Below are 71,309 nucleotides of genomic sequence, written 5' to 3'. Positions count from 1 at the left end.
GTAATTAATTATTTAGTTTTTAACAATAATTTTTATTATTTTATTTGTAATTTAATTGTTATCCATGGTATGAAAATCCAAGATTATTAATATAATCTTGAACAGTATATGGTTGACATACAAGAGTATCGTATTCAAATAATAACCTAAAGAGTCTATAGTATATGGATAAAGTTGGGTGCTTTGTCTTGGTAACACTATTGATATGACCCATATTGTAATTGTTACAAATGATTTGATCCAAATCGTTCATGTGAGACATGTAAGTAGGGGTATCCTATACAATGAGTTTGTATAAGACTAGACCAAGAAATATTTAATATCTCTTTATATTTGTTAATTGAGAAGATTAATATTCCACAGGATGATCATATGCGACTCAATCTTAATCCTGAGTAAGTGATGAGGGCTTGTCCTTTAATTTACATGGGTGAGTATGACTCTTTAGCTCATTCAATATGCCTACTATTTTGGGGACTTGACCAAATAGGGAGTTGGAGCATAATATCATGAGATTGAATTCACTCCTTTCCATATAAGGAAAGTAGATGAGTTGTTGTCTCAAGTACTGATTTCGGGACTTGAACAATGGGTCCCACCCTCGCATCGGCCCGAGAGGGACTTGGTTTATAATTGGATCATAGACAAATTATTCATTAGAGAATCAGTGGTACTTAAGGTGAAAGATGTAATTACAGGTAAAATGGACTTTTGACTCCGCTATAATTATGAACAACTCGTGAAGGATCGACTTGCTTGTAATGGTTATATCAATGGACATAACTTGTCCTATAGTGCATAAGAGTGCAACTCTAAGTCTATAGTAGAGTAACTTATAGTTAATGAATGAAAATTGATTAATTAAAGAGTCTAATTAATTAATTTTATATCATTAGAGTTTATAATCGATAGGTCATAAGGTCCCCTTGCTAGCTCATAATAACACTAAAATGTTCCATTTGTTTGAAGAAAATTTGAAGTGTTCAAATTGATATTTAATACATTTGATATATTAAATATAAAGAAAAGATAAATTTAATTTGAAATATCAAATTAATATTTAATATACCCAATTGATATTTAATATATTTGATATCTTAAATGTAAAGGAAAAAATAAATTTAATTTGAAATGTCAAATTAATATTTAATATATTTAATTTGAAGCGTTCAAATTGATATTTAATATATCAAGAAAAAAATAAATTTAATTAAAATGTCAAATTAATATTTAATATATTAGATATATTAAATAAATAGAGAAAATATATTTAATTTGAAGGGTTAGAAATTAATATTTAATATATTAGATATATTAAAAATAAGTAGAGAAAAATATATTAATTTGAATGATTGAAATTAATAAAATATATTAAATAGGTTAAAAAAAATATATTTATGGCATTTGATACCATTAAAAATAAATATTAAATTGTATTTTGATTATTAAATAAAAATATATTTAAAATTTAAATTAGATTCAAATTAATTAAATATATATTAGGATATCTTATCATATCTAAATAGAATTTGTAAAAGATATTATATCCTAATATACTACATAGACAAATATATTATTTGACAAAGATTTTCTAAGAGTCTCTACAAATAGAACCCTCGGGTTGAGCCAAAATACATCAATTTCTCCCATTTTCTCTGAAGAATGAAATTACATTTCTAGAGAATTCTCGAAATTCTTTCTTCTTCTCCAATCCCTTTGGGATTTTCTATCAAAAGGCTCCCACAAGCCTTGGCCTCTTGCGAGCTAGGGTTTCTACAAAGGTAGAGTTCTAACTCTCGTATTTATTGCTTTTCTTTTAATTCATAATAAAATCAAAACGGTTCGATGAGTTCATTCCTTTCAATAACATCATGGTAAACATTAAATGTTATAAATTATAAGTTTGTTGGGTTTTATGTCCTAAAACTCATAGTTTGTAAACAAAAACATATTCTATTTTCAATAAAGTTATTATTGTTATTTATTCAGTAAATATTGTTACTGAATAAAGTGAACTTTACGATCATTAATCTAAATCCAATAAACTAAGAACACTCTGGCTATAGTATGATTACTTGAACTATATGGACAGACATAAGAGTGGATCAAGTTCAAGTATATAGTCAAAATGATCTATAGTATAAGGATAAGGCTGAGTACCTTATTCTGGGGACACTATGGATGCGGTCCACTTTTGTATATGATATAAACAATGTGATCACTAAATTGTACATGTGGAGACATGTGAATGGGGGCGTCCTGTGCAATGAGTATTGCATAAGATTGGACCATGAAGAAAACCACTCTCACTTTATAATGTCGTTTACTGTTGAGACTGATTTTCTTTTCATTCGATAACCTAGGTAACTCGATTTTAATCCTGAGCTAACCATGAACTCCTGTTTATTCGGAATTATCCTTAGATTTGCATGGGTGAGAGTGGCTCTAGTTCGCCGACTCAATAGGCCTCCCATTTCAGGGGTAAGACTGGGTGAATGGCTGGGGACGTGGGGTGCAAGATGGAATTCACTCCTACCCACTTTTAGGGATAGAAGAAAGGTAGTTCCTTAAGCACTGACTTCAGGTCTTGAACAAGGGGCCCCACCCTCTCATTGGCCTGAGAGGGATTCGGTTTACTGGTTGGACCACAAACCAATTGTTCATTAGAGGATCAGTGAGACATAAGGAACAAGAAGTAACTTTAGGGGTAAAACGGTAAATTGACCCAGCTCTAGTTACGAACAACCTGTGAAGGATCGACTTACTAATCATAGTTATATCAAATGGACAGAAATATATCTATAGTGAGAGTGCAACTACTAGGCTATAGTGGAGTGTCCTAGTAGTTAACGAATGTTGGTTAACAAGGTTAATGAGTTTAGCCGGTTAATCTTGGATCGTTGGAGCCCATGACCTATAGGTCCATTAGGTCCCTCTGCTAGCTCATATCGGACTAAACCATAGAACAGTGTGACAAGTGAGTTCGAAGTGTTCGAATTCATATTAGGGAATATGCGCTACATATATACGATATATTTAACCGCATTTTTGTTTTATTTACGAATTAAACAAAAGGAGAGAATCAGAGATATTTAAATAAGATTTAAATATCTTAATCAATTATGTGTCGGAATTGATTGGGATTGACATTTGAATTAATATTAAATATTAATTAAATAGTTTAATTAATCATTTAATGTTACTTTAATTTGAAATTCATTGTTGAATTGAAATGAAGAAAGTCAAAATGTTGACTTCATTTAATGGAAAAATCCATGTTAGTGGAATTTTGAGGTGTCAAAATTTGGTTTAACCAAACTTGCATGTTTGCCAAATAAACCCCACAAGTTTGAGTGGAATTTTGAGTGTCAAAATTTGGTTAACTCAAACATGCATGCTTGCCACATAATCCCAAACATTTGAGTGGAATTTTAAGTGTCAAAATTTGGTGATCTCAAATTTGCATGAACATGCAAACATGACTCTTAAATAGAGTGATCATGGTGCATGGAAGGTCTTCTTCTTGGTGAAAAACCTTGAGAAAAACCTCTCACAAACACTCTCTTCATATATACAAAATCCCTCTCAAGTTTAGTCACTCACCGGATTCCACAATCCCGTTCTAAGGCCGGAGGATAGTGGAGAAGACACTAATGGTGGTTCGAAACCGGTTCGTGAGGAAAAAGAAGTTTGAACTACAAAAGATTAGTATTCAAACTCATTAAGTTTTAATACTTATGAACATGCTAGTTATTTACTATAATTGATGTTCTAAGTGCCTAAGATCCAAATTGCTTCCGCATGTGTTATATTAACACCATCACCACTTAGACTCCACCCACAAGAAGCCTTATCAATCCAAACTCTTCAACAAATTAATCTCAAAACACAATTTTTGGATGGAGATTTCAACACCGAGAGAGTCAAATCAAAGAATAATGGGTTCGAAATGATTTAGGGTCACCTTTATTAAAGATAAAAGATAGAGAAAGATAGCCATAAAAAATCAAAGAAAAAGAAGAAGTAGGTGGAACATGAAAAAATTGAAAAAGAAAATATTGGTTCATCTCATCTTTGCCCCGAAGTGAAAACACATGGCAGAAGCTCCTCGACAGAAAGAGTGACAAATCATGTTTGACAATTATTAGACATGGGTGTTTGGAGATCACAGTGGTAGTCACATCGTCAATCAAGTGATGCTTAGGGTTTTGAAATTTTGTATCGAGAGAAAAAAAACACGGGGGATGGAGAGCTTGAAGGTTGAAGGAAGCCGCAAAATAAAACATAAATGATAATAAATAAAAATAAAAACCTAAACCTTAAACTTTATTGGCCGACTTCTTTTTCCAGAGAAATAAAAACGTAAACCCTAAACTTTATTGGACTGGCTTCTTTTTCCGGAGGCCTTTTATAGCATCATGTAAAAAATGCTACAACTATTAAATATACCATTTCTTGCAGTGATTGTGATGCGTGTACGAGGTACAAGGCACGCGTCATCATACATTATACAATCATTTCAATCAAGCTAAGAGTAGAATTCTACTATGGAAACTAAAACCAAGAAGTTAGTACGTAATAAGTGTTGTTGTGTGGTCCCACGGGCCCACCACCGCATTTTTGGATTGATTCCGTTTGCTCTTGAACCCCATGGAGTTAAGACTCCTCCTATTAAAAAAGCTTGAATTTGACCATTTTTCACGATCCCATCGAACCCAAAAAGTTTTTTTGCGCACCCTTTTCGTCATTGCTTCTATCTTGATTGGTCCATAATAATATCCATTTAATACCCACAACCACAAATGTTACCTCATACAACTAGAACTCACATTTAAAAATTTTGTGTACAATAGACTTTTTATGCATAAACAAACTTTAAGATTTGGTTTCAGATTAGGTCACGAGGTACACCTGTAACTCAACACACCTCTTGGTTTAGTCGGCTTAAACGGCCTAGCTTTGCGGCTAAAAAATCGCTCCTTTGGCTTGGTAAAGGAAAAAATAGTCATTTTTCACTGTTTCGATTATCTCGAAGCTGAAATTGGCCTTGTTTAAGGCAAATAAGATCCATATAAGGAAAAATTTCTCAATTTAAGTTCAACTGAGTTAAGAAGTATTACATTACTAACGAAACAGGATGAATATTCTAATAGGAAACGACAACTAGTGGTAATTTGGAGTAATTTCGAGGAACGAGAGCGAACGTACTCGAATTAGGAAGAAGTTGGCTAAAGCCAACCATGTAAGTGACCCTACCGTCGTTTGGTTATAATTGTATGATGTATGATGACATGTGCTCGTGGCTTCGCACGTGTCGTAGGTCCGTATATGCAAACTATTATGAAACGTTATGTATATGCTATGAGATGTGATCATTATGCTGTATTTGATGAATTGATATATTTATGATATGATATGTTGAAGACATGTTCGGGACATGTTATGTGATTGTTATGATATATGATATGTTTATGTGCATGACGTGGATTGTTATGTCTGAAAGCATGAAAACATTATGATATGATATATGTGCATCATGAATAATATGATATGATTGATATGCAAAACGACAAACTAGCATGAAATACAACCCCGACATGCATAAAAGAAATGATAAATGATATGATATGAAGAAGACACTAGCGGGGTTGTAAACGAAAATGAACATGGAAAAACGTCGGAACCTCATACATCGGGAGATACCTCTATTCCTTCTCAATAGTACAGACGCGTATGTTACAAGACAACTATATTGTACATTATCTTTCTAAGCGATTTAGATCAATGAGTAGTACGTGGACACAAAAATTGTTGACGTTTAAACGTGTGACCAAAACCATAGAAAGGCTTTTGACACAGACAAGGAGTTCCAGCTCCCCATCCCAATGTCCCTCCCTGTTCATTAACATAGCGTAGACTTCAAACGCAGTAACTTTGGACTCCATGACTTACTATCTTACAACAATTGTTCCATTGTATCCCACTTGGACGGTTTGGAACTAGTCGGATAATGCATTTTCTGATTTACTAACTTCTTGGTTTTAGTTTCCATAGTAGAATTCTACTCTTAGCTTACTTGGTTGGGTTTAGCCAGCGTTCTTCCTAATTCGAGTACGTTCGCTCTCGTTCCTTGAAATTACTCCAAATTACCACTAGTTGTCGTTTCTTATTAGAATATTCATCCTGTTTCGTTAGTAATGTAATACTTCTTAACTCAGTTGAACTTAAATTGAGAAATTTTTCCTTATATGGATCTTATTTGCCATAAACAAGGTCAATTTCAGCTTCGAGATAATTGAAAACAGTGAAAAATGATTATTTTTTCCTTTACCAAGCCAAATGAGCGATTTTTTAGCCGCAAAGCTAGGCCGTTTAAGCCGACTAAACCAAGAGGTGTGTTGAGTTATAGGTATACCACGTGACCCAATCTGAAACCAAATCTTAAAGTCTGTTTATGCATAAAAGGTCTATTGTACACAAAAAATTTAAATGTGAGTTCTAGTTGTATGAGGCAACTTTTGTGGTTCATGTGGGTATTAAATGGAGAATTATTATGGACCAACCAAGATAGAAGCAATGACGAAAGCGGTGCGCAAAAAAACTTTTTGGGTTCGATGGGATAGTGAAAAATGGTCAAATTCAAGCTTTTTTAATGAGAGGAGTCTTAACTCCGTGAGGTTCAAGAGCAAACCGAATCAGTCAAAAAATGCGGTGGTGGGCCCGTGGGACTACAATAACACTTATCACTTATTCCCAATGCGAAAGACAACATGAAATATGTGTCATCATCCATGCCTAACAAGTAATCTTTACCTCAGGACTTTTGTACACTTTTGTCAATCACAACAAATATCGAAAAATCAAGGATCCTATAATTCATATAAAATTGATCAACTCTCGTACACACAGATGAGTAGTTATCACAGGTAAAACAATTCAAATCTAATTTTCACAAAATAATAATAATAATAATAAATTGAAATACATTATTACATATTTTTCGATGGGGACTTTATTAAATATAAAATTATAAAAGTTTAATCTTTTGAAATGAACTAATATTTTATCTTTTTAGAATAATGTAAAAATAAATAAATAATAATAATAATAATTAATAGGCTTGCAAGCGTAATGTTATTTTCCGGTAGATGACATTCCTGCCACTAGGTCTCTCCTCATGGGCCTTAAGACAACCAATGGCCTCCTCAATCGACATGTTCTTGAGGTTGCAGAATTGCTTGATGGAAGTAACCATTTGCATGAATCTTGAGGATGACTCGAAAGAACTTCTTGACTACTGAAATCTCCTTCATGCTGCCTAACGAATGAATGCCAGTGACGATTGTTGTCAACTTCATGACAAAGTCATCTACCGACCTGCATCTTTGCTTACTTGACCTGTTCCACACCCATATGCATTATTCGCAATGTCTCCCACACTGTCTTTGCTGAGTCTTTATATGCCGACATGAGAAGGACATCCTCTAGGACTGCTTAGTAGATGGCAGCAAGAGTCATCTTATCTTTACGCTCTCCAACTTTGTCACCATGCTCGATGGTGTCCCATATGCCTTATGCCTGTAGATTAGTAACGACCCTAATTTTCTACTGAAATAGAGCCGCTACCATATGCATGACGATAGATCTCTATGCGAAAATATTCATTTAAAATCATTCACAAAATGATGTCACAGACCAAAACAATGAAATAACTCACCTGAAACATAAATAAATCAAAGAGAAGACTAAGAATAATTTCCTAATCTAACCTAAGATCTACGAAAATAAAATGAAACTATCTAAACACAAGTTCCATGATCTTCACCGTGACGATGTTGTCAACCATATATGGGTGTCTTGTCTTTACCTGAAATATAAGAATAGTACAAGACTTCAGTATTTTAAGAAATACTAAGTAAGCGACTCCAGTTAGACAATGCAAACACATGCAACATGCATGAATGAGACCTATCATTTAAAATGTCTTCTCTTAGGCGACTTTTCCGTCCGGGCAATTTGAATGTGTATTTACTTTTCTACACACGATCCACACATGCGAGCATGAGCCTGCTGATCGGGCTAGTGTCTCTGGTTTTTTTGCCGAACACCCAGAAGAAATAACGATCGTCGTAGCATCATGATAAACATATCATTTCAATTTCATAGTGTACTCGTCCGTACTCATCATAAAGAGAAAGTAGCCCGATGCACGTGAGAACATACATTTATGTATAATGTCCCAACATTTTCCATTGTAATTAAATCATGCACAACCTCCATTCCTTTCTCACATATTATACTCACTAATATACATATGTAAAACTTTACAAAATCATTTCATTCATAGTATAACCTTTAAATCATATATTAGGGTTAGTGCATCATAAATCTTCTTATCTCAAAACATATCATAGTATGTCATAATATAACGGGACCGAACATAATTATATCACAGTATATCATGACATTTCATATTATATCTTTCGAGCTGAGTGCAATTCCTTTATGTGCCTTCGACTTAAGCAGTTGTGACTCAATTTTTTTTTTTTTTTATTTTATTCAAACAGTTGACATAAAAAAATTTATGTTTTTTTTACACAAATTTGGACATTTTTCATATGCATATTACTTTTATATATATATATATATATATATATATATATATATATATATATATATATATATATATATATATATATAATGTCATTTTGCATCAGCATAAGCTAGATTAAATTATTGAATACTCAATTTTATCATATAATATCATTATAAGCTTTGTTTATGTCTTGTAATTTGGAAATGATAGTATAATATTATAATATCATATAATATCATTCTCTTTTCTATTTAATATATTAAATATATTAAATTTTTACTTATAAAATTTCAAATAAATTTATGAGTTTAGTATTTTGAATTTATGATCTTAGTATTAGTTAAGAACTAATAAAGGGATCATATGGATCTATAAGTTTAAGCTTCCATTCATACAACTTAATTTTCATTAATTAATTATTAATATTTACATTATATATAGAGTTGAGTATTATATGACAAATTATGTTTATGGTAAAAAAATTGTTTTATCAACATAATTATATTTTATATGTAACGGTTTAATTTAAAATAATAATAATAAACTTCGCCAAAAATCGAGGCTTTAATGGCGCAATTGAAACCATCCTGAGAATGTTTGCTTAATCCACCACACCTAAATGTGCTAAAGTTATCTTATTTATATCAAATAAATTACAATGATATGGAAAGAGTAATAAATGGAAATAACAATAAATGGAAAGATACCCATGGTAAGAAGACAAATATCTACGGTTTAGGGTTATATTTGACTTATAATAAAATATCAAATATGATATATATGGTAGATTATAATTTAGTACTAAATATCCTTAATACCTTGCAAGCTGAGCGTTGGATTTGAACAAATGTGAAGCTTGGATTTGAAAAATTCAAAGAGAAGTCGAGAAATATTTTTCGTGAAGATATCAACAACCTGGTTCGGAGGAGGCGTAAAGAAACAATTTCTTGGCAATCGAAAACTGCAGAGGGATCGCCGCTCAGCGGCGATGTTGCCTTGACTTCGGTGAGAATATGTTTAACCGATCAGCGACGATGCTGCTTTGGCTCCGGTGATAATATTCCTAACCCAAGAAGTTGAAGGGGGAAACCTAGAGCAAGGGACAAAGACAATGTTGAAGGCGGAAGAGTTGCCACAGTGGGCAAAGAAGCCAATTTTGGCGAGAAGGGAGGTGGCGACTTGGTTGGCGAAGAGGCCAGTGCGACGCCCAAATTTCAAAGGTAAATCTCTGCAGAAGGTCGATAGGTTTAGGTTAGGGTTTCTGTGAAGGATGAAGGGAAGATTGGGAAGAATGAGAAGAAAATGAAAAAGACTATGTGGGTTAAGGGAAATCGATTGCGTTGGAAAATGTGAGGTTGTATGTAGAGAGAATGGTGAAGGGTGATTTGGAGGTCAAAAGGGTGGAGCCGAAGAGTAATCAATCGGCTCCGCATGTGGCAGTCATGGTGACTGCCCCTGTGGCGTCAAAGCCAGCCGTGGTAGTGGAGGGAAGAACAGTAGAGGATTTTAGAAGCCATTGAAAAAGAAAGGATCGGGGTTGTTAAACCAAAATGGCTCTGATACCATGACAATGTTTGATTAATCCATCACACCTAAATGGTGTGAAACTTATCTTATTTATAATCAAATAAATTATGGAAGAGTAATAAATGGAAATAACAATAGAAAGATACCTTTGAGATATTTGCCTTATAATAAAATATCAAATATGATATATATGGTAAACTATAGTTAAGTACTAAATATTCTTAACATGTCCCTTACTTAAAAGAAACTTTTCCCTCTCACGCCTTCCATCACATACTTAAGGTCTTTCCATTATGCATTCTATTTCACACACCGAGAGGCGAAACGAACAAACCGAGAGAGGTAACACAAAGGAAGGAGTTTTGTATTTTCGGAGAGGTTGGTTGGGGATTTAGGAATATAAGAGTGTCGTGGAATTGTTGCACAAACCTCCAAAGGACGAACCCCAGCGGAAGTGTAAAGAAATGACATCAGAATCGTCGAAAACGAACGGGAAAAAATGAGGGTTGACTAGCTTCAAGCCATGCATATTCTTGGCTCGACTTGATGGCTCGACTTGACGGCTTGACAACTCGGCTTCTCAGCTTAGACGACTCGGTATACAATAATATATCGTTTCCTAGGTTTTCAACCTGCCATTTTTGACATTATTTAAGGCATTTGAGGTTAGTAAGACTCCTGTTTACCCAAGTTTAATTAGCTTTAAGACTTAATATTGGAATTAATCATCATGTTTTGCTAGGTTAAGATATTATTAGACCCTAAATATGTCATATGAATTCATATAGGTGATAATTAGGCGTTGGAATATAGTTTCGAGGCGACTACCAAATAATTAGTGTTCGGCCAAGGTCAACCAAGTAAGTGAACTTACTGTTGGAGTTAGCTCATTGAATGATGTATGATTGTGCATACCCTATTGCTTCTGCATGTACCATATTAATTGTGTAATGCTTATGAATTCTTTGTATTGTCATGTGATGTATGCCACGTATATGTGTTATTTCTTACCTGTAAAGTTATGTGATGAAATGTCAAGTATACATGATGCATATATGAAATATGTTATAGAATAACAAAAAAAAAAAAAAAAAAAAGAAATGAAATAAATGTTATGTTGTGAATGAAAATTATGGGACCTCATGCATATATGTATATCATGTGCATCGGGATACTTCCCAATTATGTTATGATAGTACGGACGCGTACGTTCGATATTTATGTTCGCCATGATATCATGCAGGTCTTTCCTTTTCTATGGCGTTCAGTGACGTGTAATGCGTTGTGCTTGACCAAATCAGACCTAGTGGGTACACATACGAGCCCGCCTGGTGAGCCCATGTGTGCATACGTAGACTGTGTATGGAGAAGTACCATGCATCCAATCCTACCCAGAACTAGAAGGAGCAAGACCATGTTATGTTTTTAAAAGATAGATCTCACTCATGTGTTTTATGTGATTGCATCTCTAACCGCAATACTGGTGTGACTTAGTATTTCATAAAATACTCAAGTCATGTGCTACCTGATAGATCTCACTCATGTTTTTATGTTAACTTATAACAATATGATAATTTAGTATATTGTTAATTTTAATGTATTGTCACTTACTATAAATGTAATTGAAACATATTTATAAAAATAAAATAAAGTTTGTCATTGATAGATTAATTTCCAGATAAGTTTTAAGGACAAGCTTAAAGCAACGAACCCGTTGTTTGTTTCAATGTTTCATTTTAGGTACCGGTGAATAGGATGTTTGGAAATAAGATGGATGAGAATCAAATAATTTTGTTTGGTGTTATATGGTAAATACAAAGCACAGAGTGTAGTAGTTTCTATAGAGTGTCTTGTAATCTCTTCTCGATTGGTGTTAAAAAAAAAGTGCGAGTGTTTCTCACAAAGAGTTGTGTTCAACAATCTAGTATCAGAGCGAGGTTGGTGAAGGTTGTCTGATCTCTTGGAATTCTTAGTATGGTCTGTGGTTGCAAATTTGTATGATCTTCCATGTCAAAAACGATTTCTTGATATTATTAGTGAGTGAGTTTCTTTTGTGTCATGAGTAGTCTGTGATTCTGCAAGTTGTGTGTCGAAAGAGTTTATTTGGCATTACCAAGGTATAGTTAACACGATAGGTGATTTCTAAATCATTGGAGGAATCAAGAAACTCAATAACAACAACTACAACCCGTGGGCAACATGCATGATATCTTATTTACAAGGACAGGACCTTTGGGGGTCGTTGGCGAAAGTGAAACTACGCCATCAAAGGAGGATTCTAATGGCGCCTTGTGCTAATGGAGAATCAAAACATTCAAAGCTACATTTGTCTTGAAAACCACAATCGAAGAAGAAAGTTAGAGCATATTTGGGATGACAAGACACCAAAAGAAGCATGAGACACATTCGTGATAACTATTTTCAAAGAAGAACGATACAAGGCTACAACTTCTGGAGAACAAGTTGTTATCAATTTCACAATGTGACATGACAATTGCTCGATATTTCCACAAGGTCAAATCGATATGTCGAGATATTACTGAATCAGACCCAAAGTTCGCCATTGGAGAAGCTCGAATAAAGAGGATCATTATCCACGGATTGCGACCAAAATATAGAAACTTTGTTATTGTTGTATAAGGATGGCCCGCTCAACGATCAATTGTAGAGTTTGAAAATTTGTAAGTCAGCCAAGAAGTCATGTCTAAACAAATGGGAGGCATCACATGAGAGGGGGAAGAAGAAGCAGTCCACACAAGTGAAAGTTAGAACAACAATAAGTCGTCTACCAAATGTGGATACAAAAATGGTGACAAAGGAAGAAGTCACAAGGAGCTACCCAACCTACAAGAACTCAGAAGAACGACAACCAGAGTTCTCAGTGGAAGAGATTTGAAGGTATTTGCTACAATTGCAAGAAGAATGACCACGTGTCTAGGGATTCTTGTTCCAAGAAAAAGTTTGTCGAAAACAATGTGGCATCCTCCAACATGGAGATGTAGGAGGAATGGGATGCAAAGGCAATATGTGACATAAAAGAAGACGAGCTAGCGCTCATGGCGATGATGAGAGAGCATATCAACTACGAGGATGATTCGAACATTGATTCAAGATACTCAAACCACATAATTGATGATCAGAGTGGTGCAATGAAGTGGGGTGACCCTTAGAGAAGGAAGTATTACCATGATTGGACAACATTGAAGAAATTCTTCCACAAAAGACGGAGGAGCAAACTATACACATTCGTTAAGTGCTGATGTGCCTGGAGATTTGAGTGACACGGATGTTAGTGAGCAAGAAGTGACTCAATCAAGTAAACTCAGTGAAAAGGAAATGACGCCTCAACAACTTAGATGGTAAAAAAGAATCCAAAAACTAAAATCCAAAGTATGTCAATAAAGCTATTACAGAAGACAAAGTTGAGCCAAAGAAGTATGAAGAGGCATGACACAATACCGCTTGGCAACTGGCAATGGATAAAGAAATAGCCTTGGAGCAAAATCAAACATGGAAACTAGACCAGGAGATGTCAAATCCATCTTTTGCAAGTGGATTTACAAAATAAAGTGTACTCTGGATGGGTCACTCGTGACATACAAGACTCGGACTATAGTTTCAAGGTTCTCTCAACAATATGAACTACACTGTGATGAAACATTTAGTCCAATGGTGAAGGTCACTATCTTACAAGTTCCTCCAGCACTTGGATAAAGAATGGAAATTATGGCAGATGAATATGAAGAATGCTTCCTTGCATGGAGAGTTGGACCGGGAGATCTACATGAACCAACCAAATGGATTTGAAATGGAGTTGGAGTAATTAGTCAGTATATGCCAAGTGCAAAGAAGCCTCTTTTGCAGCTCAACGGACCTTGAGACATGTCAAAGGTACAATCAATTATAATCTTTTGTATAAAAGAAGTTGACTCCAAGCACCAAATATGTGTTCAAGCTCAATTCAAGAACAATTTCTTCCTGTATCAAAACAGGACCAATAATACCATTATCAATTAGATAATGAGTTAAGAAAATGATTTAGATTTAGGTATTTTAAGGATAATGGGTGACTTTTTTTTTTTTCCTCTCCCGCAGGCGCACCTCAATCAATTTCTTCTTCCCTTTTGGGCATTGGGAATCTCAATCCCATTTTTCTGCTAACTGATTTGGGAGCGCCCACTCCCTGTTTCACCCGTTCTTATGAGGGGCAGATCGTCCGAGACGAGGTTCGTGCAGGGATTGGTTCTCTACGCAGCCAGCGCCGCCTTGAGCTGCTTGGTTCTCTTCGTTGGCCTACGCCACCTCGATCCCAACCGTGAGGCCTCCAAGAAGGCTCTTGAGCACAAGAAGGAGATTGCCAAACGCTTGGGCCGCCCTCTCATCCAGACTAACCCTTACGAGGTCTTTTATTTTCACGCCTCTTTACTTTTTGTTAACAATCTATCTATGCTCTTGTATTCCTGTGAAGTTTTATGAATTTGGTTATGTGGGTTTCCAATTTGAGAAATCTGATGAGTTGAATTCAATTGGGTTTGCCCTTCAAATTCTTGAGGAATTATTACGTTCTTGTTCTTGTTCTCGTTCTTGTTGAGGATGGTTGGGAGGAAGCCCCACGTTATCTAATTTAGTGGAAGATCATGGGTTTATAAGTGAGGAATACTATCTCGATGGGAATGAGCCCTTTTGAGGAAACCAAAAGCAAAGCCACGAGAGCTTATCTTCAAAGTGACAATATCATACCATTGTGGAGATTTGTGATTCCTAACTGTTCCTATTCTTGTTTTACTCGTTGCTTACTTACATTCTAACCAGGATGTTATTGCCTGTGATGTTATAAACCCTGATCACATTGATGTGGAATTTAACTCCATTGGAGGCCTGGAGAGAATCAAGCAAGCTTTAATTGAATTGGTGATACTTCCACTAAAGAGGCCTGAGTTATTTTCAACTGGGAAGCTTCTTGGTCCCCAGAAAGGAGTTTTGTTGTATGGACCTCCTGGTACTGGGAAAACAATGCTAGCAAAAGCTATTGCAAAGGAGTCTGGTGCTGTTTTCATTAATGTCAGAATTTCAAATCTGATGAGCAAATGGTTTGGCGATGCTCAAAAGCTAGGTTAGTCTAGGGAGTTGTTGATGCTTTTCTGGGGTTCTTTATGAACTATTTATGCTTGAGTGGTTGTTGCCTGACATGACTTTTCAGTGGCTGCTGTGTTTAGCTTGGCTTATAAGCTCCAGCCTGCTATTATATTCATCGATGAAGTCGATAGTTTTCTGGGTCAGCGACGAACTACAGATCATGAAGCAATGACGAACATGAAGACCGAGTTCATGGCCTTATGGGATGGATTTACCACAGATCGTTAGTCATAGTTAGCCTATTTTGTACTTCTTTTCTGGTTCTTTATTCATAATAGCAGCTCTTTGGTTTTGATATGTCATATCTATTCTTATAGAGACCGCTCGTGTGATGGTTCTTGCTGCTACGAATCGCCCGTCCGAACTCGATGAAGCTATACTTCGGCGTCTTCCACAAGCTTTTGAGATTGGAATACCTGACCGGAGGGAAAGAGCAGAGATATTGAAGGTGATTTTGAAGGGTGAGAGGGTTGAAAGCAATATAGAGTATGAGTGTGTGGCAAGGTTGTGTGAGGGGTACACGGGTTCGGATATTCTTGAACTATGCAAGAAAGCTGCTTATTTTCCTGTCAGGGATCTTCTTGATGAAGAGAAGAAGGGGAAACAATCTTCTGTGAGTACTCTTATCACCTTGTCTCTTTCCTTCCCATTTGTTTTAGTTCTTTGTTCTTCCTGCTGGCGTTGAGATATTTGAGCTGATAACCAATTAGTTACATTAAGTCATCGTTTAGATTGCTTCCAAGATGAGATTTATGTCTAATGCTACTGTCCTCCTTGGAGGACAATGAAGTTTGAATACTGGTCATCTATGTTTTCATCTTTCGAGGGCCTATGAGATAGGTATATTCTGAGATCCCACATCGGTTGGGAAGGTGAACGAAACATTTTCTATAAGCGTGTGTAAACCTCTCCCTAGCAGATGCGTTTTAAAAACCTTGAGGGGAAGGTTGAAAGGGAAAGCCCAAAGAGGACAATATCTGCCAGTGGTGGGCTTGGACCATTACAAATGGTATTAGAGTCAAACACCGGGCTATGTGCCAACGAGGTGGCTGAGCTCCAAAAGGGAGTGGATTGTGAGATCCCACATCGGTTAGGGAGGAGAACGAAACATTCTTTATAAGGGTGTAAAACTCTCTCCCTAGCAAACTCGTTTTAAGGACTTTGAGGGGAAGCCTGAAAGGGAAAGCCCAAAGAGGACAATATCTATTAGTGGTGGGCTTATGCCATTACAAATAGTATCAGAGCTAGACACCGAACGATGTGCCAATGAAGAGGCTAAGTGTCACGGTCATGCTTGAAAAGGCCATTGTGACATTGAGCCTCGAAGGGGGTGGACACGAGGCGGTGTGCCAACAAGGACGTTGGGCCCCAAAGGGGTGTGGATTGGGGGTCCCACATCGATTGGAGAAGGGAACGAGTGTCAATGAGAACGTTGGATTCTGAAATGGAGTGGATTGTGAGATTTCACATTGGTTGGGAGGAGAACGAAACATCAAGGGTATAGAAACTTCTCTTTAGCAAACCCATTTTAAAAACCCATTTTAAAAACTTTGAAGGCAAGCCTGAAAGAAAAAAACTAAAAAATGACTATATTTGTTAGAAGTGGACTTGGACCATTACACGATGGTTGTCTTGCAGAGACAACATGATAGCTAGACAATTTGATTTTTTAAAAATGAAACTTTTTTATTGATGTTATTATTATGATTGTTCATTTACATGGGGTCTGAGGGTACAGGGGTTTATGTACTATCTTCGTGACGAAGTTTCGGGTCTCTATATTGCGATCGAGTAAGAGTTCGCTCACTATTTATGAGTAGGGCATGGAATGTTACTGACCTTCGCATAACGTGTCGGTTTTTAGGAGCCAAGGCCAATGTCACAGTCAGATTTGGAAAAGGTTCTTGCTACATCCACAAAGACAAAGGTTGCTGCAAGCGAATACACTGGATTGAGCTCTAACTCATCAGGGTGGGGGGAAGGACACAGGGAAGCTGGTGTGTATAAGGATCAATCTGCAATAAGTGAACTCTCCAAGCTTGTCGTTTCCCGAATCTTGAATATCCAATCCGATACTCGAGATTCATGAAATCCCTGACATCATCAACAGTTCACCCGACTCGTATGAACTAGCATGGATTTACAAGAAATGCATCCTTGATTCAAAGGGTTTGTCTCAAATCTAAAAAGTTACTTAAATCAAACCGTGGCTTAACCCGTTCGATTGTTTTTGTATGGAACTGGTTCATCCTCGAATTTGATTGAGTTAAAAGTATAGTATGAAATGGAAGTTTGTGAATCTAAGGTTATCTGGTTGTTTGATTCTTGGCTTTTGGCTCTTGTCGTCAGAGGTTATTGCTTGTTTCTTGTCCCCTTTGAAATTGAGGAACAAAAATGTGTGAATTTTTTAATAATCCACATAACAATTTGGACTTTGAATAAAATTCTCAAACCACTCGTGACTGTTCTATAAGAATATATATGTAAAATAGAATAAATTAAGTTGGTCGAGATGAATTTAGACATCTTTGATTATTCTGAATCCATACGACAATTTTGTTTTTAATGTTATTTTCGAACATACTTGCTTAGTTTTCCAATCTCGAACATTTTACCAAATTTTGGAAAATTAGCTTTTTTTTGGGGGAAGTATATCCTAAAAATTAATATTCTCATTTAACAATTAGTCACAAATTTTACATTAGAATGCTCAATATTGATAGATTTATCGGCACGGGGCTCAACGTTCTTGCTGGCACACCACCTCATGTCCACCCCTTCAGGGCTGAGCCTGACATTAGTTCCCTTCAATCAATGTTGACCTTCCAATCCACCCCCCTTCAGGGTCCAATGTCTTTGTTGACATACCGCATCGTGTCCACCCCCTTTAGGGTCCAATGTCCTTGTTCGCACACCACCTTGTGTCCACCCCCTTCGAGGCTCAGCCTGACACTCATTCCCTTCTCCAATCGATGTGAGACCCTCCAATTCAAACCCCTTCAGGGTCCAATGTCCCTGTTGGCGCCTCATGTCCACCCCTTCGGGGCTCAGCCTCCTCGCTGGCCTCACTTTGGGTTTTTTTTTTCAGACTTTTCCTCAAGATTTTTAAAACCTATTTGATGGGGAGGTTTTTTTTTTTTTTTTTTTTTTTTTTTTTTTTTTTTTTTTTTTTTTTTTTTTTTTTTGGGGAGATGGGATCTAGCATTTACTATCAAGTGAACTAAATCCATAGGTTTATCAGCCGCTATTTGGATAAGTATCACACACATACCAAACAACCAACAACAGCAGAAAGTAATATTTGTTAATAACCTGTAAAGGAGGAACAGCAGGATGGCATACCATGTGGTATTGGAGCTGCCTCTATTGATGGCCGATGATGCACTTCGTTTCTGGGTTTGGCTGAACGATTCAAACCCATATCTCTCTGTTCTAATCCATCTCATTTCCTCCCGCCGCACACGCCTCTGCAAATTCAATTCAAACAAGTTGTTATTAAACTAAACAAATCACTGTTGAATACTTTAGACCCACCAAATCCTCCCCTCTGAAGTTTTCAATTCAACTCTCCCTGGTCAGACCCAACCCCATAGCACATCTTCTTCCATTAAAATAACTTCCTTCCCATCTTCTTCTTCTTCTTCATCTTCAATGGCCAATCCCCATTTCTTTCCTGCCCAAATCCCTCCATAGTTTGTTTGTTCATCTTCTTGTTCTTGATCATGCCGGTTTTCAGCACAGCAGTAGCTTCCTCCTTCTTCTTCGCCATTGCTTTTGTTTTGGTTCTTCGTTTTATAGCCAAAACATCTCTGTTGTACATGGTGGTCAAGGGTTTTCAATCAATTACAGACTACTTCCATGTCTACCAATACTACAGAATTCCCCAATTCGACGAGAATCTACAGCAGAATCAACTCTACCTCCGTGTACATGCCTACCTTAATTCCTTACCTTCTCTGGAGGATTCCAATTTCACGAACCTATTCTGTGGTGCAAAACCTAGCGATATTGTCCTCCACCTTGACTCCGATCAAACCGTCCATGATTCCTTCCTCGGGGCGAAACTCCGATGGAAACTCGAGGTGCATAGCGATCATCATCGGCAGAACAGCAGTTTTTCATTCGTTCTAAAGCTGAGGAAGGACGATAAACGAAGAGTATTCCGTCAGTACTTCCAACACATCCTCTCGATCTCCGATGAGATTGAACAACAGAAGAGGGAAATCAAGATGTATATCACTGCGGACGGCGGCGCAAGACGTTGGATGGCGGTGCCATTTACACATCCGGCGACATTCGGTACAGTGGTGATGGACATCGATTTGAAGAATAAGGTAAAATCCGACCTCGAACAGTTCCTGAAATCAAAGCAATATTATCACAGATTAGGCCGTGTGTGGAAACGAAGTTTCTTACTCTACGGTCAGCCGGGGACGGGAAAATCGAGCTTCGTGGCGGCTATGGCGAAGTTTCTGCAGTACGACATCTACAGCATCGATATGTCGAAAATCTCGAGCGACTCCGACATGACGATCCTGCTGCTTCAAACGACGCCGAAGTCGTTGATTCTGGTGGAGGATCTTGATCGGCATCTGATGAAGAGATCGACTGCGACGAGCGCGTCGGGTGTACTGAACTTCATGGACGGCATCGCATCGTACTGCGGTGAAGAGCGTGTGGTGGTGTTCACGATGACGGACAAAAGTGGGATCGATCAAGCGGCGCTGAGGCCGGGACGGGTGGACGTGCACCTTCATTTTCCGGCGTGTGACTTCTCGACCTTCAAGACTTTAGCTATAAGCCATTTGGGGGTGAAGGATCACAAGCTCTTCTCTCAGGTGGAGGAGGTTTTTCAGAGTGGAGCGAGCATGAGCCCCGCTGAAATTGGTGAGATCATGATAGCTAATCGGAGCTCGCCATCTCGGGCCTTGAAATCCATCATAACTGCTCTGCAAATCTACGGCGGCGATGGCGAGGGGAGGGACCGGAATGGATTGAAATGGACGGGCGGTGGATCGGCGATTCATGATGAGGATGAGATCGGATCTAGACGCTTCTTTTTTAAAGATAATTTAAGTATGGGAAAACTGTATGGGCTTTTGAAATTGGGACTGAGAAAAAATGAAGAATGTCTGGATTCTCACTCTATGGAGAAGAACTGATTATAAAAATCAAAGATTATATTCTAGTAATTCAGAAATGTAACCCAAAAATATATATATATATATATATTCTCGTTTGAAGGGCACGAAAGAATTGATTGAAAGTTACTTCTTATACTACCAAAGTGTCGCAACGTTATTGGGGAATAGTGTAGGTTGTGACTCTCACGTTGCTGTAATAGAAGCAACCACCTTCAAGTGCCACACATCTAGCCACGTGAGAGTCTAAACGAGTGTTATGATACGACCGAAGAGGACAATTTATCATTTAACACGCCACACAAAGTGAGTATTGAACATAAGATGACGAGACATATGCAAGATAAAGGTAACGAGTAGACAAGAGTGTCAAATACAGACTTGTTGAATGACCGAGTAGGGCCATAGGCTTAAACCTAAAAAATCAAGGTTCCAAAGGGAATTTGGCATGCTTTGTCTATACAAAATATGAAAGCTCACAAAATTTGGTATCAATTGGACATCGGACGGTCGTTTTACGACACCGCTAGTTTGGAAATGTCTCAAAACCACCCTTGGGCACTATGGTCTAAGCGAGCTACCTCTGTGGTACATGTGTGTGTCATAGTGAGGACGAGTGTTTCGAGACGAGTGTCTTGGACGGCTTCCTTTGAAATGAGTTATTTAAGAATAATACCGGACAACATGGGTGTGGTATTGCATCCCAACCCATGTGTGTGGAGGTTCAAACTATGCACCTACTATTCGGTACAATATCTGTAAATGACATGACATGGGCATAAGAGGGTCTATGCCTTGATTGAACCTGGATGGATGGATGTTCGAAATGTCCCGAGATTATGAATGATCATGGGACCATTCTAGATGGCATGACCGAGTGAGTTGCGACGGCCGATGGCACCCAGTGACTTGGGAGATGTCAAGACATGAGGGTCATGTTAATTGTAAACCAAGATGATGTTGGATGAAATGCGACATTGCATTGAGGGACCTTAGTCCCGAGCAGAGGTAAGGTCAAGCCGAATGACTTGGCCTAGTGTAGGGTCAAGTTGGTTGTGTCATAGATGATTAAACACACACGCATAGGCGGCATGTGTGACCGAACAAACTTGGATTTCACACAAGTGATGTTTGGTTAACAAAGACAAACCTCGCCTAAGGTTCGACGAAGCCACAAAATCGGACGAAAAATGAATATGAGGTTTGGGTTCCCCTTAAAGTTGGGTGTGAACATGTCAAGATCACAAAGTCGCACGGTTGAAAAAGTACAACCGTGACACAAAATGCGTCTTCACAGAAATGTTGGGTGACCTGCACTAAGTGAGTGAAGACAAAGCATGTTAAAAAGACTCGTGTTGGTTCTTAAGGAGTGAGAAGTAAGTAACGTACGGTCGGAGAATTTCTTAATCATGGACATGGGACGTTACAATTTAAATTATTTTTGAAGAATAAAGATAAATGTGAACTCGAAATGGTCTTAAATATAAAGCTCTCGTTTAATAACGTTTTGATTTTTTATACTTTATTTTTTTAAATGTAAGCTCATAAGGTGACTATGAGGAGCATGACATGCCAGCCTGTCTTTAATTTAATCTTGATTTGTTATATGATTTAAGTTTTTATTTATTTATTTATTTATTATTACGTAAAGGAAATTTAAAAAAATAAAATAAAAGAAAAAAGAGTGTAATCTGCATTCATTGGTTGCACATCCACATCGTATGAACAAATTCACATAAAGAGAGATAAACCAATCCCGCGCGTGTGACCCACCGTATGAGTTCTACGCGCGAAGGAAAGTAATCCCCACCGACAACTTCATACCCCATCGGACGGAGAATGTTCAGCCACGTGTCCATCAATCCACATCAGCTCTCAAAACGCGTGGTGGGTTATAATCCACTACGGCGTCACGCATACTCCCGCGCTTGGCTTCATTTCTTTTTTTGATTTATTAACACAAAAGTCAAACGTACAATTAAAGATTCGGAAATACTTGAAGAGTCGTGGGAATTAAATTAAATAAAATAGCTATAATAATTATTATTATTAAATTAAAAAATAAAATGAAAAATTAATTAAAATTGGAATTAAGTAATTAATTTAACACACTCCCAAGTATATAACAAACGCCTTCATCTTCATTCTCCCTTACCATTTCAATCTCTCACACTCTGTACGAAGAGGGACGCCCGTTGGGGAGCTTCTTTCTCTCATTCTGCTACAATGGAGATTTTCTACTTCTTGGTGTTTGGAACAATGTCTCTAGTTGTTGCAGCTCTGGAGCTCAGCAAATCCAACAAGGACCGGATCAATACGCCCTCCGCTTTCAATTCCTTCAAGAACAATTACCTTCTCGTTTACTCTCTCATGATGGGTGCGTATTTTGATTTTTGATTTCCATCCAGATCTGCTTCTGTTTTTCACTCGGATCTCCTTCAATTCTTGTTAATCATTGTCTGTAACTGTGAGTTTTTCGTTTTCGTGTTTGTGTTTTGCGTGAATCTCTGTTCTTGATTCCGTTCGGTGTGATCTGAATTTGTTTCGTTTTTTACTGTTGTGTTGTTATGATTTTGTTTCGATCTGTGTTTTTGATTTGATTGTTGAGGTTATAGTTGAGAGTTGTGCGCATTTTGTTGGTGATCTTCTCGCGTTGAGAAGCGGTGGAACTAAGAGAGGAAACAGCGGTAATTATTCCAGTTAGAGATGTAATTGGTTCCTGATAGGTTGAGATTGTGTCTTGGAGATGCCGATTATTTTTTCTCTTACCTCTCTTTGGTTGAGCATTGGATCTGGATCCACCGACGGTTCATGATATGAAATGATTGCTATGTGCTCGTTCCTTTAAAGTGTATAATGGCACTGCCTTTTGTCTTTTTTTTTTTTCCTTGAAAATCTGTGTTCATTTATTGTTATGACCATCAATATCATGTGTAATGATTTATCTAATGTGTTATTGCTATTGCGGCAACAGCTGGGGACTGGTTGCAGGGCCCATACGTCTACTATCTTTACAGTCAGTATGGCTTTGGTAAAGGAGAGATCGGTCAGCTTTTCATTGCTGGTTTTGGGTCCTCCATGTTGTTTGGTACAATTGTTGGTTCTCTTGCTGACAAACAGTGAGTCATTTTCTTTTACCTCCAACATTGACATCATCAAATTTATTGAGGGAAACCTCTTTCTAATAACTGATGCATCAATGTTTTTGAATTCAGAGGTCGAAGGAGGGCTTGCATTACTTATTGTATTACATACATTCTGAGTTGCATCACCAAGCATTCTCCTCAATACAAGGTTCTAATGTTGGGCCGTGTTTTGGGAGGTATTGCCACTTCACTCCTCTTTTCAGCATTTGAGTCATGGCTTGTTGCAGAGCACAATAAGGCAAGGATTCCATGCCACTGTCTTTAAATTCTGTTTAGCTTGCTTATATGATGTTTTCTGCTGAACAACTGGGCATGTTAAGAATATGAATCAATACTAAAATTTACATCAACCTATCAACGTTGACCTTTGGATTACCTTTGGATTCAATGTTTCTAACGACCACCAAGTGATGATTGAAATCACAATCACCTTATACACAGCAATAAGCTCTAATGTTTGTCATTGTCTTTTACGAATTGAGTTAGCGGATGTTGTAATTAACGGTAGAAATGTCCATATATGCACCCCTGGTTTCTTATTCCACTTCGTTCCAGTGTTATTTCACTAGTTAAATACTAAAGAGTTTTCTGCCAGTTGGTTTGACTCATGAACATGATATCATAGCCAGATAACTTCTTCCATCTTGAACGCTTGTCACCTTAATGCGACTGATTCTATGAATAGGATGGAATCTCACCTTCATTAATATGCAGTGTAACAATCTTTTTGGAGACTTTTTTCTGTTTCCCTAGTTAATTAGCTTAATACTTGTAATCGTGTCCCGCTAATGATTATTCTCACTGATTGTGCTCATTGGTTGATAATTCTAAATAATATTTACATGTTTCATGCTCGATTCTCTTTCCTTTCTGCAGAGGGGCTTTGAACAGCAATGGTTGTCGATTACATTCTCAAAGGCTATATTCCTCGGCAATGGTCTTATTGCAATTCTTGCTGGGTTGTTTGGTAATGTACTTGTTGATAGTCTGTCTCTTGGACCAGTGGCACCTTTTGATGCCGCTGCATGCTTTCTTGCAATTGGTATGGCCATTATTATGTCATCTTGGACTGAGAACTATGGAGATATATCAGAGAATAAGGATCTTCTCACGCAATTCAGGGGTGCTGCTGTTGCCATCGCATCTGGTATTCTCTCAGATTTTCATTCATCTATCTTTTTCTTAGTTGATTGCATTTCCTGAAAGTCCAATGCTTAGCAAGGATCTTAGCTTTGCATGAAACACGTTCTTGGACTGCATATATTATTTAGTAGCATTACCCATGCGGTTCTCTCTTTCTAAATTCTGCAAAATCTGGGAACTGTTGAAAGCTTAATTCCCTAGTATTTTGCAATTAAATCCCATGCCACTCATATATACTTCAATAAAGCAATCTTATAAATTTAATATATCCAGTTCATACATGAGTTTTAAGCATTACTCCATACAATAAGTCCACTGAATTTTTTTTCCCCTTCATTCTTTTTTCTTCCCCTTAAAAAGACAAGAATCTGAACTGACTAATTTTCTTGAAGATATCCAAATTCATTTTAAATTTTCTGTGGATCAGATGAGAAGATCGCACTGCTGGGTGCTATTCAGTCTCTATTTGAAGGTTCGATGTATACCTTTGTGTTCCTCTGGACACCTGCGCTTAGCCCAAATAATGAGGATATCCCCCATGGCTTTATCTTTGCAACATTTATGTTGGCTTCAATGCTCGGAAGTTCCCTTGCATCTAGGTTGATGGCTCGAAATTCACCAAAAGTTGAGAGCTACATGCAGATTGTTTTCGTTGTCTCTTCTGCCTCTCTTGTACTTCCGATTGTGACCAGTGTATGTGGAAGGAAATTTTTTTCTCCACTTAATAGTTAGTTCTGGTTTTGATTAATGCTTGTTTCTGTTTTCTCTGACTTTTCTGGTTGTGACAGTTCTTGGTAGCTCCATCAGGTGAGAAAGGTGGAAGCATCTCTTTCGCAGGCTGTATTCAGCTGCTTGGCTTCTGTGCTTTTGAGGCCTGTGTTGGTATATTTTGGCCTTCCATAATGAAGATGAGATCCCAGTACATTCCTGAGGAGGCTAGAAGCACCATCATGAACTTCTTCCGCATTCCCCTCAACATCTTCGTGTGTGTGGTGCTGTATAATGTAAGTCACTGAATAACCTTCCATATATTGTTTGACATGAAGAATATAATGCAATCAGTCATTAGCATGTGCAGGGAAGAGCTTTCTATTTTCGATGTTGTCTGCTCGTCTTTAACTTATGGGTTGTATTCAAGCAGTTCCCAAACAAATGTGACAAATTTCACCCAATTGCTGGATCAATGCCATAAAAAATAATATTAACACCCACATCTTTTTTATTGTCACTTAACCTTTGTTATTATTTTTTTTGTGTATTTGAAGGTGGATGCTTTCCCCATCACTGTGATGTTTGGCATGTGCTCCATTTTCCTCTTTGTGGCATCGATTTTACAGAGGCGGCTTCAGACAATTGCTGAGAAACCAAGTAAGTATATTGTTCAAATGCTAAGATTTTTGCATTGCTAATGATTTGTTAGATTCAGTTTCTGTTGATAAATAATCCAACTATACTTCCCCACTTAGTAAAGTTGTATTTTGAGAGCCCTTTTTAAAACGTATTAGCTAAATTACATTAAAACATAAACCAGTCGTTAAAGGTGTTCTTATAGCAAATGATTTTAATATTTGCTTCCATATTTTCAAAAGTATTTTTAAGCGTTTTCTTATCCAGATACTTCATGAAACAGTCCCAGTGAGCTAGCAGATATTGTCCTCTTTAGGCTTTTCCTTTCGATTTTTCTCTCAAAGGTTTCCACACCTTTATAAAGGGTGTTTTGTTCTCCTCCCAACTAATGTGAGATCTCACACTTCATGACCCAGAGGACCCAGAGGAGAGGAGAGGAGAGGAGAGGAGAAAAACACACACACATACACACTTTGTTTGAAACATATCATGAATCAAACTAACACTTAATTTTGTTGGCCGGATCGTGTTACAGAGAGTGTTGAATGGGGAATGAACGTAAAGAATACTGAGACCGATCCTTTAAACATCTAAGCGATGTCGAGAAGGACGGACCACCGGTACTTATTGGGAGGTCAGGACGTGAACCCTTGAATTCATCTGTATACAGCAGCAGCAGCAGCAGCAGCTTCCTTCTTGAGTAGCTGCTGGTACAATATTTGAAGAGTGAAACAGTACACGAATAGTGGTCTGCCCATCCAAGGAAACAAATTGAAAGAACAGGTAAAGGCTTAGTTTACAATTTCTGTTTTCATCAATTTTTTTGGTTTCTTCACAAGTCATTTAAGTAGTAGGTTGTTTAGGGATCTCCTCAGCCATTGTTGTGGAGAATTTTCCGAGTTCATCAACCCTGGATTTATCTGTACTTGTTCATCAAAGATTCCAAGTTTTCGTTATGCATTCTTTGCCTAATTAGTGTCATCATTTTTTTACTCTCTCAACCTAATTATTCACACTGGTTTGATTGTGGTGTGGTTGCTTCTCTTTCTTCAAAGAGTTTTTTTTATTAGTTTCGCCCTTTGAGCTTGGGTTCTTTCCACTATTTTTTTTTTTATTATTATTTGAGCTTCGGACTTCAAAAAAAAAATAGTACAGGTCAGTTAGTTCCTTCTAGCTTGTGTTCTATTTGACTATTTTTTTAAGTTAATTAGATGTCAAATGATCTCACGAGCCTTATTATTTTTTTTTTATTTATTTTTTTTTAACTTAACGATCTCTAAAATCTTCAAAATTATATTTTGTTGATAAAATTATATATATTGGTTTAAATTGTATTTTGATGATCTTCCAAATGCTGTTTTTATAATGACATGTATGGTTGATTTGTTTAGAACAACATATAAAAATAAATCAATTTTGATTTCAAACTAAAAAGGCATTTTCAATGAAGAAAGCTAAAATATATAATTACATTGATTTGAATGATAAAAAAAAAAAAAGTAGTAAAATAAATGTATAAATTTAGGCCTTATATTATTGCTATAAATGTTTGAAATTGGCATTTCTTTAATTGGTAAAGTAATAAATGGCAAAAAGAAGAAGATAAGTTAGGTATAAAATATTGAAGAAAATTATTAAAAAAGTGCACCCTAAAAAGGGAAGCAGTTAAGTGGGGAGAAAAAGTTCTTCCAGTAAATGGAAGTTTTATTTATTATTATTATTTTTTTAGGATTTATGAATTAAAATAAACCTAAAGAAAATTAATAATAATTCAACTTATCTAGACATTATTCCTTCACTAAATAATATAAACAATAATCACTTAATTGGTTGGATAATAAGAATATTATTCCTTCACTAAATAATATAAATAATAATGACTTAATTGGGATAATAAGAATAAAATTAGTTATAAAAAATATTAGAAATAGTTTCAATTTATTTCCAAACTTGAACATTTTCTTTTTAACCGATTTAACCATATCAATTATTGATTTTGAAATTTACTTTATGTACAAAAAAAAAAAAAAAAAAAAAAAAAAAAAAAAAAAATTGTTTTGAAAAAACCTTATGAAACTTTTAAAAATTTGGTATAATTAAATTAATAATATTATTTAATAATTTAAGCTAATAAGAATAAAAACTGAATTGGATTGGTTGATTTTGCTTCCTTGTTGATCACTCCTCCTAAGCCTTATCCCATCCACCAAATCACCCTCCATATTTAATTTTTTATTAAATAATTTAATGTGATCTTAGTTTCCGTTTAAGAATAAATAAATAAATAAATAAATAAATAAATAATTGTCTCCTTTCCACGAAACCACCATCTTAATTTCTCCCTCTATTTTTGTTGACATAAAAAAAAAAAATGTAAAACATCACACTACAAATATAATATAATTTGAGTGTAATTTTTAAAAACTCAAATTTTATTGTTAAATTGTTAAAATATCATTTTAACTGTTAAAATGTTTAGTTGTTTATCGTATATAAATATATTTATAATTATATATAAAAGGTGAAACCAGTAGGACTGCGATTTTGTTGGAGATAAGGAATATGAAAAAATCACTCCTCGCTCTCTCCTCCCAATTTTTCAGTGTAAATAAAGATTCCCTACTTCATTAAGGGAGAGTCTCTACATCAAATGGACATCTCTTGATATGGTGATGTAATCGGACGCCAACTTAAGCCTTAAAGAGCCTGTAGTACTTTAGACCATTATTAGAGTCAATCACATGAAGGATATTTTTTCACCAAAAAAAAAAAAGCGTAACCTAAAGAGATTTAGATGAAGTTAGCATTTTCCGTGTTTTTATTTGAACTTTTTTAACATGTAAGGAGAAGAAAAGACGCAATGAACTATGTTGATGGAGATGATGATCATGAACCAAGAAAAGAAGATATGAGAGAATATTTTTTTAGAAAAAATAAAAATCAAATCCAAGATTTTAGCACTAAATTGTTAAGAACTTAAGCTAAACTCACTCAAGAGACCAAAAAAATGTATATCTACTCTTAATTCATCGCCTTACCCTAAGGCCTAAGGTTCTTCCCTCTCTCCTTTTTCTTTGATTCATTGGATTTCCACGTCTTGCCTTTTGGGTACGATCCTTTCACACCATTATTGGTGTTCTTGTTCTTTACCCTCCATAATCCTGTCCCGCTCACTCGCTCACTACATCTATTTCCCTATTATTTTTTCCCTTTTCTTTTCCGTCTTATTTGTTGAAATCTTCACCCTATCTCTGATTCATTATGTTATTTGTTTATTTGAACGCTAACCCCTTTCTGATTGCTCATCTTTTTCTGCAGATTTCTGGGTCACCATTGAATTCATCGTAGGTAAAAACACCCTTTATTGAGCTTTTGATGATCCATCTCATGCTTTATTGATGGAAGACTTGAATCTCTTTTAAGCTTTTGATTTGATGATTGTTTAGGAGGAGAAGCGTTTAGGGCTTTTATCTGTTTGATCAATGGCTGAACTGTTGGGGCCTCGTTTATACAGCTGCTGTAATTGTAGAAACCATGTTGCGTTGCACGATGATATTATTTCTAAAGCTTTTCAGGTGATGATATTGAAACCTAAGCCTTTTATTGATTGGTTTAGTCTTATTAGTGTGTGTTTGATCATCAATTCAAAAGGGTTTGCTAATCGCCCAAACCCCAATTAGAAGTTTAGGTTCTTATGAACTTGAAGATTTCAAATGCATTTCTGAAACTTTGCCCTTGACTTTTTCATTATCCAATACTGTTTTGTGTTGAATTTTCTCCATAGGGAAGACATGGGCGTGCTTTTCTGTTCTCTCATGCTATGAACATCACAGTGGGACCGAAGGAAGATCGGCATCTCATGACGGGTCTCCACACTGTTGCTGATGTGCATTGTGTCGACTGTCGTGAGGTGCTCGGGTGGAAATACGAGAGGGCGTATGAGGCGTCGCAGAAGTATAAAGAAGGGAAGTTCATTCTTGAAAAGTCAAAAATTGTTAGAGACAACTGGTAGCATCCAGTGGTCGTATTTTATGCATTGATTTTTATGTTCATGTTAGTTTATTGATTCTTCGTGATGTTATCGTGTATATAAAGTTCTCATCGATCTTGTCGTTGTTCCCTGTTCCTTGTGTATATATTATATTTCTGCAAGTTGTGAACTTATCTGGATATCATTGTATCTTGAATCCTCACCATCTGTGTTAATGAAATTGTCTTGTCTTTTGGTTCTATGGAGATGATAATGTCTTATTAGTCTCTTCTGTCCAATTTATTTGGGATTGTTGCTTTGAGATGTAATGGATAAAGAAGAGTAACATTGAGTGGGTGAGAACTTGCACATTTCAACCTACTTGATGATCGTTTTGCCCTTTGTTAGTCTCTTATCTTTTCAAAGAGGGTGACCAAATATGCTTGCCTACTAACCCACTGCTCCACTTTTCTCAGTTTCTCCTTTTCTCTTCTCTTCTTGGTTTGCTTTCTATTCTCTCTCTTTTGGAAGGAAATTTCTTCCCTCTCTTCATGATGAAGAGGTGAACCGCTTTGTTCTAGGTGCTATCTCTTTCTTGTGAGATCCCATGTCGGTTGGAGAGGGGAACGAAGCATTCCTTATAAGGGTGTGGAAACCTCTCTCTCTAGCAGATGTGTTTTAAAACCTTGAGGGGAAGACTAGAAGGGAAAGCCCAAATAGGATAATATCTGCTAGTGGTGGGTTTGGGCTGTTACAAATGGTATCAGAGCTAGACACCGGACGGTATACCAGCGATGACGTTGGCCCCCAAGGGGGAGATTGTGAGATCCCACATCAGTTGGAGAGGGGAACAAAACATTTCTTATAAGGGTGTGGAAACCTCTCCCTAACAGACGCGTTTTAAAACCTTGAGGGAAAGCCCAGAAGGGAAAGCCCAAAGAGGACAATATTTGCTAGCGGTGGACTTGGGTTGTTACAAATGGTATCAGAGCTAGAAACCGGGCGGTGCGCCAGCGAGGACTCTGGTCCCCAAGGGGGGTGGATTGTGAGATCTCACGTCGGTTGGAAAGGAGAATGAAACCTTCTTTATAAGGGTGTAGAAACCTCTCCTTAGCAAACACGTTTTAAAACCTCGAGGGAAGCCCAGAAGAGAGCTCAAAGAGGACAATAACTGTTAACGGTGGGCTCGGGCTGTTACATTTCTTCTCAAGGGGATAAAGATGGTCTCCTTTCCGAGGATTGGATGATGACCGTACTGAAAGTTTGTGGTGGTGCATATTGAGATGCCCCCATTTTTAATACCTTTTAACTTGTTGCATCTCAGCAAAGCTTCAAGCAGGATGAGATAAAAGGTTTCATGGCTTACCATGCCTCCAACATCATAACAGGTTCTCTCTTACGCTTTACTGGATCCCTTCTCATTTTTCTTGCATCTCTAATTAGCAAGAAGTCGATCAGGACAATTACATACTATTGTTTTCAATGGTGCCTTTCTGGAAGTATATGCCTGAATATGAGTTCTATGTTTAGGATTCAGATGCTCAATTCCTGTTTTTTGGTGCTTGTCCTGGTTTTTGATCATCCTATACTCTTTTCCTTTGAATTCCTTAACTACTGATGATGATATTTTGATGGTTATTCTGAACGACGCGTTTTCTTTCTCCTTCTAGCTCGATCGACCGTGTTTAATTCTTAGATAGGCTGTCCAGAATCTGGCATCAGCTTATTCAGTCAGGCTGTTCCCTTATGTACTATTCATTTCTTCTCTACTGGTTGTTTTGGCTATCAAGATCTAATAAATGGAACTCTACAGTAAACGGAGTGCTTTATGGGAGTATCGCAACGCAAAAGTCAGCACTCGGTCGTCTTCAACTCCGTCTCGAAAGCTAAGTAAGCAAAATTCCAATTCTCTAGCTTATGTACTTGAAAAAATGCATATCATCCATACATTTATAGCATTATCTTCATGTCAGTGTGAACTGAAGCCCTGCAATAGTTCTCATAATGAATGAAAAAAGTCGGTTCGTTTCGAAAGGCATTCTCTATCTGATGAGGATGAGAACTAGCTATGAATCGGGATCGAAAACATAATTAGTCATAACTCGTAGAACAACCAGCTTAAATCCTCAACTAAGACTGCTTTTAAGGAAAAATCAAATAGATGCTCTGAGGCTCTGAAGATGCGTATAGTACCTAGATGATATCATTATAGCTTCAATTTTTTGTTCATTAGTTATAGACTGGCATTGGGAAAACTCTGTTCTTTATGTGTCTGAAGATCTATGGGGGGCCTCAAACAGGGTGTAGCTATAGCGTCTTGATGATGCCACTGTTACCAGTTTCGTCTCTGCATGTTATTGTCTTAGATATTAAACTACCGCCATGTGCTCGAGGGTGGAGCTATCTTTTCCTACAGTCAAGTTCAAATTTAATGATCAGCTTATACTTATATTCTTGATTTGGACGTTATCTCGAGATTTGAGTGCACCATTATTAGTTGTAAAATGAAATTCTATAAGCTCACCGCTAGCAAGTATTATCTTAAGTTTCTGTTTTGGGCTTCCCCTTAAGGTTTATAAAACGTCCCGGTTAGGGAGAGGTTTAGTTTCCTCTCTAATCGATGTGAGATCTCACAATCCACCACCCCTTTTGAGACCCAGCATTCTCGCTGGCACTTGTTCCCCTTTTTAATCTATGTGGGATCTCAAAATCCACTCCCTTTGGGACCTAGCCTCCTCCCTGGTACTCGTTCCTCTCTCCAATCGATGTGAGATCTCACAATCCTCCCTCTTTCGGGGCCAGCATTCTTGCTGGCACACCACTCGGTATCCACCTCCCTTTGAGGCTCAACGTCCTCCCTGACACACTACCCAATGTCTGGCTTTGATACCAACTGTAACGTCTCGACTTTTCTTACAAAGAAAAGTGACTTTACAGTTTAAAATAAATGAAAAATATGCAAAAGGAAGTAATTTATTAAAATCATACGTGGGGTAACCCTTTAAAAGACATGCAATTCAACAACATAAAAACTTAAAATCAAAAGTTAACTAAATTTGACTCCTTAGTTCCCACAAGTTAGGTTGTTCTCTAACACAATTGACTATGCGAAAATGTCTAACAATGAGATTATAAAATTCTTGAGTTGCCACATGACTGGCTTCTCCACTTTGCTCGTCACAACTTCACCTGACAATCATTTTAAAAACAAGTGAGTACAACTTTCACATGACAATCATTTTAAAAACAAGTGAGTACAACTTTCACATTGGGGTCAATACACAAACCATAACATGACGATCATACAAAATCAAGGGACCTTAGTGATTAATTACTCGAAACACATTGCGTATAATTTTTTATCACATGAAAATCAACAAACATCTTTACTCAAAATAATTATCAATGTGTGGTTGCTTGATTCACATAATATGTAACCCTTACCTTGATGACCATTTTCTATCGTCACTTTGCAGAGTGACAATTAGTGGTTGGTTACTTGAAAACCACGTTGTAATTTCGTTATCTAGAAAAGAAACTACATTGTAATTTCGTTGGTTGGTGCGTTGTACTTGAGTTACTATATGGACATTTAGAGGTAAACATTAAGGGTATGGTTCATTCAAAAGGGAGATTGGACTCAAAGAACAAGTCACATGAAAATTCACCGTTTACTCCTTTAAATGGTGGTTTCGGTGACAGCGGCGGTGTTCAACTCGCAATGGCAACCTGGGTGAGTGGCAATGGTTATTTGATGTGCGACGGGGATTGGTGGTGGTCGTTCAACGTGGGGTGGCGGGGTGGGACGACGGCGAAAGTTTAAAGAAGAAGAAGATGATAAAGAGGAAGGAAAAGGTGGCGACTAGGGTTTGTGAGTGGTTGACTCATCTCTGGCTTCATGCTTTGTGAGGTGGGCGGCTGACTGTGGGTTTGGCTATACGTAGCTAAACCGTAGGGTTTATTTTTAATGTATTGGGCATTGGGTCTAGAACTTGGCTTTACAATACTTCCCTAAAAAAGGGATTTTTGTCCTCGAGAGCTTCACTTAAATGCATAAGTTGTGCGCTACATCCCTGCTTGAAATAGCTCAAGGTACTTAGTCATCATTTCTTCTTCTCGTTTCCAAGTGGCTTCTTCAAGCCAGTGATTCTGCCATAATACCTTGACAAACGCGTGATCTCTCGACTATGTAAGGTATTCCCTTCTCTAGCCACAATTTACACGGGTTCTTTCTCATAGTTCAAACCTTTATCCAATTGCAAGGGTCTGAAATCTATCACATGTGATGAGTCTGCTATATATAGTCGCAACATCGATACACGAAATACATTGTGGACTCTTGAAAGCACAGTTGGTAGGACCAATCGGTAAGCTACTTGTTCCACTCGTCCAAGATCTCAAATGGTCCATACCGTGGACTTAACTTCCTTTTGCTTTCAAACCTAAGAATGCCCTTCATGGGGGCCACCTTAAAAAATACTTTGTCTCTCACCTCGAACTCCAAATCCCTTCATCTCACATTGACATAACTGTTTTGTCTGCTTTGAGCCAAACACATTCCAGTCCTTATCTTCTGAATAGCCTCATTAGTTGCTTACACTATGTCTGGGCCAAGAACTTACGTTCTCATACTTCATCCCAACACATTGAGGATAGATACTTTTTCCCATATGAGGCCTCAAAAGGTGCCACCCAATGTCACTTGATAATTATTGTTATAAGCGAACTCTATAAGATGCAAGTGCGTGTCTTGGCTACCAGCAACATCTAGCATATAGGCTCGTAGCATGTCCTCTAGAATTTGGCTTAAGCGTTCAGTTTGCCCATCCGTCTGTGGGTGAAACGTTGTGCTAAACTCTATCCGCCCAATACTTGCTGAAGGTTTTTCCTGTGGAACGGGGATCCCTGTCTGACACAATGGATACGAGTACTCCATGCAATCTTATCACCTCCTTTAAGTACAATTAAGTCCATTTATCCACAGAATAGGTGGACTTTCCTGGCAGAAAGTGTGCTGACTTTGTGAGCTTATCTATCACGACCCATATGACTGTACCCTCTAGCCATCCTGGGTAATCCCACGATAAAGTCCATGGCGATATAATCCCGTTGGTTTTTGCCTTGGAGCTTTGACTTGTTGGCAAACTAGACACTTGCTCACAAACTCGGCCACATCACGTTTCATATTCTGCCACCAATAATGTTGTTTCAAATCCTGATACATCTTGGTACTGCCGAGATGTAGGGCGAATGACGAGTAGTGAGCCTCGGTTAAGATCTTGATAAGAATCACGGTGTTCCAAATGTTCCAACTGGACCTATTACACGATCCAAGGCCAAGAAGATTCAACAAGCATTCATTCTCCATCTATAAAATTGGGTAGACTCGGTTCAACCATCAATTCATGTGGTACAAGCTGATTCGATTGAGGAAGGACCATTCTGGAGTTTCAGAAGTGAATATTTGCACGGTTGAAGTAGCGGATGAAGCCGCAAACATCGTTTCATGAGTTGTTAGAAAACTTTAATTATTATTTTTAATTTCATAAAGTTTGTAACGGTCAAATTGACCTCGTCTTTTGTGGAGATTTTAGGGGATCGCGATTAAATCATGGCCACTAACTTCTTTTGTGGGGATCGAGATTAAATAAAGAAGTTAGTGGCCAGGATTTAATCCTGATCCCTTTAAATCTCCCCAAAAGACGAAGTGAGACCATTATGAAATTAAAAATAATAATTAAAGTTTTCTAACAACATGATGCTTGCGACTTCATCCGCTACTTCAACCATTCAAATATTCAGTTTTGAAGCTCCAAATAGTCATTCCTCAAATGAATCAGCTTGTAACACATGAAACGATGGTTGAACCGAGCCTATCCAATTTTGTAGATGAAGAATGAAGACTTGTTGAATCTTCTTGGCCTTGGATCGTATAATAGGTTCAGTTGGAACATTTGGAACACCGTGATTCTTATCTGATCTTACCTTTAGTTCTTCATCATTTGGAACACACAACCGCTCATGGTACAAGGTTCTATTGTAAAGCCCAAGTTATGGGCCCAAGGCCCAATACATTAAAAATAAACCCTCGGGTTCAGCTACATATAGTCAATCCCTTAGGCAGCCGCTCACCTCACAGAGCACGAAGCCCGAGACTAGCGAGCCAGTTACAAACTCTAGTCGCTGCCTTTTCCTTCCTCTTTATCATCATCTTCTTCTTCTTTAAATTGTCGTCACCGTCTATCGCTCACGCCGACCTGCGTTGCATTGCCCATGTTGTCCTGTGCCACCACCGCTAGTTGCTGTCGCACATCGGACGACCGCTGCCAGTCATTCACGCTGTTGTCACAAGTGAACACTGTCGCCATCGTCGAAGCAACCCTTTGGAGGAGCAAACAGTGAGTTTTCATGTGATTTGTTCTTTGTGTCCAATCTCGATTTTGAATGGATCATACTCTTATTATTCACCTCTAAATGTCCATACAGTAACCAAGGTACAATGTGTCAACCAACAAAGTTTCAATATGGTTTCTTTTTCTGGATAGTTGGGGTTGGACCCAACTTCTACGTAGGAAGAAGGTAAGCAATAAAACTCTATGATTCGTGAAAGTCGTATCACCGTCAAGTTGGGTTGGTTAAATTTTAGTGTTAATAGGCTCGATCTAAGTCGTAGTGGACCAATATCTGTAGGGACGATTAGAAAGGACCAAAGTAAGGGACCTTCCTTGAAATTTAAATGTTTTGTTTTTCTAAACAAAAGGTTAAATATATTTGTTATTGTGTGGTTGTGTGTTGTATGATATGATGTATGTTGACCATGAAAATAAATATGCTGAAACCTATTGCATGCATATTATGTTCGATGATTAAAATATGTTTGTTGTGAGTGATGTGACATGATGTATGTTTGCTCACGAAAGTAAATGTTTTGGGACCTAGTGCATGCATATTATGTTTGATGATTAAGGTGGTTGTGGTAAGAGTTACACGTTGTGTTTATCGGGTAACCAACCATTAATGGTCACTTTGCGGGGTGATTGCATAAAATGGTTATCAAGGTAAAGGTTACGCGTTGTGTGAATCGAGTAACCAACCATTGATAATCATTTTAAGGAGTAAGGAGGGATTGATTTTCTTGTGGTAGAAAATTACACGCTGTGTGATTTGGGTAATTAACCACTAAGGTCCCTTGATTTTTTTTTATTGTCATGATGGTTTCCCTATTTTGAATCTAATAGGGGAGTCCCTTACTAGGTATAATAATTCCTCTATTTTTAAAATAATTTTCATGCGAGACTGTGACACGAAATTAACGAGCAAGATGGAGAAATCAGTCATAGGGTAGCTAAAAATTTTTATGTTTTCACTGATAGACATTTTCGATAGGGAACACCTAGTTTATTGGGAGCTAGGGAGCCAAACTGAGTTAACTAGGATGGAGAAATCAGTCATAAGGTAGCTCGAAAATTTTATGTTTTCACTAATAGACGTTTTCGATAGGCAACACCTAGTTTATTGGGAGCCAAACTGAGTTAATTTTTGGTTTTAAGTTTTTATGTTGTTGAACAATTTAATTAGATGGCATGTTTTTTAAACTTTCTTTGAATGGGTACCGTGCATGATTTTAATAAATTACTTAATGTGCATAATTTTTACTTTATAAAACGGTAAAATCACTTTTCTTTATAATGGCTATGACCGCCATATGTACAAAAATTGGGTCGTTACACTATATTTCCTTATTAAAAAGAGAACAAGAAATACGTCCTAAAAATTAATTTTCGATTAAATTACAAATTTAGCCCATCTAATTTAAATCTCTTATGTTGCTATTATGAGTCAACGCTCAATTGAGTACATGACACCGAACTTTCCATATATCATTGAAGTGGTCTTTCTATACTTGTTCTATATAGTATTTGACGAATCATTAGATGATATAATACTTTATTTCATGAGTTTTACAGAGTTCTTAAATGTTTTTTTTTTTAATGTCAAAAAAGGAAAGTAGTACGGAAAAATTTCCATATTACTACGGTATTAAAAATTGTCTTTTGTATTTTCTAGTATTCCTTTCATTGCTTACTATAAATGAAATATTTAAGAATTTGGGTGACTCGTGAAATAAAATAATAACCTATGTGTCATTGTAGTGATCTGGTTTTTCGAAACTTTGAATCATAGACTGCCGTATGGACTTCCGGTTATAAGGGTGACTAAGTTTCAAAATTGGAAAACGGGGACACTTAGAAATAAATTTAAACATCAATACAAGTTCCAAGAAAGTGATATTAATAACATTTTAAAAGGGGTGACTCGATCTAGGGGTCTTTCGTACTGTCGTATAACTCCTCACATTCATGCTAACAAACAGTGATCTTAATCAATCTACAAACAAAGAATAATAGGAATAAGTATAAAAATACTCCATAAGCAACTTATTTGTAAACTATCATTGAAATATCTCATATTCAGGGTTTCTTATGCTATGTGCTCATTTAGGGTTCTAGAGTTAGCCGTTTCCATAGCTTGAGTTTTCTCTAGCCCTATAAGCTCTTAAGGTTTATATACCTTACTTACTTCTAGTCCGAGGGTGCAAGTCACCCATTAGGGTGTGTTCCAGTTTCTAGGTGTATTTAGCCTCTCATTTCCTACTCTCTATGGTCCATCTAGTCATCGCGCTTCCTATGCATAAGTCGGGTGCCCTCATTTGTTGTGCTCTAGGGTGAGTCTAAAAGGTAGGAGCCGCCACTCACTACAGGTAACCTATCAGTCTCCCTATAACTCCACATGTATCTACTATTGAATGCTAGCTAGAAGCTCAACCGATGGTGTCTAATAAGCTCCTTATTCTCATGTAGTTTTAGGCTCTTAGATGGTACAAGGTAGTCTCTCCACTAAGCACAACTAGAGCTCTCTCAATAATACCCAACAATGTGACACGGGCCTTAAGCGGGCGATGTCATATTCCTACAAAGTAGACTATCACATGTTGAGGCGATGCCACAATTAGGGACTGCGCTCTAACCATCCACACATAGACCTAGTTGACTCATATCGTCATAACAGAATATAAATGTGAATCAAGGACAAAGGAAACACAAATCATAGGCTTACGCTCACTAGAATATTACGCATATCCTCTTTGACACATAACATATGTGTCCATATATAAATCAGAACATAAATGGATAATCCAACCTCCTAACATGCTCCTAGGAAACACAAATAACATTAAATCACTATAATCTGAATATCAAGCAGAGTACATTAGGCCACATCATGCCACAGTCCTAGCAGCCCTAAAACCTCTGCAATAGAGCTAAACCATTTAAATATTCAGAGAGGATAAGCTATAATTTTTCACCATGTCCTAAAACCTGCAATAACTTCCTATCTAGATGCTTACAATAAACTAGTCCATTGAGCTACAAGGGAGGATAAGCTATAATTTTTCACCATGTCGTTGAAATATACGTAATCGAAGAGATGATAGCTTGAGAGTCTTAGTCTGTTGAAAATGCTAGTTTCTTTCTAACCATACAGACCTCAAAAGGTCTACAGGGTTAATTGTGAGATCCCACGTCGGTTGGGGAGGAGAACGAAACATCTTTTGTAAGGGTGTGGAAACTTCTCCCTAGCAGACGCATTTTAAAGCCTCGAGGGGAAGTCCGAAGGCTAGCGGTGGATTTGGGCCGTTACATTAATGTTATATTTCTGCAATATAAAATGTGGAGTGGACTTTGGTTTATTTATATATCGTGGGGATAAACGATGCATTCTTGGTACAAGAAGCAAACTCTTGTAAGTGAGCTGTGCAAATTGACATAACACAAAAATTGCTAACACTTATCTAAGTTTAGAAGTGAATCGATATGGAATTGACTGTTTAGAGTAAAAGTATTGAATTGTGGGGTGGATTTAGAATGTGGTGGGAAAGGAGATGAGTTTAGAATATGGTGTGCTTGGTCAAGTGTGAAGAACAAAACAGGAACAGCATCTCTTCGTCGAAGGAGCCGTCCCTGTCTGAGGGAACATACTGTTTGGTTGGAAAAGAGAAAACTGTGTTATAGTCACAGTCGATGTTGGATTTTGGTGTTCACATGAAAGTTCAAGAACATTATTAATAAACTAGGCATGTGCTGCTAAACTTTATGAAAAATTCATCATTACTCCACACAAAATTGTTTAATCCATTGCTGGATGAACGATTCGAATCACCTCACAAGATAGTTCTAGCATGCAAATCTAAACATAAGAAATGAAAAAGAATGGTGCATAGCCACGGGAAGCCTGAAAGCCTTTTATGATATATAACTGCCCCACTATGTTCAAATATCGCGTATAGACAACCTTTCTAAATTTGAGACAATTGGGTAGAATTTTAGTATATTATAACGATTCATTTTTTTGAGGTTTTAAATCACAAACTATTACCTCTAATGTAGAGGGTTTTGAAAGATATGGTATCATTTGAAAATAAAATAAAGGGAGGAGTTTGGCGACATTAAAATTAAATACAAGTAAAAGATCTTAAAGCAAACTTAAAACTTATAATTACAAAGATAACGACCTTACAAAAAATCAAATTATTTGAAACTCGAATACAATGAAAATGATTTCCGACTTAGAATTAGTGCTCCCTTTGTATCTGCACAGGTTTGGTATGCTCCGTGCCATTCGCCTCCTAATTCTTGCTCAATCAATTAAAGTAACAAGAATGAGTATAAATAAAAATTTAGTAACCCAATCAAGAGATTTATAAAGTTGATATTGGGGAGAAGAGAACCCGCTCTCGAGATCAGAGGGAACACTCATGTAATAGCCCAAGTCCACCGCTGGTAGATATTGTCCTCTTTGGACTTTTACTTGTGGACTTTCCCTCAAGGTCTTAAAACGTGTCTGCTAAGGAGAGGTTTTCACATTGGGAATGCTTCGTTCCCCTCTCCAACCGATGTGGGATCTCACAATTTAGGTCAGTTCCTACGACTTTCAGAGCCAAATTCCTTATTTATAGTGAATGAAATTTAATGATTCCTGTTCCCGCTTCGTATGAGCAAGTATGAAAGTTATGAGGTGAATTAAAAGCATCGAGCCACAATTTGGATGAGGTATTACGATCATGGTCAAAGTTTTATAGGTATATATGAAGATGGACTACGGTATGAGATTGTCAAGATGTCTTAAATTTAAGAAACCATGATTTAAAATGGACTTTGGTGGAGATTCACAATGATTACAAAGGTGTGACATTGTCTCTAAATCAACTAGAAGTTTCGTGGTAATCTTCCTTATACCCCTACACGAATGCATTGCAAAATCTCAATATAAACCCACTTTTGTCAAAAATTAATGATTAATTTTTCGAGTAATGTCAAGCTGTTTCAAAGTTATTATCATAACTAAGATTTCAAGACTCCAATTTTAAGTTGGATTTTTAAGTATCCCAAGTTTTATTAAAGGTAAGAATATTCACTAGGGTTATATAATATCAATTTTAGAGGAGAATTTTGTTAAGCTCCTTTCTTGGTGTTACAAAGGAGTTTCAAGTATTTAAGGCTTTTCAACATTAGTGTCACATGAATGTTGATTTCAATAAAGCGCGTGAGTTAGGAACGTACTAAATAGATTATGTTGCTCATGAAATTTTAGGAGAAGACTCAATATGACATGATAAGGTTATGTATGAAATTTGGGGATCATTAGATTATGATAAGAGGATAAACCAAGGATAGGTGTAAAATGACTAAAATGTCCCTGTATTTATGTATCGTTGGCTTATGACCAAGGCGACCTCTAAATGACATGAAATTTGATGAAAAGCCTTATTTCATGGTTTAAAGTGATTATACAAAGTTACAAGCTCATTGAAATATGACGAGGATTTAAACAAATATTTGGGGTGGTAGATGACCAAAATATTCTTATGAGAATTCTAACACCTTCAAGACTTTAAAAGACTCAAAATACTAAGCAAATTTAAAATAGACTGATATACAATATTAAGGGTAAGTATGAAATATCATTATGACAACTTTGGGATATGAACTAAGAGGAAAAATACGTAAATACCCCTCAAGACACCTAATAAGAAATAAGGTTTTTATGAATACCAAGTGACAACATGCTTATGAAAGATATATACATGCAAAGAAAAGTTTATGACTCATATGGATTAGGGTGTACTTGCTAAGATTTTTTCCTTAGTTGTGCTTCAAGACTTAACAAAGAACTTTCAAAATGAGAACTTGAGATGTTCTAAAGACTTCCCGATGAGCAGTGAAACATGGCTTTATGACACAGATTTTGTCGTAGGGAATGCAAGAAACCTTCGACGTAGGTACTCAAACTATGTTGCAAGGAACACATGAAGCCTTGGACTTAGGTTCGCAAATTGTATCGCACGGAACACATGAATCCTTGGATGCAAGTATTAGACTATGTTGCAGGGAACACATGAAGCCTCGAGCATAGGTCAGGATTGAGTTGTTCACTGAGCATAGGACCCACAAGACGCTCAGGGGGAAAGTCTAAGGAATAATAACTCAAAACTCTAGACCAAGATCTTCACGGCAAAACTAGGTACCAAACAAGGGGTCACCTTATAAAAATGTGTAAAAAGAAGAAAGCCAGCCACCTTGAGGGAAGTGGGAAAGTTGGGAATTAAGGTTTAATTAAGTATTCGAGGTTTTCTAGCATTAATATGAACACCTTAACATTTTATATTGAGCGCATTAACTTTGATTGGAGGGTATGATCCGACCATGCGGATAATTATTGAATATAAGGAAGTAATTAAGGTATGCTTGAATGTAGTCTCGATAAACGACATACTAAGGTTCAGATGAACGACAAGCTAAGTCCATGCTTCATCCGACCTTTCAATATTGTAGGTTGGATTAGACCAATGATATATTGCCTTGGCACAGTCCCTCTGCAATATATGACATATCATGTATCCATGCTTCACAAATACTTGATTGACTTGACGCACATTCTTGAACACGAACCCCTTTAGATAGACAACCCAAGTTATTCCAAGATCAGAACACTTTCGAGGACAAAAGTTTGTTTGAGATGTATATGATAGTAACACCAATAAACAAGAAAGTAATTGATGTACCATCTCTCCACATACTTCTCACACCTTCTCCCCAAAAATAGGTCAGTCACCCGTGTGTCAGAGTTACAACAAAAAGAAACAAGAAACATAAAAACAAAAACTATATATTTACTTGGAGGATAGAAAAAAAAACGAAAATGGCCTTCAAATTTAGGGATAGATGTGGCAGATTTAACTGATATAGATGTTGGAGATTGTTAAGTAAGTTCTATCTTAGACCTTCTTCCACTGTCATCCTAATTTCATTTTAAAAAATTATATTTTACACCTTTCTTTTATTTTATCCTAATTTCGCTTTTAAGAAATCACATTTTATATATATATATATATATATATATATATATATATATATATATATATATATATATATATAAATAATTGCGACAAAATTAGTGAAGATCTCATATATATATATATATATATCTATATATATATGTATGTATGAGATCTTCACTAATTTTGTCGCAATTATTTAGCTTTAAGTTAAAACTTAAACGCTAAATTTTATATGAGTTCTAGAAAATTAGATATGGTTAAACCGTTTTCTTAAATTGTCTAGGATCTACGCCCCATGAAATAATATTGACATATATTTTTTTTTAATCTAAGTCTTACCACCAAACACAATTGAGAAACAGTGAAAGCATGAACTTCGATTTTTACCGAGGCAATTAAATGAGTATTCAAAATAGGTGAAACCTTTACATAAGTGAGAATGAATTTGAAGGACGAAAACAAGCAAATTTGGAACAAGATATAACTTTGGCTAAGGCCAACCAAGATATAACTTTGTATGACGACACGTGCCTAGTGCCCTTGCACGTGTCATTTATGTTTTATGTTAAATGATGATGTAATGATGTTGTATTATGATGTGATGATGTTATATGTAATGTAATGTAATGTAATTATGTTATATGATAATGTGATGATGTTATATGTAATGTAATTATGTTATATGATGATATCATGATGTTATATGATAATATGATGACGTGTGTGATGATGAGATGACGTTATATGATGATATGATGATGTTATATGATGATGTACATGATATGATGACATGATGATGATGATGCATGATAACATGATGATGTATGACGTATGATGATGAGATGACTTAAGATGAAGTGCATGTATTAAATAAATGTCATGATACATTACGATGACGTCTTTTTTAAGACACAACCCTAATTGATGTTAATGACGATGAATGTATGAAGGTCAATGCATGCATGTTACCTAGGGTAATGTGTGAATGATGTATAAGGTTGTGTCATAAGAATAATTTAAAGATGAAACTATAGGGACCTCATGCATACTGTGTATTCATATACATCGGGTTACTTTCCCATTTATGATGATGAGTACGGACACATACAATATGATGATGATGATGAGCATCATGTCTCGCATGATACTCGAAAGTTTGCTAACCTCCGGACATTCGGCTACGGACAACTAGCCTGACTATGATGGGACTAGGGGGTGAGAACCGCCTGGGAACTCACGCTCGCATGTGTGGGTTATGTGTAAAGAAATACTACACATCCAATTTTGTCCGGACGGAAGGCCACCTCTATGATGGTTTTAACGATAGGTCCCAAATCATAAGTTGCATGTGTTTGCATTTCCTGACCCCAATAGTGGGGTAACTTACCGAGTATTTCTTAAAATACTCAAGTTGTGTGCTAATTCTATTTCAGATAAAGATAAGGCACCCCTATACGGTTGACGACGATATCACATGTAAAGACCATGACACTTGCATATGATAAGTGGTATTTCATTTCTTAGATTTTAGATTAGTGTAGGGTGTTTTTACCTTTAATGTTTATTTTTTTTTTTAATATTTCGTTATGTTGTTTTAAATATGGTTTCGAACATGTAAGTCCATAACAATGTTTTATGATGAAGTTTTAAATGTTTATTTCCGCACAAGAGAGTATGTTATGATGACGGTAACAACTTTAGGTTAGTAGTAATATAGGGCTGTTACACTCCATCATATACCATAGGAAGACTTTTTAGTAGGGCACCTAACTTTCTCATGAGAGCTCACATTTTGCAAGGACCTGAATTCAAAAGAAATTTCGAAGTCCTGTTCAATACTTAAAAAAGATTGATGTCTTTCTCAACACACTACTTATCGAAACTACACTACAACACCAAAATGTTAGCACTTTGGCACATTTCTAGAGCTGGTTCATTTCTCGAATGGTGTTGGTAGTGTGTAGGTCTCGACATTCAAGGATTGAGAGCACATTAAGCCAAGAAGGAAAACAAATCAGGCTTGATCCTCATCACATCTTCCATTCAAACTCTTTGTAAACTTGCTGGAATTTCACCGTTTTACATGCTTTCAAGTACTAAACTTTCTTGTTTGCACACTTGTAAGCTAGCCCAACATCCAAAATGTCACAACGGTAGATTTTTATAAACCTAAAATCGTTACCGTATATGTAACGTAACCATTTTGTGCGGAAATAATCATTTGAAATATATTCATAAAACATTGTCATAGACTTAATGTTTAATAAAAAGTCTTTAAAACAAAACAATTGAAAATTAAAACACCAACAAAGCTTGATAACTCTTAATCATTTCCTCTATTTTCTTATTCTATCATGATTAGGATGTTGATTTCTATGTTGAAATCGGTTTGTATGGAGAGATAAGCCTTATAGGAGAGGCGGAAGAGTTTTATGCAGTTTAAGTATGTTTGCGGAGTGATTTTAGTTTATTAAAGAGTTGTCACTAATGATTTACATGTTTGCTTAGTTGTTCTCTTATTGTTCTCTTGATGGAAAGAAGAGGGGAGCAAGAAAATTATCTTTAATACTATAGTTCCGTTGCGAGGATATTTAAACATTGTCGAAGGGTTATGAATAAATTTTTTCGCCCTCTTATAAAAGATTACAAAACTATTATGGAAGTAATCACCCTACATGACCGTTGAATGTGCGTCGTGGGTTTGCAAATAAGTTAAAATGAGCTAAAAGCCACCACAAAATTCAACAACCTGTCTATTTTATTAGTTCTAGCCAAAACTTCCTTAATTTTTCTAGCTGTTCTTCGTTGTTCGAGAACAATTGATACTCTCAATCAAATTTTTTTAATTAGTTTAAGTTCACCCCATCCATTTGAATAAGACCAAAAACTCACTTAATTTCCAGCAAGGAAAGGAACAAAAAAAATAGGCTCTCTGTCGAAACGACAATATACTTATTATTTACTATTTGTGATATTGTATATTTTCATGTATTCTTGTGAATTTTACACCATTTTTCTCTATACATTCACGAGTCATCAGTCACTACCATGCTACAACCTTACTTGAAAATCATTTGAAAATAGGGTAAGTACGAAAAAACTCATTAACTCCCCTAGTGTGGTTCGACAAGCAAACCATCGTATAGTTTCATCAAACAAAATGAAAGAACCTTGGTGGTTGATTACTCATAACACATAGCATGTAATCTACTCACCTAGAATAGCTTTCAGCATCCAATGCACACAACGTGTAACCCTTACCACGTTTATAAATTTCATCAATCACCCATGTGACCAATGGTGGCTGGTTACCCGATACACAAAGGGTGTAACCTTTATCACATTTATTTCATTCAAAAATCATAACATGCACAAATGCGATACCAAAGTAATTATTTTCGTAATCAATAGGCATGACAACAAACAACAACATCCATATAACAATCCATATAACAATCCATATAATAACAATCAATCTAAGCCGCACAAGACATAACAACTCTAAACTTCGTTGGGCTTTGTCACTTACCGTTCTCTTATGGTGGGGATAGCTCAGTTGGGAGAGCGTTAGACTAAAGATCTAAAGGTCACGTGTTTGATTCACGTTCACCGCATTTGAACCGGAGTCTTAATTAGACTATTTCATCTATTAATGAGTGAATATTTATTTGCGATTTAAACTTTGATAGAAAGTTACACATATTAATTTTGATTGTAATCAATTGTCAAGTTAAGTATAACTCAACTAATTAGCGGTGATTAAATAGAAGAGATAGCTCTACTTATGCATTTTTATTATGTTAAAATAGCGGGGATAGCTTAGTTGGGAGAGCGTTAGACTGAAGATTTGAAGGTGTTATGTGTTTGATCCATGTTCATCGCAATGGTGTCGAGAGTCCTAACTTGACTGTGCAATCTCGGGAATGTTTCATTTGTGAAATATTTCGAAATGATTTAAACTTTGTAGCGGGGATAATTCTACTTATGCATTTTTACATTAGCAAATAGCAGGGATAGCTCAGTTGGGAGAGCGTCAGACTGAAGATCTGAAGGTCACGTGTTCGATCCATGTTCACCGCAATGGTCTATAAAGAGGCATAACTTGACTATGATACGAAATAGAAGGCGTCTTAAATCATACCATATAAAAACTTCATGGTGGATCCATACATATTTGGATATATAAGAATTGTTTTTATTCTATTTTTTTCAATTTTAGATTATTATTTTGATGGTTTTGAGTTACAATTAGTTATTGTTTAGTGATATATTACAAATCTAGTTGAAATAGGTTAGTTTCAAATTTAAAAACTTCTCAATTTATCTATATGTTCATTAAATTTTTCATTATCATTTATTCCATAGAATTAAAAAAAAAAAAAAAAAAACAAAGTCTTTACGAGAAGGTAGGAATTTCAACCGAGCATGACTTCAACTGAACATTCTCAATCGGTAGCTGATCCTCGGGAAAGTCACATCCACCGCTTTTCGCTGCCTTAGCCAGCGGAGCACATGGCGGCGGATCCACATCGCTACTAAATCCCTCAATGTTCGTACAGTTCCACTGCAACTTTTTAGGCGTCGCCGACAATCCAATCTTCACATTTGAAACACAAATATCCGTGAATGGATCTCCTGAAATCCCTGCCAAATTAGCCGACATATTAACATTCTCGGCCACCACGTCTCTGTAATTAATGTTCTTAATCAATGGCAATGCCGAGGGATCGAACTTGTCATCCGCATGCGATTTGTAGTCTCCAGTTATCCAGAAGACGTATTTCATCGTGGATAGAAACATTCTTCGGACGAAAATGTCCTTGACGAAACCGCCTCGTCCGCGAGCGGTTTTGATTCTGACGGCAGACTGTGTGTTGATTGCTGTAACGTTTTCGATCCTGACGTTGCGGATTCCGCCGGACATTTCGCTGCCAAGGGCAATACCTGCAGAATCTGGTGAGATGCAAGTGAGGCGGCGAATGACGAGGTCCTCGGTCGGCATTCCGAACTTGATACCGTATTGGTCCCATCCGCTCTTGATGGCGATGCAATCGTCACCGGAGACAATGTAGCAGTCTTCGATTCGAGTGTTGGAACAAGAATCTGATAAATTGAACGGAGATTTAGGGAGAGGGATTGAGGAAGAAAATAACCCTAAGGTTTTAAAGGAGAAGAAGAAGGGAACCTGGATTGATTCCGTCGGTGTTGGGTACGGTGACTGGAGCCAAGATGGTGAGCCCTTGGATAATCACATTTCTGCATTTTCACCCATATTACGATATATAATTAAAAATTCTTTTTGGTCGGGAGGAATTTGAATGGTATACTTTTTTCGAAGCATAATCCTAAAATACAAGGATAATGGGACGGAAGCGAAATAGCCAAACCTGCTATAAATCGGATGGACGAACCAAGAAGGTGAGTTGATCAAAGTGAGATTCGAGATCTGGATTTGATCAGAGTACATGATCTCGATCACATATGGCCGTGTTACCTTGAGCTCCCCTTTCTTAAACTTTTCCCACCAAGAAGATCCCTGCCCGTCGATTGTACCGTTGTTACCTACACCATGTCACCGACCCAACTTTATTTTCTATAAAAGTTCTTTTTATGTTTTCAGTTACCTTAGTTCTTTTTTATTTAATTCTGATAGCACGGAAGCGTGTTATAATTTTGCAATCCATTTAAAAAAAATTAGAAGGTTAAAAGGTAAGAAAAAATAATCACCCGTGATAACCACATTGGTGAGATTAGTTCCAAAGATGAGGCTGCTGTACCGTCCACCAGGAGCATCTCTTCCCCTCCCATAAGATGGGAGAACTTTCACGAGTGGCCATTCTGATTCATTCTGCACCATTAAATTAAATTATGAGGAACAAATCTAACTCATTTATTTTGGATTAAAGATTAAAATTCAAATCACCACTCCCAAAGGTGTTAGGTTTATAAAAATAAAATACTCGATAGGTCGAACCTGGGATGCAAGAATTTTAGCTTCTTTATCGATAAAAAGTGTGAAATGGCTAGTCAGATTAAAACTTCCGGTCAGCCATTTTCCCGGCGGCACGACCAATTGAGCTCCGCCATCTGCCGCCATTGTGCTGAGATGTTCAATCGCTTTTCGGAACGCGTGAGTATTTGAAGTTACTCCGTCGCCGACGCCGCCAAACTCCGTTAACAACGCTGAGTGTTTCCGACAATTGATCGCCCGAAATTCCAGGGAGTTCGAACTTAGACGCGGATTCATAGCGTCCACGGTGGCTAAGCTCACCAATGCCAGTACGATCACGACCGAGATTCTCGCTGCTGTAACCTACCGAAAAAAATCAAAGATGATTCAATCTCTTTTTGTTGGTTACATTTTCGAATTTGATCGAGAATAGTAAGGATCCACGGGAAAAAAAGTTCTTCAATAAACCATTCGGGGTTTTGAACAAAAACCCACAATCATTTGAAGTGATTCCAGACAAAAACCAATGAAAGTAGAAGAACAAGCGAGGCCCACAAGATCAATGGAAAGAAAACAAAGAAAAAGAAAATGAAATTCAAAGAGAAAGAAGAAGAAACATTACATTGAGTTTTGTGAGTTTTGGAGGAAGATCCATGATGAATTTTGTTTGCGAGTTTATGATTTTTAGATTGGGGGACAAACGATTTTATAGGATAATTTAGGAATCAAAAATAGGAAAGAGATTTATTACTATTATTGTTATTATTTGAAGGGTTAAATTTTGGGTTGTAAATGAAATGGTTGGATTTACATAGAATATTAGCACAACCAGACTGTTTAGAAAAATATAACCTGTAGTGAGAACTTTTTAAATTTGGCATCTTGTTCTTGTTGTTTGTTTTTTAAAAATTATTTTATGTGTATTAGAGTGTTAAAATAGTTACTCCAAGAACCACGTCATCTAAATGGGTATTTAAAAACAAATTATCTATTAATTTTTATTAAATTACTCGAACAACTCGAATCAACCGTAAGGTGAATATTTTAATATTAGATTAGGCGAATTCATTATTTGATAAGGATTTATTGGATTGAAAAAGTTTACCATCTAAAAAATTAAATTAGGTCTAAAACATGTTGAATCCAAAGTAATTGTTTGTTTAGTTTTAAATGATATTTCTATATTGATTTGATTGACTTTTAATCCGATCATATATTTTTTCACTAATTGCTGAGTTGAATATACGCTCAAATCTCTTCAAACATGGTAAGTATAACTCCATTTCTTCTTTTATATTTCTTCTTTATTAAGAATTTTTCTCAATAAAAAATGAATAATGTATCGATCCATTGATAAAGTTTAAAACATGAAAAATAAAAAATCAAAATAAAGTTGTAATAAACTACTTATAAAATTACTAGACTATTTAATTGGAAGTCTATTAGCTAATATAGAAATTAACTATTTTTTTTATCGATAAATAATTATGGTTGAGTGGATCTTTAAAATTTTTCGGCAAATCTTGTTTAATAAAAGAATATAGAATGAATATATGGTAAATTTTGCACATTTAAGAATAAAAATGATGAAAATTATAAAAATGTATAAATATGTGCTATATACAAATACATAATATAATACACACACACATATATATATATATATGTGTGTGTGTGTGTCTGTCTGTCTGTTTATGTATATGTATAGGTATGTATGTATTTATGCATGTATATATGTATTTATTATATGTGTGTAAGTGTGTGTTGCGTGATACATACATGTATATGCACATGATGAGGCACGACCTACGTTTGAGCGACACTGATGCCTTGTAGATGGTATGGTTTTGATCCTATCTGGGTGCATACATACCAAAGAATAGATGACAATTCTAAAGTAGGACTATAACATCATGTCGCACTCGTTTCTCTCATCTCATAATGTATCTATATGACCACCCAAAGACTAGTCTATGAAACAAAGGCCTTATGGCAGCACTGAATCATCACCACACATGATACCATATATGGTCTAGGAATATTATGGTTCTTGATAAGAATCACGGTGTTCCAAATGTTCCAACTAGACCTATTACAGAATCCAAGGCTAACAAGAGTCAACAAGTATTCATTCTTCATCTACAAAATTAGATAGGCTCGGTTCAACCATCATTTCATGTGTTACAAGCTGATTCGGTTGAGGAAGGACCATTTGGAGCTTCAGAAGTGAATATTTGCACGGTTGAAGTAGCGGATGAAGTTGCTATAAATTGCGATTTATTATTTTTAATTTTATAATTTTTGTAATCCGCAAAAGGGTGGAAGTTATGGGTCAAATTGACTTCTTCTTTTGTGGATATTTAAGGGGATCGGGATAAATGTTAGTGGCATTTGAAGAATTGAAAGTTTCTTTTGTGGGAAGACTTAAATACCAACAAATTATTATGCAAAAGGCAGATTTCGGATGAATGAAATTTTGATCTCAAATTGAGACTTTTACCCTTAGAAATTCGAGCATCATCTTTGCCATTTCTAAGTTTCATGCAATTCTTGTGGTAGATTTGCATCTGAGCCATTCAATCAAGCATTCATCAAGTTCTATTGTGGACTGACTTAATTTAAAACAAGATTCCAAATCTTGCTTCTATATCTTTTATCTTAAGAGGGTAATCTAATTCTAGCCTTATCTCTTGATTGATCCGAATTTTGTATAAGTTGGCGTTGATTTCTTTGATTCAAGGGTTCTTGCTTCAACAAAAGCTTGGATCATCGGGCTGAGGATTAGGGTTGTCTTATCAGGAAGATTACCTAAAGAGAAGAGGGCCACCGAACGGAATAGAAAACCAAAAAGGAAGAAGAACCCTAATTCAGCAGCTGTTGATAGGAGAAGGAAAAGGAAACCAAGAAGGATAGATTAAGGCAAAGAGGTGGATGAGAGAGCTCAATGTAGGGGGACTTCCATCGAAGGACAGAAACAAAGCTTGATGACTCTTAATCAGTTTCTCTCTTTTCTTATTCTATCACGATTAAGATGTTGATTCCTACATTGAAATCATTTTGTATGGAGAGCTAAGCCTTACAGGGGAGGCGGAAGAGTTTTATGTAGTTTAAGTATGTTGACGGTGTGATTTTATTTTATTAAAGAGTTGTTACTAATGATTTACATGTTTGCTTAGTTGGCCACTTTACATGCATAGTTGTTCTCTTATTGTTCTCTTGTTCGAAAGAAGAGGGGAGAAGGGAATTATCTTTAATACTCTAGTTCCATTGCGAGGATACATGAACGTAGTTGAAGGGTTATAAATAATTTTTTAGCCCTGTTATTAGAAATTACAAAATTATTATTGAAGTAATTGTTAGAATCGCACAACAACACATATACTCGATCTAGACGAACACAAAGAACAGGAGAGAGAAAATTCAAGGAGAAATGTTGGCTAAAGGTTTTATTGATGACTTTCAGGTATGTACACCAAAACAGAATACAGAGAATGAATAAAAGTACATCTTGAAAGCATTGCTTGATGGGGTATATATCGTTTCAGTTTACTAAATAAAGCTTTACTAAATCTTTAAGAAATATCTACCATATATATCTCTACCGGATCTTTACGAAATATCTACCATATGGATCTTTACGAAATATCTACCATATATATCTCTACCAGATCTTTAGTAAATATTTACTGTAAATGGGCATCAGGCTCCATATCTCAACAATCTCTCACTTGTAGACCGATCCAGCCAACTAAGAATTTCATTCTCAATCTTCACTGCACCATACCAATTGAGGCTTTGCACAACCTCAACCTTCCAACGTCAACACATTTTGTCAACATGTTTGCTGGATTATTTACACCCTCTATCTTCTCCAAACACATCACCATCTTCCACTGACCTCCGAGTGAAATGGTATCGCCTTCTGTGTTTTGTCTTTGAATGATAGACCTCGGGTTCCCTCACCAACTGCTTGTCACTCTGACTATGTACCTGAAGAATCTTCTTGCACTGCTTCTTGCGTAATTCTTCTAGATAGTCTGTCATCCATATCATCTCATTTCCAGCTTCAGCTATTTCCGCGTACTCAGCTTCAGTAGATGAAAGAGCAACGCATTTCTCAGGCCTAGACATCCTATCATCCATGGCTTTTTCCCACTTGGTTGTATCCTCAAAATGTAGGTCGTCATCAAGGGACTCTGGTTCTCCTTCGTCAGCCACGAGAAATAATGTAATGAAGGTGAATATCTATCTGGTGCTCTGATAGCTTTGGGTGATCTCCTCAACACCTGCTCAGGTGTAACTTGCTCTACGTCTGGTTCTTCAGTAACGGTCTTAGGAGTTTCACGAGCTTCTGCTCTAACATCATTGGGTGAGTTTTCCTGCGACTCAAGCTCAACTCCCACTTGCTTCATGGTCTCAAAGTTTATCTTCTCTTTGACCTCGTACAGGACTTTTTCATCAAAGGTTACGTTCCAATGTCTTAGGATTTTCCTATTCTTGTCGTCCCAAAATTTGTACCCGAACATGTCAGAGTCATAGCCTGTGAAGTAGCACTTCACAGCCTTAGCATCAAGCTTGTCTCTTTTCTATGGATTGACGTGAACATACGCAGTACAACCAAAAGTTCTCAAGTGAGAGTACGTGAGTTCCTTCCGGCAACTTGAACTTCAAGGGTACTGACGGTCCTCTATTCATCAAGTAGGCTGCATTATTTACAGCATCGGCCCATAATGTCTTTGGCAATCCAGAATGAATCCTCATGCTTCTTGCCCGCTCATTCAATGTTCTGTTCATTCTTTCTGCAACACCATTTTTTCTTGCCTTACCAGGAACTGTCCTCATTAATCTAATTCCCTCCGCTGCACAAAATGTTATAAACTCTGACTTGTCGTACTCTTCTCCACTGTCAGACCTCAATCATTTGATCTTCAAGCCGGTGTGATTTTCAACTTCAGCCTTCCACTTCTAGAAGGTGACAAACACATTTGACTTTGTGTTTCAGGAAATAAACCCATACCTTCCTGCTGAAATCTCGATGAAGGTGACCTAGAACTTTGATCTGCCAAGTGATGAAACTGGAGATGGTCCCCAATCGTCTGCATGGACCATTTCCAATCGTACTTTCTTTGATTCTCTGGCAGCCTTTGAGAAGCTAACTCGTTTCTGTTTCACATAACGCATCTCTCAGAAAGACCTATGTCAACAGACTTTAGGCCTTCTAAAACTCCATTTGCAACCAGCATCTTCATTCCTTTGACGCTCATATGTCCAAGTTTATTATGCCATAGACTTGAACTTGAAGCACTCCAGCAACCGCAGCCATTTTCATACACCCTGTAGTGGTGTATAAGGTTCTAGATTTTGTGCCATGTGCTACCACCATAGCACCCTTCACAATCTTCCACGAACTCTTCCCAAACTTTGTTGCATAACCTATGCTATCCAACTGACCAATACATATCAGGTTCTTCTTGAGACCAGAAATATATCTGACATCCTTTAATGTCTACCGAAGGCAAAAGAAAACCAAGAAGGAAGAAGAATCCTAATTCAGCAGCTGTTGATAGGAGAAGGAAAAGAAAACCGAGAAGGATAGACTAAGGCAAAGAGGTGGATGAGAGAGCTCAAAGGAGGGGGACTTCCATTGAAGGACACCAACAAAGCTTGATAACTCTTAATCATTTCCTCTCTTTTCTTATTCTATCATGATTAGGATGTTGATTTCTATGTTGAAATCGGTTTGTATGGAGAGAGAAGCCTTATAGGGGAGGCGGAAGAGTTTTATGCAGTTTAAGTATGTTTGCGGTGTGATTTTAGTTTATTAAAGAGTTGTTACTAATGATTTACATGTTTGCTTAGTTGGCCACTTTACATGCTTAGTTGTTCTCTTATTGTTCTCTTGATCGAAAGAAGAGGGGAGCAAGGAAATTATCTTTAATACTCTAGTTCCATTGCGAGGATATTTAAACATAGTCGAAGGGTTATGAATAAATTTTTTAGCCCTGTTATGAGAGATTACAAAACTATTATGGAAGTAATCACCCTACATGACCCTTGAAAGTGCACCGTGGGTTTGCAAATCAGTTAAAATGAGCTAAAAGCCACCACAAAATTCAACAACCTGTCTATTTTATCAGTTCTAGCCAAAGCTTCCTTAACTGTTCTTCGTCGTTCGAGAACAATTGATACTCTCATTCAAATTTTTTTAATTAGTTTAAGTTCACCCCCATCCATTTGAATAAGACCAAAAACTCACTTAATTTCCAGCAACGAAAGGAACAAAAAAATAGGCTCTCTATCGAAACGACAATATACTTGTTATTTACTATTTGTGATATTGTATATTTACATGTATTCTTGTGAATTTTACACCATTTTTCTCTATACATTCACGAGTCATCAGTCACTCCCATGCTACAACCTTACTTGAAAATCATTTGAAAATAGGGTAAGTACAAAAAAACTCATTAACTCCCCTAGTGTGGTTAGACAAGCAAACCATCGTATAGTTTCATCAATCAAAACGAAGGGACCTTGGTGGTTGATTACTCATAACACATAGCATGTAATCTACTCACCTAGAATAGCTTTCAGCATCCAATGCTTAGTGACCAATAGTGGTTGGCTACACTATACACACAACGTGTAACCCTTACCACGTTTATAAATTTCATCAATCACCCATGTGACCAATGGTGGCTGGTTACCCGATACACAAAGGGTGTAACCCTTATCACATTTATTTCATTAAAAAATCATAACATGCACATATGCGATACCAAAGTAATTATTTTCGTAATCAATAGGCATGACAACAAACAACAACATCCATATAACAATCCATATAATAACAATCAATCTAAGCCGCACAAGACATAACAACTCTAAACTTCGTTGGGCTTTGTCACTTACCGTTCTCTTATGGTGGGGATACCTCAGTTGGGAGAGCGTTAGACTAAAGATCTAAAGGTCACGTGTTTGATTCACGTTCACCTCATTTGAACCGGTGTCTTAATTAGACTATTTCATCAATTAATGAGTGAATATTTATTTGCGATTTAAACTTTGATAGAAAGTTACACATATTAATTTTGATTTGTAATCAATTGTCAAGTTAAGCAAAACTCAACTAATAGCGGTGATTAAATAGAAGAGATAGCTCTACTTATGCATTTTTATTATGTTAAAATAGCGGGGATAGCTTAGTTGGGAGAGCGTTAGACTGAAGATTTGAAGGTGTTATGTGTTTGATCCATGTTCACCGCAATGGTGTCGAGAGTCCTAACTTGACTGTGCAATCTAGGGAATGTTTCATTTGTGAAATATTTCGTAATGATTTAAACTTTGTAGCGGGGATAACTCTACTTATGCATTTTTACATTAGCAAATAGCGGGGATAGCTTAGTTGGGAGAGCGTTAGACTGAAGATCTGAAGGTCACGTGTTCGATCCACGTTCATCGCAATGGTCTATAAAGAGGCATAACTTGACTATGATACGAAATATAAGGCGTCTTAAATCCATACATATTTGGATATAAGAAGTTTTATTCTTTTTTTTTTTTTCAATTTTAGAGTATTATTTTGATGGTTTTGAGTCACAATTAGTTATTGTTTAGTGATATATTACAAATCTAGTTGAAATAGGTTAGTTTCAAATTTAAAAACTTCTTAATTTATCTATATGTTCATTAAATTTTTCATTATCATTTATTCCATAGAATTAAAAAAAAGAAAAAAAACAAAGTCTTTACGAGAAGGTAGGAATTTCAACCGAGCATGACTTCAACTGAACATTCTCAATCGGCAGCTGATCCTCGGGAAAGTCACATCCACCGCTTTTCGCTGCCTTAGCCAGCGGAGCACATGGCGGCGGATCCACATCGCTACTAAATCCCTCAATGTTCGTACAGTTCCACTGCAACTTTTTAGGCGTCGCCGACAATCCAATCTTCACATTTGAAACACAAATATCCGTGAATGGATCTCCTGAAATCCCTGCCAAATTAGCCGACATATTAACATTCTCGGCCACCACGTCTCTGTAATTAATGTTCTTAATCAATGGCAATGCCGAGGGATCGAACTTGTCATCCGCATGCGATTTGTAGTCTCCAGTTATCCAGAAGACGTATTTCATCGTGGATAGAAACATTCTTCGGACGAAAATGTCCTTGACGAAACCGCCTCGTCCGCGAGCGGTTTTGATTCTGACGGCAGACTGTGTGTTGATTGCTGTAACGTTTTCGATCCTGACGTTGCGGATTCCGCCGGACATTTCGCTGCCAAGGGCAATACCTGCAGAATCTGGTGAGATGCAAGTGAGGCGGCGAATGACGAGGTCCTCGGTCGGCATTCCGAACTTGATACCGTATTGGTCCCATCCGCTCTTGATGGCGATGCAATCGTCACCGGAGACAATGTAGCAGTCTTCGATTCGAGTGTTGGAACAAGAATCTGATAAATTGAACGGAGATTTAGGGAGAGGGATTGAGGAAGAAAATAACCCTAAGGTTTTAAAGGAGAAGAAGAAGGGAACCTGGATTGATTCCGTCGGTGTTGGGTACGGTGACTGGAGCCAAGATGGTGAGCCCTTGGATAATCACATTTCTGCATTTTCACCCATATTATGATATATAATTAAAAATTCTTTTTGGTCGGGAGGAATTTGAATGGTATACTTTTTTCGAAGCATAATCCTAAAATACAAGGATAATGGGACGGAAGCGAAATAGCCAAACCTGCTATAAATCGGATGGACGAACCAAGAAGGTGAGTTGATCAAAGTGAGATTCGAGATCTGGATTTGATCAGAGTACATGATCTCGATCACATATGGCCGTGTTACCTTGAGCTCCCCTTTCTTAAACTTTTCCCACCAAGAAGATCCCTGCCCGTCGATTGTACCGTTGTTACCTACACCATGTCACCGACCCAACTTTATTTTCTATAAAAGTTCTTTTTATGTTTTCAGTTACCTTAGTTCTTTTTTATTTAATTCTGATAGCACGGAAGCGTGTTATAATTTTGCAATCCATTTAAAAAAAATTAGAATAGTAAAAGGTAAGAAAAAATAATCACCCGTGATAACCACATCGGTGAGATTAGTTCCAAAGATGAGGCTGCTGTACCGTCCACCAGGAGCATCTCTTCCCCTCCCATAAGATGGGAGAACTTTCACGAGTGGCCATTCTGATTCATTCTGCACCATTAAATTAAATTATGAGGAACAAATCTAACTCATTTATTTTGGATTAAAGATTAAAATTCAAATCACCACTCCCAAAGGTGTTAGGTTTATAAAAATAAAATACTCGATAGGTCGAACCTGGGATGCAAGAATTTTAGCTTCTTTATCGATAAAAAGTGTGAAATGGCTAGTCAGATTAAAACTTCCGGTCAGCCATTTTCCCGGCGGCACGACCAATTGAGCTCCGCCATCTGCCGCCATTGTGCTGAGATGTTCAATCGCTTTTCGGAACGCGTGAGTATTTGAAGTTACTCCGTCGCCGACGCCGCCAAACTCCGTTAACAACGCTGAGTGTTTCCGACAATTGATCGCCTGAAATTCCAGGGAGTTCGAACTTAGACGCGGATTCATAGCGTCCACGGTGGCTAAGCTCACCAATGCCAGTACGATCACGACCGAGATTCTCGCTGCTGTAACCTACCGAAAAAAATCAAAGATGATTCAATCTCTTTTTGTTGGTTACATTTTTGAATTTGATCGAGAATAGTAAGGATCCACGGGAAAAAAAGTTCTTCAATAAACCATTCGGGGTTTTGAACAAAAACCCACAATCATTTGAAGTGATTCCAGACAAAAACCAATGAAAGTAGAAGAACAAGCGAGGCCCACAAGATCAATGGAAAGAAAACAAAGAAAAAGAAAATGAAATTCAAAGAGAAAGAAGAAGAAACATTACATTGAGTTTTGTGAGTTTTGGAGGAAGATCCATGATGAATTTTGTTTGCGAGTTTATGATTTTTAGATTGGGGGACAAACGATTTTATAGGATAATTTAGGAATCAAAAATAGGAAAGGGATTTATTACTATTATTGTTATTATTTCAAGGGTTAAATTTTGGGTTGTAAATGAAATGGTTGGATTTACATAGAATATTAGCACAGTTTAGAAAAATATAACCTGTAGTGAGAACTTTTTAAATTTGGCATGTTGTTTTTGTTGTTTGTTTTTTAAAAATTATTTTATGTGTATTAGAGTGTTAAAATAGTTACTCCAAGAACCACATCATCTAAATGGGTATTTAAAAACAAATTATCAATTAATTTTTATTAAATTACTCGAACAACTCGAATCAACCGTAAGGTGAATATTTTAATATTAGATTAGGCGAATTCATTATTTGATAAGGATTTATTGGATTGAAAAAGTTTACCATCTAAAAAATTAAATTAGGTCTAAAACATGTTGAATCCAAAGTAATTGTTTGTTTAGTTTTAAATGATATTTCTATATTGATTTGATTGACTTTTAATCCGATCATATATTTTTTCACTAATTGCAGCACATGAGTTGAGTTGAATATATGCTCAAATCTCTTCAAACATGGTAAGTATAACTCCATTTCTTCTTTTATATTTCTTCTTTATTAAAAATTTTTCTCAATAAAAAATGAATAATGTATCGATCCATTGCTAAAGTTTAAAACATGAAAAATAAAAAATCAAAATAAAATTGTAATAAACTACTTATAAAATAACTAGACTATTTAATTGGAAGTCTATTAGCTAATATAGAAATTAACTATTTTTTTTATCGATAAATAATTATGGTTGAGTGGATCTTTAAAATTTTTCGGCAAATCTTGTTTAATAAAAGAATATAGAATGAATATATGGTAAATTTTGCACATTTAAAAATAAAAATGATGAAAATTATAAAAATGTATAAATATGTGCTATATACAAATACATAATATAATACACACACACACACATATATATATGTGTGTGTGTGTGTCTGTCTGCCTGTTTATGTATATGTATAGGTATGTATGTATTTATGCATGTATATATGTATTTATTATATGTGTGTAAGTGTGTGTTGCGTGATACATACATGTATATGCACATGATGAGGCACGACAATATAGTGATCCATGCATGTCATGGTGAGGCACGACCCACATTTGAGCGACACTGATGCCCTGTAGATGGTATGGTTTTGATCCTATCTGGGTGCATACATACCAAAGAATAGATGACAATTCTAAAGTAGGACTATAACATCATGTCGCACTCGTTTCTCTCATCTCATAATGTATCTATATGATCTCTCGACCACCCAAAGACTAGTCTATGAAACAAAGGCCTTATGGCAGCACTGAATCATCACCACACATGATACCATATATGGTCTAGGAATATTATGGTTCTTGATAAGAATCACGGTGTTCCAAATGTTCCAACTAGACCTATTACAGAATCCAAGGCTAACAAGAGTCAACAAGTATTCATTCTTCATCTACAAAATTAGATAGGCTCGGTTCAACCATCATTTCATGTGTTACAAGCTGATTCGGTTGAGGAAGGACCATTTGGAGCTTCAGAAGTGAATATTTGCACGGTTGAAGTAGCGGATGAAGTTGCTATAAATTGCGATTTATTATTTTTAATTTTATAATTTTTGTAATGCGCAAAAGGGTGGAAGTTATGGGTCAAATTGACTTATTCTTTTGTGGATATTTAAGGGGATCGGGATAAATGTTAGTTGCATTTGAAGAATTGAAAGTTTCTTTTGTGGGAAGACTTAAATACCAACAAATTATTATGCAAAAGGCAGATTTCGGATGAATGAAATTTTGATCTCAAATTGAGACTTTTACCCTTAGAAATTCGAGCATCATCTTTGCCATTTCTAAGTTTCATGCAATTCTTGTGGTAGATTTGCATCTGAGCCATTCAATCAAGCATTCATCAAGTTCTATTGTGGACTGACTTAATTTAAAAGAAGATTCCAAATCTTGCTTCTATAGCTTTTATCTTAAGAGGGTAATCTAATTCTAGCCTTATCTCTTGATTGATCCGAATTTTGTATAAGTTGGCGTTGATTTCTTTGATTCAAGGGTTCTTGCTTCAACAAAAGCTTGGATCATCGGGCTGAGGATTAGGGTTGTCTTATCAGGAAGATTACCTAAAGAGAAGAGGGCCACCGAACGGAATAGAAAACCAAAAAGGAAGAAGAACCCTAATTCAGCAGCTGTTGATAGGAGAAGGAAAAGGAAACCAAGAAGGATAGATTAAGGCAAAGAGGTGGATGAGAGAGAGAGCTCAAAGTAGGGGGACTTCCATCGAAGGACAGAAACAAAGCTTGATAACTCTTAATCAGTTTCTCTCTTTTCTTATTCTCTCACGATTAAGATGTTGATTCCTACGTTGAAATCATTTTGTATGGAGAGCTAAGCCTTACAGGGGAGGCGGAAGAGTTTTATGTAGTTTAAGTATGTTGACGGTGTGATTTTATTTTATTAAAGAGTTGTTACTAATGATTTACATGTTTGCTTAGTTGGCCACTTTACATGCATAGTTGTTCTCTTATTGTTCTCTTGTTCGAAAGAAGAGGGGAGAAGGGAATTATCTTTAATACTCTAGTTCCATTGCGAGGATACATGAACGTAGTTGAAGGGTTATAAATAATTTTTTAGCCCTGTTATTAGAAATTACAAAATTATTATTGAAGTAATTGTTAGAATCGCACAACAACACATATCCTCGATCAAGACGAACACAAAGAACAGGAGAGAGAAAATTCAAGGAGGAATGTTGGCTAAAGGTTTTATTGATGACTTTTCAGGTATGTACACCAAAACAGAATACAGAGAATGAATAAAAGTACATCTTGAAAGCATTGCTTGATGGGGTATATATCGTTTCAGTTTACTAAATAAAGCTTTACTAAATCTTTACGAAATATCTACCATATATATCTCTACCGGATCTTTACGAAATATCTACCGTATATATCTCTACCAGATCTTTAGTAAATATTTACTGTAAATGGGCATCAGGCTCCATATCTAAACAATCTCCCACTTGTAGACCGATCCAGCCAACTAAGAATTTCATTCTCAATCTTCACTACACCATACCAATTGAGGCTTTGCACAACCTCAACCTTCCAACGTCAACACATTTTGTCAACATGTTTGCTGGATTCTTTACACCCTCTATCTTCTCCAAGCACATCACCATCTTCCACTGACCTCCGAGTGAAATGGTATCGCCTTCTGTGTTTTGTCTTTGAATGATAGACCGGGTTCCTCACCAACTGCTTGTCACTCTAACTATCTACCTGAAGAATCTTCTTGCACTGCTTCTTGCGTAATTCTTCTAGATAGTCTGTCATCCATATCATCTCATTTCCAGCTTCAGCTATTTCCGCGTACTCAGCTTCAGTAGATGAAAGAGCAACGCATTTATGAGGCCTAGACATCCTATCATCCATGGCTTTTTCCCACTTGGTTGTATCCTCTAACTGTAGGTCGTCATCAAGGGACTCTGGTTCTCGTTCGTCAGCCACGAGAAATAATGTAATGAAGGTGAATATCTATCTGGTGCTCTGATAGCTTTGGGTGATCTCCTCAACACCTGCTCAGGTGTAACATGCTCTACGTCTGGTTCTTCAGTAACGGTCTTAGGAGTTTCACGAGCTTCTGCTCTAACATCATTGGGAGAGTTTTCCTGCGACTCAAGCTCAACTCCCACTTGCTTCATGGTCTCAAAGTTTTTCTTCTCTTTGTCCTCGTACAAGACTTTTTCATCAAAGGTTACATCACAATGTATTAGGATTTTCCTATTCTTGTCGTCCCAAACTTTGTACCCGAACATGTCAGAGTCATAGCCTATGAAGTAGCACTTCACAGCCTTAGCATCAAGCTTGTCTCTTTTCTATGGATTGACGTGAACATACGCAGTACAACCAAAAGTTCTCAAGTGAGAGTACGTGAGTTTCTTCCGGCAACTTGAACTTCAAGGGTACTGACGGTCCTCTATTCATCAAGTAGGCTACATTATTTACAGCATCGGCCCAAAATGTCTTTGGCAATCCAGAATGAATCCTCATGCTTCTTGCCCGCTCATTCAATGTTCTGTTCATTCTTTCTGCAACACCATTTTTTCTTGCCTTACTAGGAACTGTCCTCATTAATCTAATTCCCTCCGCTGCACAAAATGTTATAAACTCTGACTTGTCGTATTCTCCTCCACTGTCAGACCTCAATCATTTGATCTTCAAGCCGGTGTGATTTTCAACTTCAGCCTTCCACTTCTAGAAGGTGACAAACACATTTGACTTTGTGTTTCAGGAAATAAACCCATACCTTCCTGCTGAAATCTTGATGAAGGTGACCTAGAACTTTGATCCGCCAAGTGATGAAACTGGAGATGGTTCCCAAACGTCTGCATGGACCATTTCCAATCGTACTTTCTTTGATTCTCTGGCAGCCTTTTGAGAAGCTAACTCGTTTCTGTTTCACATAACGCATCTCTCAGAAAGACCTATGTCAATAGACTTTAGGCCTTCTAAAACTCCATTTGCAACCAGCATCTTCATTCCTTTGACGCTCATATGTCCAAGTTTATTATGCCATAGACTTGAACTTGAAGTACTCCAGCAACCGCAACCATTTTCATACACCCTGTAGTGGTGTATAAGGTTCTAGATTTTGTGCCATGTGCTACCACCATAGCACCCTTCACAATCTTCCACGAACTCTTCCCAAACTTTGTTGCATAACCTATGCTATCCAACTGACCAATACATATCAGGTTCTTCTTGAGACCAGAAATATATCTGACATCCTTTAATGTCCACCGAAGGCAAAAGAAAACCAAGAAGGAAGAAGAATCCTAATTCAGCAGCTGTTGATAGGAGAAGGAAAAGAAAACCGAGAAGGATAGACTAAGGCAAAGAGGTGGATGAGAGAGCTCAAAGGAGGGGGACTTCCATTGAAGGACACCAACAAAGCTTGATAACTCTTAATCATTTCCTCTCTTTTCTTATTCTATCATGATTAGGATGTTGATTTCTATGTTGAAGTCGGTTTGCATGGAGAGATAAGCCTTATAGGGGAGGCGGAAGAGTTTTATGCAGTTTAAGTATGTTTGCGGTGATATTTTAGTTTATTAAAGAGTTGTTACTAATGATTTACATGTTTGCTTAGCTGGCCACTTTACATGCTTAGTTGTTCTCTCCTGTTCCAATCCTGAGTGTTATCTCGCCGTCCGCAAGCATTCTCCAGGAGCTAGTTTCCTGGTAAAAAGGACAAATATGATTAGTGGCTCATGAATTTAGTATCAAAGTTGAGTTATCATACTCTACTAAACATATTTCTACAACTAGTAAATCATATTTACATTGTTGTGTCTCTTCGGCTTTCTTCTCTGCAAGGTATTTTGGGCAGTTTCTCTTCCAGTGCATGTTTTCGTGTCAATTGAAACATTTTCCTTTATCTGCTTTTTGAACCTTGTGTTTGCGGTCAGTAGGAATCTTATTTTTCCCCTTACCCTTCTTCTTTTATCAAAACATTTTTAGAAGTTGAAGGACCAGACTTATTTTTGGAGGACGATCCTCGTAGTAATTTCTTAGAGACAACAACGTTTGCTTCTCCTGTTTGAACCTTGCTTTTTAAGAGGGACTGATAAGTCTGTAGCTCATTGAGAAGAGCAATCAAGTTATATTCTATCTTGTTCATCATTGCATTTGTGCGAAACTAGAAGAAGCTCTTCGGAAGAGACTCCATGGTAAAATTGACTTGACTCTTCTCATTAATGACAACTCCTTTTACTTCTGCCACATTGAAATGGACCATCATGTCCAGGGCATGTTCTCTAACTGAGGCACCTTCTTTCATACGACAGTTATAAATGTATTTTATGGCGTCATGTCTAAGGGAGAAAGACGGTTGTCCAAACATCCCTTTTAGGGATTCCATAATCTCTTTAGCTGTACCCATAACATCGTGTTTCTTAGCCAAAACATCAGATATGCTGGCTAAAATGTACACTTGGGTTTTGTCATTTTCCTTTGTCCATCTGTCATATGCATCCCGAACTGTTCGGTTTGCATTTGAGCTGGGGTTTGGAGGACGTTCCTCAGTTAAAACAAACCTTAAATCATCAATTACAAGTATTGTGTTTAGGTTTGATTTTCAAGTTGTAATTGTCCCCGTCTAATTTCTCAGAAGCGAGTAATTGTACTATTGAGTTTGTCATGCTGTGATATAAAGAAAATTCTATTAGTGATTTGACTTAATCCTATTTAATCCAATCAAGTTTAGCAAATGTAATAATGTACCCAAAAGTAATTTGCAACGATACTTTAGTGAGTCAGAGTAACTACTACCGAGGGGCAATCAATCACTCCTTTACTAAACCAAGACATTCTTGACTGGAACACTAATCCTAGAATAACTCTTTATTCCTATAGTGTTTTAATTATCGCTACTTTGGTCAAGAATATACTAACTCTTAATAATTTTTCGTAAGTGTGACCTGCCATTTTCAGACCTCAGAGGTCGGCACCAACAATGCTATCGATAAAAAAGCCAAAGTTGGGAATGGACCTAAGAAATCCTATCTATTTTGGAGTTTGCGTTGTTCCATCTCCCATGTTACGACCCTCCGAATGGGTAGTTGCTCTAGGGTAACATGCAGGCAGAACATGGGAATCTCACGGTGTAACCTAGTGGTGGAGACCATAGGATGTGTTGATATACTTCCTTCTACTTACTATAAATACTCTCTATTCACCTTTTTATTGACTCATGCAAATATCTTCTTAATGGAGGCCGCTCCCAGGGCGTCACGAGGCCGAGCATGAATCTCACGGTGTGAATTTTCAAGAGAGCGTGAAAAAGAAAACGATGTATCTCATATACCTTTTTCCTCCCACTAAGTATTTTAGATGGTTGGGTATACTCATTACTTAGGTATATTCTGACTAATAAATATAACCTAAGTCTAGGTGATTTTTCCAAAAACTTACATCACTCAAGCATGCTCATAAAACTGGGCTAACTAAGCTCAAATACTGGCCCGATTTCCAGGTAGCAGGTGTTCCATAAACCATCAACTTATGTACAAACAGCCTTAGACAAGATCGTGCTGAGTGAGCTTTCTTGTAACTGCAATTTTACAAGATATCGACCTATTTTAACTATTTAAAATTGATCGTGCTTTGTTCTTAACACTAAGTGAGCATGCACTTATCTGTATTATAGATTTTAACATCTATCTCATTTTATGACGTTGAAAATAACCTATAATATGCATCTAACATGCTTCATATAACAATTATATAATCATCTATTCCATGCAATAATATAACAATTTATATCTATCACTCATGGAACCCTAAACATGCATACTATACATTATAACACTTACAACATACTTGTAATGCATGAAACATGCTTAGCCTATGGTGGGATTTTAAATTTATATGGCATACTTTATGCATATATATTTTCTATTTAATTAAAACATACCTTCACAATGCATAATTAATTAAGCACACTAAAGTGGATGAGTTTTGACATTTTAAAGCAAGCAGTTAACTAAATTATTACATTAATAATTTGAAATTAACGTGATCCACTCCCTCGAGCCTGCCGGGGGTGTTTTTCTTTCTTCTTCTTCGGTTCAGCTTGCCATCATTTCCATAAAAATTACAGACCTTTCTTCATGAAAGCTCATACACATTAGGCCAAATATAATAATTGTATCAAATGGAAGCGTAAAAAAAATGCCAAAACCATAAACATCCACTTTAGCATCCACAATTTTTCATTCATGAAATGGTACCCACCTTGCTCAACCACTTTAGCATCCACAATTTTTCATTCATGAAATGGTACCCACCTTGCTCAAAATAATGTAAATAAAGGCCTAAAACTTGCTCTGATACCAATGGATGGTGTTGTTATAACACATGCAGAAGCAATTTGGATCTTAGGCACTCTAAGTACATCAATTATAGTAAATTAACTAGCATGTTCATAAGTATTAAAACTCAAGGAGTTTGAGTACTAACCTTTTGTAGTTCAAATTCCTTTTTCCTCACGAACCAGTTTCGAACCACCACTAGTGTCTTCCCTATTATTCTTCGACCTTAGAATGGGATTGTGGAATCCGGTGAGTGACTAAACTTGGAAGGGATTTAGTATATGTAAAGAGAGAATTTGTGAGGGACTTTCTCAAAAGATTTTTTTTTCTAAGAGGAAGTTTACATGTACCTTAATCACTCTATTTATAGAGTCACATTTGCATGTGCATGCAAATTTGAGATTACCAAATTTTGACACTCAAAATTTCACCCCAATTTGTGGGGTTTATTTGGCAAACATGAGTGTTTGGTTAAACCTAATTTTCACACTCAAAATTCTGTTTAAATTTGTGGGGGGTTTATTTGGCAAACATGCAACTTTCGTTAAACCTAATTTTGACACTCAAAATTCCATTAACTCAAACATGAATTTATCCATTTAAGTGGTGGACTCAATTTTGACTTTCTCCATTTTAATTCAACAATAATTTAAATAATTAATTTCAAATTAAAGTAATATTGAATGATTAATTAAACAATTTGATTAATTCAAATGTCAATCCCAATCAATTCCGACACATATTGATTAAAATATTTCAATCTTATTTAACTATCTCTGATTCTCTTTTTTTGTTTAATTCATAAATAAAAGAAAAATGCAGTTAAATATATCGTATATATTTAGTGCATATTCCCTAATTCGATTCCGAACACTTCGAACTCACTCGTCACACTGTTCTATGGTTTAGTCCGATATGAGCTAGCAGGGGGACCTAATGAACCTATAGATCATGGGCTCCAACGATCTGAGATTAACTGGTTAAACTCATTAACCTTGTTAACCAACATTCGTTAACTACTAGGACACTCCACTATAGCCTAGTACTGGCACTCCCTCACTATAGATATATTTTTGTCCATTTGATATAACCTTGATTAGTAAGTCGATCCTTCACAGGTTGTTCGTAACTAGAGCTAGGTCAATTTTTTTTTTTACCCCTGAAGTTACTTCTTGTTCCTTATGTCCCACTGATCCTCTAATGAAAAATTGGTTTGTGATCCAACCAGTAAACCGAATCCCTCTCAGGCCAATGAGAGGGTGGGGCCCCTTATTCAAGACCTGGAGTCAGTGCTTAAGGGAACTACCTCTCTACTATCCCTAAAAGTAGGTAGGAGTGAATTCCATCTTGCACCCCATGTCTCCAGCCATTCACCCAGTCTTACCCCTGAAATGGGAGGCCTATTAAGTCGGCGAACTCGAGTCACTCTCACCCGTGTAAATCTAAGGATAATTTCGAATAAACAGGAGTTCATGATTAGCTCAGGATTAAGATCGAGTTACCTAGGTCATCGAATGAAAAAAATCAGTCTCAACAGTAAACTACATTATAAAGTGAGAGTGATTCATGGTTCGATCTTATGCAATACTCATTGCATAGGACGCCTCCACTCACATGTCTCCGCATGTACAATTTAGTGATCACATTGTTTATATCATATAAAAAAGTGGGCCGCATCCATAGTGTCCCTAGGACTGCACTCAGCCGTATCCCTGTACTATGGATCATTTTGATTATATACTTGAACTTGATCCACTCTTATGTCTCTACATATAGTTCAAGTAATCATACTATAGCTAGAGTGTTCTTAGTTTATTGGATTTAGATTAATAATTGTAAAATTCACTTTATTCAATAACAATGTTTACTGAATAAAAATCAATAATAACTTTATTGAGAATAGAATATGTTTTTGTTTACAAATTATGAGTTTTAGAACATAAAACCCAACAATTATAGTAAATTAGCTAGCATGTTCATAAGCATTAAAACTAAAGGAGTTTGAGTACTAACCTTTTGTAGTTCAAATTTCTTTTTCCTCATGAACCGGTTTCGAACCATCACTAGTGTCTTCCCTACAATTCTCCCGCCTTAGAACGGGATTGTGAATCCGGTGAGTGACTAAACTTGGAAGGGATTTAGTATAGGTGAAGAAAGAGTTTGTGAGGGTTTTTCTCAAGGTTTTTCCAAGAAAACTTTACATGTACCTTGATCACTTTATTTATAGAGTCATATTTACATGTTCATGCAAATTTTAGATTACCAAATTTTGACACTCAAAATTCCACTCAAATGTGTGGGATTATGTGGCAAGCATGCAAGTTTGAGTTAACCAAATTTTGACCCTCAAAATTCCGTTCAAATTTGTGGGGTTTATTTGGGAAGCATGCAAGTTTGGTTAAACCAAATTTTAACGCTCAAAATTCCACTAACTCAAACATGGATTTTTCCATTAAGTGAAGTCAACATTTTGACTTTCTCCATTTTTAATTCAACAATTAATTTAAATAATTAGTTTCAAATTAGAGTAATATTAAATGATTAATTAAACAATTTAATTAATATTTAACATTAATTCAAATGTCAATCCCAATCAATTCCGACACATGTTGATTAAAATATTTAAATCTTATTTAAATATCTCTGATTCTCTCTTTTTGTTCAATTCGTAAATAAAACAAAAGTGCGGTTAAATATATCGTATATATTTAGCGCATATTCCCTAATTTGAATTTGAACACTTCGAACTCACTCGTCACACTGTTCTATGGTTTAGTTCGATATGAGCTAGCAGGAGAACCTAATGGACCTATAGATCACGGGCTCCAACGATCCGAGATTAACCAGCTAAACTCATTAACCTTGTTAACCAACGTTCATTAACTACTAGGACACTCCACTATAGCCTAGTAGTTGCACTCTCTTCACTATAGATATATTTTTGTCCATTTGATATAACCTTAATTAGTAAGTCGATCTATAATGCCAAAAAGAAAAAACAAAAAAGTGCTAAGTCAATCGAGGGGCAAAAATGTCATTTTGCCCCTCCAGCCATAATAGGGGTTCAAGGAAAACCCATCAAATCTCGTGCAAAAGAAAAAGGAAGTTAGAGAGAAAATTGTAAGGAAACAGAAAAGAGTCACCGCGAAGTTCATCGGACCATCGTCAGAATCCACCTTCAGATGAGATTTGTACAAGGACTGAGAGGCTAGCGAGGCCGACGCTCCATCAAGATCCAAGAATGTTTTGTGAGGTAAGATTTTAAACGACATTTTTCATATCTGAGCTTTTCCTATGTGAATCGAGTCCTAAAATGTTGAGATATTCACCTAGGAACAACTCTACGCACGATCTGTGAAGAAGTTTGGCCAAAATATCGATCCGAAGGCGGAGATCCGAGAGTCGTCCGAGAACGGTAAGCAAACTTCCGACACTCTTAACTCACCTGGTAGTCAAGCAAAAAATTACGAAAAAATACCAGGACGTAGCCCGTAACACGATCTAGAACTTTGCTAAAGAAATCATATCGATCCGAACTACGAATCAAAAGATATGAAAATTGGAAAGGGGACTTTATGTTACAGATTGCAGAGGACAGAGATGAAAAAAAAAAAAAAAAAAAGAAGTCGGCCGGCGAGCGGCGAAGGACAGTGCGACAGGCATTGGACACGCGTCGACTGTCGGCTGGAGCAACGCAGCTCTAGTGAGACGACGACACGTGTCGCCTGCAAAGCTCAAGCTGAACCGCAAACCCATGCCGAGCCGAGCCTAGCCTAGCCGAGCCGAACTGGACCGGCCGACTTGCGACTGTGCAGAAGCTGCCGTGCATGGTCGGCGCACTGTCGGTGGGTGAGCGCGCGTGAAACGGCCGTTTTGGCCCGCTTGCCCTCTGTTTGCCTGATTGTTGTCCTAGTTCTAGTTCTAATACTGGTTTTATGTGAATAGGGACCTAATTTAAGAAAATCAATATTTTTGGACACCTCACGGGCATAGAAACGCTAGCGAAAAGGCACGCGTCAACCAGGTAAGCCACCACCCGGTATTTAGG

At 36.8% G+C, this 71,309-nt stretch overlaps 6 protein-coding genes and 3 non-coding genes across 11 annotated transcripts; 7 read left to right on the top strand and 2 right to left on the bottom strand.

Annotated features, from left to right (window-relative positions):
- The first annotated feature begins 14,187 nt into the window (after positions 1-14,187).
- LOC111808447 (uncharacterized) lies at positions 14,188-17,585 on the top strand. The gene is made up of 5 exons (XM_023694429.2): positions 14,188-14,524; positions 14,936-15,236; positions 15,324-15,482; positions 15,577-15,872; positions 17,124-17,585. Exons 1-5 carry the CDS (start codon positions 14,324-14,326, stop codon positions 17,346-17,348), a joined length of 1,182 nt encoding a protein of 393 aa, XP_023550197.2. The 5' UTR covers positions 14,188-14,323; the 3' UTR covers positions 17,349-17,585.
- Positions 17,586-18,614: 1,029 nt separating this feature from the next.
- LOC111808446 (AAA-ATPase At2g46620) lies at positions 18,615-20,472 on the top strand. The gene has a single exon (XM_023694428.2). It carries the CDS (start codon positions 18,982-18,984, stop codon positions 20,419-20,421), a length of 1,440 nt encoding a protein of 479 aa, XP_023550196.2. The 5' UTR covers positions 18,615-18,981; the 3' UTR covers positions 20,422-20,472.
- Positions 20,473-22,540: 2,068 nt separating this feature from the next.
- On the top strand, positions 22,541-27,020 carry LOC111808940 (uncharacterized). The gene is made up of 8 exons (XM_023695192.2): positions 22,541-22,777; positions 23,375-23,519; positions 23,616-23,784; positions 24,423-24,693; positions 25,117-25,382; positions 25,478-25,693; positions 25,955-26,057; positions 26,572-27,020. The coding sequence occupies exons 1-8, from the start codon at positions 22,627-22,629 to the stop codon at positions 26,628-26,630; spliced, it is 1,380 nt and encodes a 459-aa protein (XP_023550960.1). The 5' UTR covers positions 22,541-22,626; the 3' UTR covers positions 26,631-27,020.
- Positions 27,021-28,966: 1,946 nt separating this feature from the next.
- On the top strand, positions 28,967-30,272 carry LOC111808027 (protein yippee-like At4g27745). 3 transcript variants are annotated; one of them, XM_023693798.2, is made up of 4 exons: positions 28,967-29,087; positions 29,355-29,384; positions 29,483-29,611; positions 29,821-30,272. In XM_023693798.2, exons 3-4 carry the CDS (start codon positions 29,519-29,521, stop codon positions 30,046-30,048), a joined length of 321 nt encoding a protein of 106 aa, XP_023549566.1. In that variant the 5' UTR covers positions 28,967-29,087; positions 29,355-29,384; positions 29,483-29,518; the 3' UTR covers positions 30,049-30,272. The 3 variants fall into 3 exon arrangements, with proteins under 3 accessions (XP_023549566.1, XP_023549565.1, XP_023549564.1); XM_023693797.2 differs by having other exon boundaries at positions 29,017-29,144; XM_023693796.2 differs by lacking the exon at positions 28,967-29,087 and having other exon boundaries at positions 29,151-29,384.
- A 16,674-nt stretch (positions 30,273-46,946) lies between these two features.
- TRNAF-AAA (transfer RNA phenylalanine (anticodon AAA)) lies at positions 46,947-47,019 on the top strand. Its single transcript has one exon. It is a non-coding gene; the product is annotated as a tRNA-Phe (tRNA).
- Positions 47,020-47,412: 393 nt separating this feature from the next.
- TRNAF-GAA (transfer RNA phenylalanine (anticodon GAA)) lies at positions 47,413-47,485 on the top strand. Its single transcript has one exon. It is a non-coding gene; the product is annotated as a tRNA-Phe (tRNA).
- Positions 47,486-47,801: 316 nt separating this feature from the next.
- LOC147789701 (putative polygalacturonase) lies at positions 47,802-54,457 on the bottom strand. The gene is made up of 8 exons (XM_087116945.1): positions 54,373-54,457; positions 53,997-54,058; positions 53,642-53,941; positions 49,380-49,718; positions 49,133-49,253; positions 48,793-48,967; positions 48,591-48,661; positions 47,802-48,508 (listed from the first exon to the last, which is right to left on the bottom strand). Exons 1-8 carry the CDS (start codon positions 54,455-54,457, stop codon positions 47,802-47,804), a joined length of 1,860 nt encoding a protein of 619 aa, XP_086973071.1.
- A 2,288-nt stretch (positions 54,458-56,745) lies between these two features.
- Positions 56,746-56,818, top strand: TRNAF-GAA (transfer RNA phenylalanine (anticodon GAA)). The gene has a single exon. It is a non-coding gene; the product is annotated as a tRNA-Phe (tRNA).
- Positions 56,819-57,101: 283 nt separating this feature from the next.
- On the bottom strand, positions 57,102-59,060 carry LOC147789699 (putative polygalacturonase). Its single transcript, XM_087117024.1, has 5 exons — positions 58,682-59,060; positions 58,435-58,555; positions 58,095-58,269; positions 57,893-57,963; positions 57,102-57,810 (listed from the first exon to the last, which is right to left on the bottom strand). The coding sequence occupies exons 1-5, from the start codon at positions 58,952-58,954 to the stop codon at positions 57,104-57,106; spliced, it is 1,347 nt and encodes a 448-aa protein (XP_086973150.1). The 5' UTR covers positions 58,955-59,060; the 3' UTR covers positions 57,102-57,103.
- Between the last annotated feature and the right edge of the window lie 12,249 nt (positions 59,061-71,309).

The sequence above is a fragment of the Cucurbita pepo genome, chromosome 13 (genome assembly GCF_057944985.1).
Source record: "Cucurbita pepo subsp. pepo isolate OVF chromosome 13, ASM5794498v1, whole genome shotgun sequence".
NCBI classification, from domain to species: Eukaryota; Viridiplantae; Streptophyta; class Magnoliopsida; order Cucurbitales; family Cucurbitaceae; genus Cucurbita; species Cucurbita pepo.
This window is presented reverse-complemented; position numbering and strand designations above follow the sequence as displayed.

What these genes read in the sequence shown, in the direction of transcription:
- LOC111808447 (XM_023694429.2), top strand. Translation starts at nt 14,324, where the DNA reads ATGAGGGGCAGATCGTCCGAGACGAGGTTCGTGCAGGGATTGGTTCTC. An exon ending in TCCAGACTAACCCTTACGAG is followed by an intron (nt 14,525 to 14,935) that starts GTCTTTTATTTT and finishes CATTCTAACCAG; the next exon opens with GATGTTATTGCCTGTGATGT. An exon ending in AGAAGGGGAAACAATCTTCT is followed by an intron (nt 15,873 to 17,123) that starts GTGAGTACTCTT and finishes GTCGGTTTTTAG; the next exon opens with GAGCCAAGGCCAATGTCACA.
- LOC111808446 (XM_023694428.2), top strand. Translation starts at nt 18,982, where the DNA reads ATGCCGGTTTTCAGCACAGCAGTAGCTTCCTCCTTCTTCTTCGCCATT.
- LOC111808940 (XM_023695192.2), top strand. Translation starts at nt 22,627, where the DNA reads ATGGAGATTTTCTACTTCTTGGTGTTTGGAACAATGTCTCTAGTTGTT. An exon ending in CGTTTACTCTCTCATGATGG is followed by an intron (nt 22,778 to 23,374) that starts GTGCGTATTTTG and finishes TTGCGGCAACAG; the next exon opens with CTGGGGACTGGTTGCAGGGC. An exon ending in TGTGTGTGGTGCTGTATAAT is followed by an intron (nt 25,694 to 25,954) that starts GTAAGTCACTGA and finishes GTGTATTTGAAG; the next exon opens with GTGGATGCTTTCCCCATCAC.
- LOC111808027 (XM_023693798.2), top strand. Translation starts at nt 29,519, where the DNA reads ATGGCTGAACTGTTGGGGCCTCGTTTATACAGCTGCTGTAATTGTAGA. An exon ending in TTATTTCTAAAGCTTTTCAG is followed by an intron (nt 29,612 to 29,820) that starts GTGATGATATTG and finishes TTTTCTCCATAG; the next exon opens with GGAAGACATGGGCGTGCTTT.
- LOC147789701 (XM_087116945.1), bottom strand. Translation starts at nt 54,457, where the DNA reads ATGCAGACGATTGGGGACCATCTCCAGTTTCATCACTTGGCAGATCAA. An exon ending in CTAAAATTCTTGCATCCCAG is followed by an intron (nt 49,254 to 49,379) that starts GTTCGACCTATC and finishes TTAATGGTGCAG; the next exon opens with AATGAATCAGAATGGCCACT. An exon ending in CACCAATGTGGTTATCACGG is followed by an intron (nt 48,968 to 49,132) that starts GTGATTATTTTT and finishes GACATGGTGTAG; the next exon opens with GTAACAACGGTACAATCGAC.
- LOC147789699 (XM_087117024.1), bottom strand. Translation starts at nt 58,954, where the DNA reads ATGAATCCGCGTCTAAGTTCGAACTCCCTGGAATTTCAGGCGATCAAT. An exon ending in CTAAAATTCTTGCATCCCAG is followed by an intron (nt 58,556 to 58,681) that starts GTTCGACCTATC and finishes TTAATGGTGCAG; the next exon opens with AATGAATCAGAATGGCCACT. An exon ending in GTCCATCCGATTTATAGCAG is followed by an intron (nt 57,964 to 58,094) that starts GTTTGGCTATTT and finishes GTGAAAATGCAG; the next exon opens with AAATGTGATTATCCAAGGGC.